Here is a 72,089-nt window from a genome sequence, read left to right on the forward strand (position 1 = left end):
CTGACATTGCAGAATGGTTTTAAAGATTTACTACTTTTATATATCAGGTCTTCAAAATATATACATCGGTCTTAAAAGAGATACACATGTTGATGTCTTCTTCAAGTGGTCCAAGAGCATTAAAGGTCACTTGTAGACAGAAAGATTAAACATCACCAGTTTCAAGCAGAAAGGTTCTTTTTCTGTTTCCTCTTCAGTTTATATACATCACATACTCTCTCACACACACACACACGCACACACCCTACCCTGAAGATCCAAATAGCCTGGGAGAAGAGATTTAAGTAAGAATTCTACTAGCCTCCTGAAATCCCTCTAGAATTAGTATAAATTTCTTGTAGCTTTTATCCTTCGGCCATTCCTTGACTTGACTTCCTGAACTAGTCTACATTCTTTTGTCTTTTAAAAAACAAAAATATACATTCCTGATGCTTGATTTCAGCAGTCTCCTGTCTTGTTTTATGTAGTGGCTGATGAATTCTCAGATTTTGTTTAATTCATCTTCTTATCCTACCCTTTAAATATCAGTACTCTCAGCAACAATATCAAAAGACAAACACCAAGAATAAAATAATATTTGCAGAATTGATGACAAATGAGTAAGTCTTTAAATCTATCTTTTCTGTCAGTCATGCTGCAACATCTGTCATGTAAAAAAAAAAAAATCCTTTCCATGACCTCATAGCTCTTGTACCATTGTCAGGGCATTTCTCTTCTTGCCTTTAGAGTAAATGTGTAGTTGCCTATTTTGCAGTCTCCAGTTCTTTTCCTGCCATTTCTTTTGCCCATAGCACTAGACCATTGAGCTCCCATCAAGGTGGTCAATGCCTTCTATCTTGCTAAATCTAATGAGGCTTTGAGGTCCTCATTGTTTGTAACTTATAGACAGCCTTTGACATAGTTATTCACTCTTCTTTCTTTAAAGATTCTTCATTTTTCTCTTAGAATAGCACTTTCTGCAGGTTCTCCTCTTCCCATGTGACACCCCCTCACCCCCATCCCCCACACATACACATTCTCTTTCCTGGCTTGTCTTTAACTCTAGGATTTCTCACCTTTGGTGAATCCTAGAGCTCAGTCCTCAGGTATCTCTGCTTACTTGTGGACCTCCACTTCCTAGATTGTTTCATCATAGCTCAGGTAATTGCATACTACTTGTATTCTGAAGACTTAATGAGTTACGTCTGTGGTCAACAATTCTCAATTTCACATTTGCACATAAAATTACCTGTTAGAGGGGATCCCTGGGTGGCTCAACCGTTTAGCATCTGCCTTCGGCCCAGGGCGTGATCCTGGAGTCCCAGGATGGAGTCCCACATCAGGCTCCCTGCATAAAGCCTGCTTCTCCCTCTGCCTGTGTCTCTGCTTTTCTCTCTCTCTGTGTATCTCTCATGAATAAATAAATAAAATCTTTTAAAAAAATTGCCTATTAGAAATCTTCACTTGAAGTCTAAGGGGCACCTCAAACTTAAATGGATGTTTCAATAAAGAAGTAAATTAAAAAGCCTAAAATGGACATTAAATTGAACATAAAATCCCACTCTATCCTCAAATTTGCAGCTCTTCTAGTGCTCCTCATTTCAGGAATTTTAGGAATTCTGTTTTCCTATTTGCCTTGATCAAAAGCCTTGCAGATAGATACTCTTGAGTCCGCTCTCTATCTGATGTTTCACAGACAGCTCAGCAGCAAATTAGGTCAATTCTGCCTTTAAAATACACTTAGAAGCTCACTACTTCTATCTCTTTCACTTTTCATTTTCACTATCATCTTGGGCATGTTGTTGACAATTGTCTCTTAATTGGTTTTCTTGCTTTGTCTCTTCTTATCCACCTTCTAGCACAGTCTATTCTAAACACAGGAGACAGAGAGATCCTCTCAAAATAAAAGTCAGATCACATCTCTCCTTTCCTCAGAACCCTTCAGTGATTTCCTATCTTTCTGAAGGTAAAAGCCAGTTTTCTTTTTAAAATTTTTATTTATTAACTTGAGAGAATGAGAGCGAACAGAGGCAGTGGTAGAGGAAGAAGGAGAGAGAAACTCTAAGCAGATTTGGTGCTAAGCACAGAGCCTGATGCAGTGCTCTATCTCACAACCCTAAGACCACAACCCCAGCCGAAACCAACAGTCAGATGCATAACTGACAGCCACCCCCATGCCCCAAAAGCCAAAGTTTTCCGAAGGCATTCAATAATTTTTATCTTTTTGCCTGTGGATCTCAATTTTGGCTACACACTAAAATTTCTTGGCAAGTTTCCAAAATATATGAATTTTGGAGCCCTACTCCAGAGATTCTGATTTAATTTGTATGGGATAAGGCTTAGCTATTGGTTTTTGTTGTTGTTGTTGAACAGTTAGAGTATCCTTTTATGAAAGTAAACAAAGAAAAGTGTATGTAAATTATCCAGTTATTACTAGGAAATTTTATAAAATTCAGCCATGAGCTAATTCCATTATCTGGGACACAAGTGTTCTCTCCGCATTTTCTATTACTCCTGCTTTCTTATCTCTGCCCAAGCATGAAGATAGATTTGGAGCACAAACTTACACCCACAAACCCTGAAGTCTTTTTTTTTTTTTTTGAAACTACTAAAGTTTGAAAGGAGATGGAAGAGAAATGCCCAGGGTCCCAGAAATTTTGCCTATCACTTTTGTTTCCACCTCAATTTTTTAACACATTTCTTATCTCGTCAGACATAAACACAAATTATTCCTCTTCTTTACTGAAAGTCCTTCATTTTGCTCATACTTTAGTTCTTTCAGTCTGCTAGAGAGTCTTACCTCCCATAGTAAGTTGTCTAGTGAAAGGTATTTTCCAGACCAAATACCATAATCACCTGAAACTCTGGTGAGTGCTGTTTTCTTTTTCTTTCTTTCTTTCTTTCTTTCTTTCTTTCTTTCTTTCTTTCTTTCTTTCTTTCTAACTACAGGTTTGCATATTCTTAAAATATATATTCAGAGATATTTACAAAATGATTGACATCTTCTATTTGTTTTCCTCTAGTCATTACATTTTATCCAGAGATTTTAATTACTCTCTGTACGGCAATGATTATGTTCCATATTTCCATTTAGAAACATTTTTCAAGCCACAAATATCTATATTCCCTACTGGAGATTCATCCTTTCATGGAGATATATATATATATATATATATATATATATATATATATATATATATATATATATTATCTGCCTACTACATGCCAGGTGCCATGATAAGTGACAGGTACACAGTAGCTAATGCAAAGTGACATGGTCCTTGCATTCATGCAGTTGAAAATCTTTGGAAATGCTAGATAATAAACAATTAAACAAATAAATAAATATATTTAACATACTGTAAGCAATACCTTTCAGAAAAAAAATACAATGCTATAATAAAATAATTAACTTTCAATTAAAAAAAAAACCTGGGTAGCTAAGGAGAGGTATATATATATATATTATATATATATATATACATATATATATATATATATATTTAAGTTGAAGCCAGATGGAGAATTGTCCAGGCATGTGAAGAGTGGCTTCAGGGCAGATGGACAGCAAGTGGAAAATTCTGAGTTGCTGTGTTCTCCAAATGGAGACACATAGAAATTAAAGAGGGATGAGACATAAAATAATCTCAGAGATATAAGCACAGGAACTCAGTAATGGCGATCTTAGACCATATGGAAATTTTGGACTTTATCTTAAAAGCAGTGTAACTCATTGGAGCGATTTAAGTAGATTAGTGGTGTGCTTTGGTTTATATTTTTAAAAATTCTCTTTGTTCTACTATTTATGCTGTTAAAGGAGGTCAGAGAGGCAGGGAAGAAGCAGATCATTAAGAACCTGTAAAGTATTTAGATTTTCCCTCTTAACATTTTCCATTTTCCATTTCAGAAATCTGAGTATGTTTGACTTCTCTATTCCCTTCACTTGTTCTACTATCTCTGATCAAGCTTTGGCAATTTTAGATTCTTAATATCTCTCATAGGTATAATTTCTTGTTTTTCTCAATCTTTACTTCCTTAAATTAGGGCTTCATAATTTTTATCTGGATCATTACAATAGTCTTAACACATTTCTGTGGCTGCTGTCAATCATTAATCGACCCTGATCATGCAAACTGATGCCTTAGACATCTTAATAAAACAAACATTTAATATGATACTCCTCTACTTATATCATCATTGGATATCCACAATTAATTGCATATATTTACTTATATAACAAATGCCATTTATTGAGCACTTCTCGTGGGCAAAGATAGTATATCAGCTATTGATAATAACCTTGTATATTGGGTTTGGTCACTGTTCTTGCTTTACATATGAAGAAATGGAGGCTTGGGGAAAGTAAATAATACTGAAAGTGACTTATGTGGTATGTAGAGTAAAGGCACTCTTAGGAACCACTTGATTGATAGATTGCAGATCACATCAAGATTATTTTTGGAAGAACATCCTGCTCAAATTTATAGATAAAATGGGTCCTCTTTAAGACTCTAAACTGTTTTAGGTTCTTTGGTGTGGATCATCTTGACAGCAACTTCTTATACTGTTATTGGTAACTTTAAGACATTAGAAAATTGTAACAATTTCTAATTAAAACTAGAAAAGATTCTTTATGGTGGTTTATCACAGTGTTTTATTTTGTGCTTTTTTTATTGACATTAAAATTTTTGATCTACATACTCATAGGACATTTCCCAAATTTTGCCTTTTATGATACATTTACTCAATAAATAATTAAGTATAACAATTTCAAATGACTGATTTTTAAGATGAGTAGAACTATATCTCATTTTCTTAACTTGAAGATAATCACTATATAATAAGGAGTATAGATTTCTGTCAAGTTATGAGTCATTAGAATTGAAGCTCACTTTATCTTCCAGGCAAGGACCTGAGCCTGGTACACTCAATATCTATACTTACTGTTCTCACTTCTCTCTCCACTATACCATCGTCCCTCTAGAATCAGCTTCATTTCCTGGAAAAGGTTATCAGCCAGTCCAACCAATATTGGTCCCAGCAGGCCTTAATAAAGCAAGCTTCAATAAAAGAAAATAACATAAAGTGACAACTATAGAATTCTACAGAGAGCTAGTCTGTTATCAAAACACACATCAATTCCCCCTGCCATTATAATGCTTTCCTTTTCCTCTCATAGTTAAGAAGAGAAAGAACTGAAGGTGATTTGTAATTTCTGGGTCAGGATTTTCTTTTCACCATGAGGATTTGTTTTCCATATAGTTGTTGAAACAACAATTTCATAATCTTTATGAAGATTTTTGGTTGCTCTGAGATTCCATCCAAACCTGACCAGTGTGATGAAGAAAATTAATATTAATGATAGATGTTAGACACAAACATAAGCAATAAGCAAAATATTTTCAAGTCACATGACTTTTCTACTAAGGTAGGACCTTGTTTTTCTATTACCAAAAGATAGGATCTGATTTAACAAGCTCCAGCATATCCCTCATCTGTCTCCTGACAAATCAACATTTTCAAAAAAGAAAAACTTTAATGATATCATGCAACTGTAAATGAGTCCCTTTTAGAAATTTTCTTCAATTTGTTAAGTAATATGATATTATGGGCTGAATTGTGTCTCCCCAACCTAAAAATGCATATGTTGAAGTCCTGATAATGCCCAGCACCTCAGAATGTGACTATATTTGGAGAGAGCATTTTAAAAGAGGTAATTTAAATTGAAATGAGATCATTAGGGTAGGCCCTAATCCAATCTGACCTAATCCAATCTTTCCTCATAAGAGAATAGTGCACAGACACACATAGAGGAAACACCATGTGAATACATAGGGAGAAGATGGCCACCCTTAAGCCAAGAAGAGAGGATTCAGAAGAAACCAACCCTGGCAACACTTTGATCCTAGAATTCTAGCCTCCAGAACCAGGAGAAAATAAATCTGTTTAAGCAACTCAGTCTGCTTTGTTATGGCAGCCTTAGCAAGTGTTACATTTACTAATACATATAAGCCCTAATATGGGCAATGAACATTTGCATTACTGTTATTTTTCCATAAGTTAACTTTTAGTTCAACAGAGTTGTAGAATAGTCTACCCAGAGAAAGTCAATAAAAAATGTATACCCCTATTAAACGAGATATTTCTCCAGCAGACAAGACTTACTTCACTTAAAAGATGCCCATTGTTCTCTTTTGTCCAATTCCAAATGTTGGACAATATTTTATTGACATTCCACAAACTCAATCCCTAGAGACATCTCCTATATCATGGATATAAACATTGATCAATATATCTTGTAATATATAAATATAATTTCCTGGCATTCAGTAATACTTGTGGAAATAGTTTGCCTAGTAGCTTCTACATATCTGACATTTAGGATAGAACATCCTAGGTCCTGGATGAGTCTCCTCTTCTATTACTCTGGTCAGGGTGGGTTTCTACCATTGTCTATCAGCTAATATTCAGAAGTTTTGTCATGCCCAGATGAGGCATGCAATCATCATTCCACATACACACAAACATTGGATTCTTATGAAAATAATGAGACTGTTTACACATCTCAATAAAAATGGATGAATCTATTTCCACAATACAAATCTATTTTGAATTATATTACTTCTTTTAAAAAATTAAATTAAATTTTAATTGATTATTCTTTTAAGTAAGCATAAGGATCCTGATAATTGTAGGTGGGGAGATAGTATCATAGGAGACCTATAGTCAGGATTTAAAAAAAAAGGTGTGAGACAAGTATGCAACTTTGTTTGCTCTACAGGATTAAATAGACCACTCCTGCTCTTAAGCCATATATTCCCTGGTTTTATTCATTTATAATCTGATTTATTTTTAATATCACGTGGCAATACTTTAAATTTTTTTAAGACTCTTCTGATAATTCGCATCAGACTAAAATATCTTGTAAAAGAACAATTGAAGAGATAATTTAACCAAGGTAAACCTTAACACATCTTTATCAGATGTTCTACTTCCTCCTTTCAGAGTCTATTTTCAGCATTTTGGCCCAACATTCAGTGTTAGGGACACACAGGAAATGATATATCCTCTAATCCCTCTTCCCCAAAGGCTATGCTCTTAACTTGGGCCTCATTTGCTTTTCCCATTTTAAATTGAATTTTCTCAACAAATTGAAATACTATTTAAGTTACTCCAATGCCCAGTTTAAAAATCAAAGGGAGATGAAAATTTGACTTGGCAATGATTTGTGAGTGACAGTAATGAGTGTGGGGGAGAAGAAGAACATGAACTTTTCAGAGTGCCTTAAAAATGACATTGTTATTTAAAGTGCTGATCACTTAGTGATTTTTTTTTTAAATATGATTTTCTTGCTTCACCAAGAGGAGATTAAGCTGTGCTTTTCATTGCACTCTACTCCAAAGCACTGGAATTATCCTCTTTGTTCAGACCGTGCCCAGCTGCTGCCCTAGTAAGCCCCATAAACTTGGCTTCACAGCTGTGCTGGCTGTTCCAGATTTTGGAGTTGGAATTTTCCTCTCAGAAGTCTTGGTGATGTTGTCCCAGATTTCAGGTGAATATTGTCATAATCCACTGACAAGCAGTTTTTGTGAAAATTACAAGGCGATTTTGTTATTTTTTTTGTCTGGTATTTTTATTGGCTGTGTTTTATTTAGTGTTGTGGAAATATTTAAACCAACTCACCAACTTCTTAAAGAAAGGTCAGTATATGAAAAGGAGTTCACCACCACTTAATTGTTAGGAAAATGTGAATCAAACTACAATGACATAGCACCTCACATCTGTTAAGATGATAATTACTTTAAATATATATATATATATATTATATATATATATATATAAAACAATTGGTGAGGAAGTGGAGAAACTGGAACCCTAGTACACTGGTGGTGGAAATGTAAGATGGTACAGGTACCTATGAACACAATATGGAGTTTAAAAAAATTAAAAATAGAATGACCATATGATCTAATAATCCCATTTCTGGGGTTATGCAAAAGAATTGAAATCAGGATTTCAAAAATATATTTGTACTCTCATGTTCATTGTGGTATTATTCACAATAGCCAAGATGTGGAAACAATCAAACTTGATAGATTGAATGGATAAAGAAAACGTGGTGTATACATATAATGTAGGGTATTATTCAGCTTCAAAAAAGGAAATGCTCATAAGCAATGACATGGATGAACTGGAAGATCTCATGCTAAGTAAAATATGCCAGTCATGGAAAGACAAATACTGCATGATTCCACTTTTATGACATTTCAAAAATTATCAAGAGAGTAAAATGGTGGTTGCCAAGAGCTGAGGGGAGAAGGCAATGAAGAATTGTTTTAAAACAAGCATAAAGTATCAGTTATGCAATTATGAATAGTTGTAGGGATCAACAATACTCTATAGTTCACTTAAAATTTTGTTAAGAGTATTATATTATTCTTACCACACAAACATGCACACACACAATGAGGCATGAGGAAACTTTTGGAAATGATTGATATGTTTATTACCTTGATTGAGGTGATGATTTCATTAGTATATGTCCAAAATCATCAAATTGCATACATTAAATATCAATTATACTTTGATAAAGCTATTTTTAAAAAAGTTTGAGAATGTGAAGCTCACTGGTCTAACATTTCCAGTGACCAAGTGAAGCTGAACATTTGAGCATTTTTAAGTAACTCTATTCCAGCCGTCAACTGCCTCCAAGTAACTTTGACAGTAGCCAAGAGAATGTAAACATCAACTTCAATCTTGGGCACATCATCCTGGAATCTAAGATCTCACTGACACTTCTTCCTTTATCCCTTTCCTTCACTGAGTTTCTACACAAAGAATCCAGAGTCTGGTGTATTTTTTTTAATTTCTAACCTGTTTTTGTCCTCTTGGAAAACATCTTCTGCTTTGAATCTTTGCCCAGCCTCTCCTAGAAAGCAAAATATAATGTCTTTTGTTTTATCCCATAAATGGTTTATTTAGTACAAGGCCAAATAAACCTATAAATTTACCTCATAAACTTTGAAATTGATGCATGATAGTTAATGACATTTATTCTCTCTGTATTAAAGTTATGTATGTGCTCTTTTGCCATTTACCAGATTGTGAGTTTCTTGAGGGCAAAATTATGTCTTATCTATATATTTCTGTCAGCAAAATTAAGCAATTATATGCTTGGTAAATGTAAATTCTAACGTGAATTGAAATCTGAAGTTCACTAGGGCTTGTGCTCTTCTGAATCAAACTTTAGTATTAAAATAACAATAAAAAAGAAATTTTAAATAATAATTATGAATAGTAACAACTTTAGCCCCTTCTCTGCCTTCTATTTTTTTATTTTTATTTTTATTTTTTTTAATTTTTATTTATGATCGTCACACACACACACACACACAGAGAGAGAGAAAGAGAGAGAGAGAGAGAGAGGCAGGCAGAGGGAGAAGCAGGCTCCATGCACCGGGAGCCCGACGTGGGATTCGATCCCGGGTCTCCAGGATCGCGCCCAGGGCCAAAGGCAGGCGCCAAACCGCTGCGCCACCCAGGGATCCCTATTTTTATTTTATTTTTTTTAAAGATTTTGTTTATTCATTCATGAGAGACACAGAAAGATAGAGAGAGAGGCAGAGACGCAGGCAGAGGGAGAAGCAGGCATCATACAGAGAGCCTGACGTGGGACACGATCCAGGGTCTCCAGGATCACGCCCTGGGCTGCAGGCGGCGCCAAACCGTTGCACCACCGGGGCTGCCCCCTTCTCTGCCTTCTAAGAGGGAAAAATGTTTTGTTGCTTAGGACTCCAAATTTTATTTTGTTTTTCGGTTGACTAGATTGATTAGAGCCATAACTGCAAAGACCTGGAATGGGCTACATTTTCACTGGCAATATCTGAAGCTATCAAATAGATAAAAGTTAATTATGGGATCTGGAGTATAAGCTTACTATATGAAAGCCAGAAAATTCTGATTTTTGAAGAGATGTTATGTGGAGTTTAGAAGATTAAAAGCAATAACAACAACAAACCAGAGTGGAATCCTTCAGTTTTGTGAGATTTAAGTCAAGAATTACATTCCTGTCAAGGTTGTGTGTGTGTGTGTGTGTGTGTGTGTGTGTGTGTGTTCCAATAAAACTTTATTTATAAAAAGAGAAGGTGAACCAGATTTGACCCAAGGACAATCAGGTGCCAACTTATAGTCTAGAGGGAATCAAACACTCAGAAAGTGTACTCGGTACCTTAAAATGTATCAAATTACTTCTATTTCAAAAGTTTTATGAATGTGTGTTATTGTAATTTAAAACATATTGGAATAACATGGATAGAACTTGAGGGCATTATGTGAGTGAGATAAGTTATACAGAAGAATAAATACCATACAATGTCGCTAAAATGTGAAACCTGAAAAACAGAATAGGAGTGAAGGAGGGGGCTACTGAGGAGATGTTATTAAAGGGTAGAAACTTGTGACTAGAAGATGAGTAAGTTCTTAAATTTATTTTCATTGTTGGTGTTCCTTTTGTGTGCTGTCTCATGCAGGAAACCTAAATAAAATGTTTATTATGTGATAACTTCTGTAGCAAGGCCAGTGGCAATGGTAGAAATGAGGAAGGGATGGTTTTGTGACCCTCAAATCATACCACATAAGTGACTATGTAAACCTGGTTTAACTCACCCTAAAGGCCTTCTGAGATACTTAAACATCTCTCTAGAAATGATTTAGTTCAGAGATATTCATTGCATGAACCAAATATTTGTAAACTCTACATTTATTATACAAATGTTTCATATGAAGACTATATTTTGCTAAAGAGCAAATTTTATATGTTTGATTATTTTTTTTATAAAAGTTACATATAAATGTATATATAATATATATATATATATTTCGTTAAAAAAACTATATAGAGTGTGATATCATAGAAAAATACTTGGTCTTTGTCCTTCATTCTTAGCACAGAGCTCCTAAAACCTCTGGAGTTTCCTGAGTGATAAGGACGATACGATCTTTTGCTCTGGCGAGGTTCTCTTGATTAACTCCTATAGCTAGAGGATGGTGGATGATGCCATAAAGACCAAGTCTTGATTAGAATTTTGGAACTTTTAGACTCAATCTTCAGGAAGGAAAGAGAAGCTGGAGGTTGGGTTGGTCACCAATTGCCAATAATTTAATCAATCATTGTTATATAATGAAACCTTAATAAAAACCTCTAGTGATGGGATACAAAGAGTTTGTCAAATACATTCGCATGTTAGGACCATGCAACTTCAGAGCAATAAAAATCCCTATGCTTGGAATCCTTTCAGACTTTGCCCTATATACCTCCTCATTTCACTTTACAATAAACCGGTAAATGTAAGCAAACTGTCAGTTTGTCATCAAACTGGAGGAGGTAGTTGTGAGAACCTCCAAATTATAGCCAGTTGGAATTAAGATGGTTTATACTTCTGGTATCTGAGGCAGGGGTCAGTTTTGTGGGATGGAGCCCTTAAACCTGTGAAGTCTGACTCTAATTCCAGGTAGTTAGTGTCAGAATTGAATTGAATTGTAGGACACTCAGTTGTCATTAGAATCAGTGTTAGTGTCAGGAGGAAAAAGAAAGCTCTTAGAGAGTCGAAAAATAAGAAAATGTAATCATAACCTCTCACTCCCCAGATAGTTAAGATATTTTATATATACAGGGATACACACACATACATCTACTCTTTCTTTAAACACATTTACACACACAAATACTTTGAAATCATTGCAAAACAAATTTTTTCATTGTCAATGTATAGCTTTCTTTAATGGAATAGGATGTCATTTTATTAATATACATAATTAACATCAATTATTATGTTTCAAGATAACATGAAGAGTCATTTTAGTGTCTTATAAGTGTAATATCTTGAACAAACTATACTAAGAAAATATCTCACTAAAAGTTGTCGCAAAAAGTGGTAGATCTGGGATCCCTGGGTGGCTCAGCGGTTTAGCGCTGCCTTTGGCCCAGGGCGTGATCCTGGAGTCCCAGGATCGAGTCCCACGATGGGTTCCCTGCATGGAGCCTACTTCTCCCTCTGCCTGTGTCTCTGCCTCTCTCTCTCATGAACAACAACAACAACAACAACAACTAATATATATATATATATATATATATATATATATATATATATATATATGGTAGTAGTAGATCATGACTATCCGTAGCACTTTTTATTTTCTTTCCAACTACAATGAGACCTGAGATAATGAAAATTTCTGTGAAATACATCTAATAATATGAAAAAGTACTTATTATCTATGATCCAGAGTTTCTGTGCTCCAACTAACTTTTAAAGGTTCTTTTATTTATTAAACCAAGTTTCATTGGAACAAAACTTTCAATTTATTTGAAATGGAATACACAGGAGGATTTTGGATGACTGAATCCTTGGATAAGCTGAGATACTGTATTAATCAAAAGAGACAAAGGGAGCATAAATCAAATTCCTCATATAAACTAAAATCAATAGGATTCTGTCAGAGTGAATTAAGCAATATTGTATTATTAACTTCAAATATTTTCTTGTGTGGTTAAATGATTTTATTTATTTTTATCTGAGTTCATTTTTTCTTGTACATAAGAATCTAGAGACATAATTGTTGAGTATAGAGAGACGATCAAACAATACATGGGTTGGAGCACAAACTCATTTGGGATAAATACTGCATTTTCTTCATCTTCAGCTCAATAAAGTAATTTGCACAAGTGTATCTGATTTTTTAATTTCATTGAAAATAAGGAAAGTATGTGCCAATGAGTTAAATAATTTATCCAGTGACTAATAGAGACTTACATATAGCTAGGCTTTAGAGTTTATTTTTTTAATCCTAGACAATAGCAGTATTATTATGCCAGACTTCCTCTCTCAACATAAATTTCTTTAATTATGGCAACGTATTGGATACGGAAATTTTCATCTAATGGAATTTTATAGTGTTACAGATTTATTTATGTTTGAGTTTCCATAGTGAAATGCCCATGAAGGGTAGGACACATAAAGTGAACGAATCTATGTCCAGTATTTGGTGTCTGAGTAGATGTAAGTGGAAGGAGCTGTGATAAATTGAATAATTCAGGTCCTCTCTAATAAGGCTCCTGCTTCTCAACTTCAGGAAATCTTAGATGTTTATCAGTGTTGGAAGTAGGTCAAGAAACTATCTCTTGCTCAATACTAAAAACAGATACAAGTTGGGGGTTGGGTGTCATTAAAAGAGACTCACAGAAGCAGAAAGACAAAGCCCCACCCCCACGATCCAGGAACACAAGATCAGTCTAAGACGGAGAATGAACCAACAGAATAGAAAAGCCCTTATTTGAACACAGATGTTTATGGCATCTTGTTTTCATAATCATCAAAATTTGGAAGCAACCAAGATGTCCTTCAGTAAATGAATGAACAAACTGTGGTACATCCAGATAATGGAATGTTATTCAGCACTGAAAAGAAATAAGTAATCAGACCATGAAAAGACATGGATAAACCTTAAATGCATATTACAAAATGAAGGAAACCAATATGAAAATTCTATATATTGTATGATTCTAATATATGACTTTCTGGGAAAAGCAAAACTATGGAGATAGTAAAAAGATCAGTAGTTTCCAAGGGTTTTGTCAAAGGTGGAGGGAGGGATGCATAGGCAGAGGACAGAAGATTTTTAGTGCAGTGTCAACATGATGTTGATGTCATAATGAAGAATACTTGTCACTATAAATTTGTCTAAATCCATAATATGTATTCACCAAGAGGGAACAATAATACAGATTATTGACTTTAGGTGACTATGTCAAAATAGGTTCATCAGCTCTAATTAATGTAACACTCTAGTAGGAGATGTTGATAATAAGGGAGGTTATGCATTTGTGAATGCAGGTAACATATACGGAATCTTTGAAACTTCAATTATGCTGTGAGCCTATAACTGCTCTAAAAGTAATACAGATTTTAAAAACTCAAAAAAATAAAGAAATTAATAAGAGAGGTTAATCAGAAGTATTATCAAGGAAGCTAATTAGACATATGCAAAGAAATGAGCAGGGCTAGAAAAAGCAAAATACATAAACAATTATAATCAATGTATTCTTTACTTTATACTATAAATAATTGATAGACTACACAAATACTATAAATATTTTTATGGGATTTATACACATGTTAAAATAAAACACATACTAACAACTACCAGGAATGGATGACTCTAAAATTCTAATACTGTGTGGAAATAATATAATATTATTCAAAGTTGTATTATGATAAACCCAGAAAAGATTTTCTCAAATGAATATGATTACCCCTCCACCTCCTAACACACACAGATGCACACTCACACATGCTTACACAGGGTACATTCAGTAATATCTGAAGATGTTTTTGGTCATTGAAATTGAGATGTGCTACAGTGTCTACTGGGTTTAGTCCAGGGATGTGTTATACATCTTAGAGTGCAGAAGATGGACCCCTACAACAAAGTGAGAATTGTCTGACTCAAAAATGTTCTAGTGGTGAGGAGAAAAATGCTATTGAAGAATTATCATCCAATTTTTTTTTACAAGTAACGAATATAGAAAACCAATAGTGGCAGGGTACCTGGGTGGGTCAGTAGGTTAAGCATCTGCCTTCGGCTCAGGTCATGATCCCAGGGTCCTGGGATCAAGGGGAACCTACTTCTCCCTCTTCTTCTGCTGCTCCTCCCTTTTCTGTGCTCTCTCTCTCTCTCCCTCCCTCCCTCACTCTCTCCGTCATATAAATAAATAAAATCTTAAAAAAAAGAAAACCAATAATGGTGCTAAAATAGAATATGAAAAGTTATACCCAATTAATCCAAAATGAAGTCATGAAAAGAGAACAAGAGGAATAGAGAATGGATGGAAAAAAATAGAAAACATCTCATAAAATGGTAGATTCAAATCCAACAATAATTATATCAAGATACAATCAGTTGATATTAAATACAAATGCTCTAAACATCCTCTACTAAAGGCAGAGAATTTCAGATTGCAAAAAAGAGCAAGACCCAAATATATGCTATATGAAACTCAATTTAAATGTCAATACAAATTGGGTACATTTTTAAAATATTTTATTTATCTATTCATGAGAGACACAGAAGGAGAGAGGCAGAGACTTAGGCAGAAAGAGAAGCAGGCTTCATGTGGGGAGCCGGATGTGGGACTCGATCCCAGAACTCCAGGATCAGACCCTGAGCTAAAGGAGAGGCTCAACCACTGAGCCACCAAGGCATCTCAGATTGGTTAATTTTTTTAATGTGAAATATGTTCCATGTAAGCATTAATTAAAAACAGAGTGGACTGCTTATAATAATAATAATAGGCAAAGTAGAATTACAACAAGGAATATTATCAAGTATAAAGAGGGGCATTATATGATATAGAATTTAATCAATATAGAAGACCTAGGATCCTAAATGCATATCAGACAGACACAGTTTCAAAATATGGGGAACAAAACTGAGAGTAAAATAAGAAATAGACAAGTCAACAATTACAGTTGGCTAAATCAGTACCCTTGTTAATAGCAAAAGCATATGGAAATTTAGTAAAAATGTAGAAAACCTGAACAATACTATCAACCAATGTCATCTAACTGATATTTATAGAATTCTTCCCACCAAGAACTGGATATGTATTCTTTTCAACTGCATGTGGAATGTTCACCATGATACACAAATTCTAGAGCATTAGAAAATAAACAGATTAAAAAATATATAAATCATAAAATCAACTGAGGGAATTCAAGTAAAAATAAATAAAAACCAGTTCTACCTAATGCATGCATCAAATAATATATCACAAAGAAAATTAGAAAATAATTCAAATGAAAATGATATAAACATTAATATTTGAGGACTAAGCTAAATTTTGAGGGGAAATTTATAGTACTAAATGCTTATGGTAGAAAATGAAAAGATCTTAAATCAATAATCTAAGCATTTTCATTAAAAAAGTACAAAACAAGTGCAAACTAAACCTAAAGCAAGCAGAGGGAATAAAACAAGTAAGATAGGAACAAAAATCAATGAGATTAACAGGAAACCAATAGAGAAATTCAGGAAACAAAAGACAGATTATTTGAAAACAAAACAAAACAACAAAAAACTAACAAAGTTGATAAGCCTCTGATTAGACCAAAAAGGAAAGAAAGAGAGAGAGAATACCAATATTATCAATGTCAGAGAGAAAGAGAATGTCATTATAGATCATACAGACACTTAGAAAACAATAGAGAAATGTTATAAAAAATTTCATGTCAAAAAAATGTGATGTCTCAGATGAAACAGACATTTTCAGAAAGTCACAAACTACCAAAGATTACACAAGAAGAAATGCATTTATCATTAATCATTTCTGATTTCTGACTTCTCTCCCCAAAACAATAACAACTCCACGTCAAATGGCTTTACTAAAGAGTTCAACCAAACATATAAGGAAGAAATCATATCAATTCAGTGGAAGCATCTCTCCATTATATACTGACTACAAAGGAAGAAATAAAAAGTTTACAGTAGAGTAGCCCAACAGACCATTTTAACCAAGTGATTGATTAAAATTAACTTTATCAGTAATAAGAAAAATCCACACAGTGCGCATCTTGAGGTGATGCACCAAGAACAAAGTATTGCTTCTGTACTATTCCTGAAAAACATGCATAACAGAATAGTAATATTCTACAAAATAACTATCCTGTCCTCTACAAAATTATCAATGTCATGAAACACAAAGAAAAACTTAAGAAATCAATACCTCAGTTCAACATGCCTGAAATGAAATTGACTTTTTTTCTCCCCAAACACATTATTACATCTGATTTTTAAAATTATAAATAGTAGCAATGCCACACACAGCACAGTCACACAGATCAGAGGATGGCATTTTATTGACCATCTTATTCATCAGCATTCTAAGTTCATGAATTACTAAATTCTACCAATTTTACCTCTGAAATATTATTATTCAAATCCACTCATTGTTTTTAAAACAACTGTATTGAGATATAATTAAATTATCACCCAATTCATCCATTTAAAGTATAAATCACGGGCAGCCCTGGTGGCGCAGCGGTTTAGCGCCGCCTGCAGCCTGGGGTGTGATCGTGGAGCCCCGGGATCGAGTCCCACATCGGGCGTCCTGCGTGGAGCCTGCTTCTCCCTCTGCCTGTGTCTCTGCCTCTCTCTTGCTCTCTCTGAATGAATAAATAAATAAATAAAATCTTTTAAAAAAATAAAGTATAAATCACTAAAATCACAATTTTAGAACATTTCATTACTCCAACAAAAAAACGATATCCTTTTGCATTCATTTCCCACTCTTGTCTCAACCTTCCTTCTCCTGGGCAACCACTAATCGACTTTGCTTCTATAGATTTTCCTGTTCTGGACAATCCATATAAATGAAATCATGAAACATAGTCTTTCATTTTTTGACTCACTTCCTTCATGTAACATGTTTTCAATGTTATACATGTTATGGTACATATCAGTATTTCTTCTTCCTTTTAGAAATGGTATTCACTTATATAGATATATCACATTGTGCTTATATATTAATCAGTTGGTAAACAATTTGGTTGTTTATTATACTTTTTGTAACCATGACTGATGCTGCTATGAACATTTGTGTACAAATGTTTATATGGATATATGTTGTCATTTCTGTTGGATATATACCTAGGACTGGAGTCGCTGGGTCATATGGTAATTCTATACTTAATGTTTGAAGAAATGTCAAACTTTTCTCCAAAATTGCTGCAGCATTTCACATGCCTACTAGCAATATATGAGGATTCCAGTTTCTTCACATCTTTACCCTCATTTGTTATATATATATTTTTTATGATAACCATTCTCAGGTGTGAAGGGATGTCTTACTGTGGTTAGGATATACATTTCTGTAATGGCTACTGATGAACATCTTTTCATGTGTAACCTGGAGTTTTTTGCATATCTTCTTTGGACAAATGTCTATTCAGATATTTTTTTTCTGATATTTTAAGATTGATTGATTGATCGATTGATGAATGATAGACAGAGAGAGGGAGAGAGAGAGAGAGAGAGAGAGAGAGAGAAAGTCAGAGACACAGGAGGAGGGAGAAGCAGGCTCCATGCCGGGAGTCGGGACTCGATCCCGGGACTCCAGGACCGCACCCTGGGCCAAACGCAGGCGCCAAACCACTGAGCCACCCAGGGATCCCCCATTTTTTTCTGATATTTTAATTGAGTTATTTATCCTCTCATTCTTGCATTTTAAGTGTTATTTATATATTCTTAATAGCAGTCCATTATCAGATGTATGATTTGCAAATATTCACCTACATTCTGTAGGTTATCTTTTTACTTCCTCAATGATATTGTTTGCCATCCACTTCTTTTTATTCTCACAGTAACTATTTGAATTTAGGTCCTTATTATTTTTGGAATCATTTCTGAATTGTCTTGCAAAATTCAAAATGGACTTGTCTTCAATTTCTAATCCTCTCACATCAATCCATCATGTAGCCATCAGCTGTCCTCCAAAACCAAAAATCAGATTGCCATTTCTTCCTTACAAACTATCTTTGACTTTTCTATCTAGTATAAACATTGGCTCCTAAAAATGACATCAAACACTTTACATACTGGTTCCAGCCTAGAATTTTAGCATTATCTCAGATTATCAGTATCCTTCCATTCCCCTAAACCCTGAGTTCTCACCATCTTGATCATTTATTAGGGTATTTACACAATTACTCTATACCTCTGTACTTTTGCTCATATCTGAAACATCTTTCCTGTCCTCTGTCTCCATCACCTAATCTATACTTATTCTTTACACCATATTTAGAAATCAACTCCTTTGGAAAGCCTTTTAGCATTCACTATGTCTTCAGTATAATCTTAGCATTTCTTTTATTCTCTCTTATGAAAATGTCATGGAAATGGTGTGAGGGTTAAACATTATAGTTAATGATATGTCTGTTTCACTAGTTGTTAAATTGCTTTCTTATGTAGTAGAACCATGTACTAGTATACGTATTCCATGTCCAAGCATATATTGCACACACCAGGCACATACTTATTCATTAAATATGAAAATTAAAATTTTAAAGAGATCATTTAGAATTCATTTGCTACATTATGAAATAGTTATTTACTTCATGAAGAGGTTAACTACAAAGTACTTTTGTTTGTTTACTGACTTGTTTTAACGTTGAAATATCCCGGGGAAAGTTTCATTACATTTTAGAGCAGATTTTATTTACAAACTACTTTCAGAATATCTGTATCAGCATGATTGGAACAGCTGTACGACCAGTACTTCAAATATGCTTCTGTAATTCATATTACCAGTGGACCTAATTCTGGAAATAAGGTGAACTGCTTTGTTTTATTTCCCTTTTTCCTTAGCAATTTATAATTTAACAATTGGAAATGCCACATTTTTCATCCTCTGCATTTTTAACCTCAGTTTCCTTATTAGTAAAATAATTTCACTTAGATCAGATGATTTCTTTTTTAAAAAGGTTTATTTATTTGAGAGAGTGAAAAAGCAGGGAGAGGAGCAGAAAGAGAAACTTTGAACGGACTTCCTGCTAAGCATAGTATGGTGCTTCATCTCAGGACCCTGAGCAGATTAGATAATTTCTAAAGTTCTGTTTAATTCCTACTATGTGTCATATGCTGGACATTTGCATATGGTCTATGGCAGCAGCCACAGATTTTGGGTGTTATTTTACCCATTTATATTTACCATTGGCATATAAATTTCTGCTCGTTATTTAATGGAAATATTGTTAAAATGTTTCAGCTCTTTCAAGATGGTGGTGATTTTCATATTTCAAAACCTTAACAGAATGTGTATGAAATTTCCACAATGGTAAAACTGAGCCAGTGATCCATTCTTAGCCTCTAACTAGTTGTTTATAAGAATTTGTGAATATTGTAAATATGTTCAACTCATACTTTCCCTTCCCTCTTGAATTCCCAATATGATTTTCCGTTTTCTGCCTTTACATGGAAAGTGAATGCTGATGAGAAAAATTTGATTTGACTCTACAAAATTATATTTATTTTCTTTGCTTCATTCATTTTAACCTATACTTTTTTTCATTATGTATTCCAATTTTCTCATATCTCTCATCCACACTAATACAATTAGCTGTAGCTGATTTGTTAGGCTAGATTATTTCCTTTCTATGCCTTAATATTTTTCTTTCTCCTCCTTTCCCTATTCATCTTCACCATTCTTATCATCACCATATATCAATAGCAATAAAATAATAATAACAATAATATATCATTATTAAGTACCTTTTATGGGTCAGAAATCATTCTAGGTGTTTTGCAATGTTTTTCTGTCACTACACTATCACTACAACAAATGGCATGATGAAGTGAAGATTATTAAGTTCAATTTATAGATGAGAAAATTGAGAATCAGAAAGATAATTTATCCAAGGTTTTATTGTTAATAAATGGAGAAACCTGAATACGTGAAAAGAAAAGTCAGACTTCAAACCACATTTTATAGGTTCATATTTCCCCTGAATAAATTTAATTAAAAATAAGCAACCAAACTCATGCATATTGAGGATTTCCAAGTGAACATTTTCTTATAAAACTGTATAGAATTTTAGAAGGCTGAGTCTAAAATCATAAAATTGGAATATAAAAAAAGAAACAATTTATTAAACTACAGGTCTAAACTTGAGTCTCTGTCCATGACAGCACTATCTAGCCTCACATTCCTGGCATTCAGTGTATCTCTCTGGGGTTCAGCTTTTTCCTCTATCAAAAAGAAAAACATTTACCTGCATGAGTTTTGTAAAAGTAATAGTTGCTATATTATTTCAATATCAAATTTTAATCCAAGAAAGTATTGGAAGGTGCTAGAGAACTATGTGAACTCAAAAATAATAATAATACTATATTAGGTTTAAAACAGGTCATAGTTAAAATTTTTTTAATTTACTTCCCTAAAATATCATTCAACTAGTTTTGTACAAGATGATTTTTCTGAACTATTATATATCAATACATACTAAGAAATCAATTAAGATACTTCTAATCTGGGAATGCCTGGTGGCTTGGTGGTTGAGTGCCTGCCTTCAGCTCAGGGTATGATCCCAGAGTCCTGGGATTGAGTCTCGCATCAGGATCCCTGTATGGAGCTTGCTTCTCCTCCCTCTGCCTATGTCTCTGCCTCTCTCTGTGTCTCTCATGAATAAATACAAATTAAAAAGTCTTTTAAAAAAAAGATACCTCTAATCTGGACAAGACAGTGTAAAATGGTTTTTCCTGCATCTCTCCTCTAAGGACAACTATACACCCTGGAAATGGTACAAGACACAACCAAAGAACTCTGAAGGGTGGGTAAGAAGGACACCGGGACTGGGGGAAAAAACACAGCAGCAGCAAAGCATCTAGTTTTCCCCACCCAACAGAAGAAAGCCACCCAGATCCAGGATTTCCCAAATCCTAAACTGGCAACAGAAGGCAGGTCATTTCTCCCCCAACAGAATTCCCTTTGACAAAAGCAGGGAAGTTTGATACTACTAGAAAAGAGAATCAGTTGGAAACCCTGCCAGATATAAACAGCCAGGAGAGGTACTCTCACTTCCCACGAGGCCTGAAACTCCCCATGTCTACGAAGAGATGACCTACAGGGTAACCAGAGCTGGCAAAATAGCCAATAAACAGCAGGTGGCCTGGTCCAGGAAGCCTCATTGTTTCAGCTGTACCCACACTTACTCCCCTGCCCAGTAATAGGGAATGGGCAGCTAGAACTGGGAAAATGGATGTAGCCACAACAAGCAGCTTGGTCCAGAGAGTCTTTGCTTCAATGGGACCAGATTCTTCCTCTCTGTAAGAGGCTCTGGGTTGGGTTAGTGGGGCAAAGGACCAGCTCTAACAAGGGGGCTCAGTCTGAGAAGCACCTAAATCTCTGTAGGCACAAGACTTTCTTCTGCCAACCAGAGAAACCAGGCAGCAGACAACCTCCATAGGGCAGTCCCACTACGCCCTCCCTGCTGAGAGATACCTGGCAGCCAGGACTAAGGAAACTCCTTCCACCCTGAGGCAACACCAACAGGAAACAGCTTGGAGCCACTCTATCAACAGCTGAATCAGATTGATCAAAATAATACAACAAAGGCTCTGATAATTAAAATGACATTGGTACCGTAGCCTACAAATATAGGCCAATCCTCATGTGCTAAATCATTCCACTAAAATTAAGAAAAACTGTTACAGATTTTACAACCGTTACAGATACAACCCAGTTTCTCCTAACATGAGAGACAAAATGTCTAGGATACAATAAAAATCACCCATTGTAGCAAGAACCAAGAAAATATAACTTGAATAAAAAAAGAGTCAACTGATGCCAACACCAAAATAAATCATATGTTGGAATTAGCTGATAAGACTTTTAAGGCAGCTGTCATATAAAAATATTTCAACAGACAATTACAAAAACCTTGAAACAAATTAAAAAATAGGAAACCTCAACAAAGAAGTAGAAGTCATAAAAATAAACCAAATTGAAATTGTAAAACTGAAAAATATAATAACAGGGTAAAAAAATCTTGGATGGGCTCAATTGTAGAGTAGAGATAACCAAGAATAGTGTGAGTGAATGATATAATTGGTGCAATCTGAAAAATAAAAAATAAGCAGAAACAACAGCAACAAAAATGAGCAGAGACTCAGGGATCTGTGAAATATGACAAAAGGCCCAATATTTGTATCATTGGAATCCCAGAAGAAGAGGAGAAAGAAATTTTTTTAAGTTTGTTTATTTATTTATTTATATATTTATTTATTTATTTATTTATTTATTTATTTATTTATTTATAATTTTTTTAAAGATTTTATTAATTTATTAGAGAGAGAGAGAGAGAGGGAGAGACACAGGCAGAGGGATAAGCAGACTCCATGCAAGGAGCCCGACGTGGGACTCGATCCCGGATCTCCAAGATCACCCTGGACTGAAGGTGGTGATAAACCACTGAGCCACCAAGGCTGCCCTATTTATTTATTTTTGTATATTTTTTTTATCAGAGTTCAATTTGCCAACATATAGCATAACACCCAGTGCTCATCCCATCAAGTGCCCCCCCCAGTGCACATCACCCAGTCACCCCAGACCCCCACCCACCTCCCCATCTACTACCCCTTGTTCATTTCCCAGAGTTAGGAGTCTTCATGTTCTGTCTCCCTCTCTGATATTTCCAACTCATTATCTCTCCTTTCCCCTTTATTCTCCTTCACTATTTTTTATATTCCCCAAATGAATGAGACCATATGTTTGTCCTTCTCCAACTGACTTACTTCACTCAGCATAATACCCTCCAGTTCCATCCATGTCGAAGCAAATAGTGGGTATTCGTCATTTCTAACGGCTGAGTAATACTCCATTGTACACATAGACCACAGCTTCTTTTTTTTTTATTTTTTTTTTATGATAGTCACAGAGAGAGAGAGAGAGAGAGAGAGAGAGAGAGAGAGAGAGAGAGAGGCAGAGACACAGGCAGAGGGAGAAGCAGGCTCCATGCACCGGGAGCCCGACGTGGGATTCGATCCCGGGTCTCCAGGATCGCGCCCTGGGCCAAAGGCAGGCGCCAAACGCTGCGCCACCCAGGGATCCCGACCACAGCATCTTTATCCATTCATCTTTCGATAGACACTGAGGCTCCTTCCACAGTTTGGCTATTGTGGACATTGCTGCTATAAACATCGGGGTGCAGGTGTCCCCGTGTTTCACTGCACCTGTATCTTTGGGGTAAATCCCCAGCAGTGCAGTTGGTCATGGGGTAGCTCTATTTTTAACTCTTTGAGGAACCTCCACACAGTTTTCCAGAGTGGCTGCACCAGTTCACATTCCCACCAACAGTGCAAGAAGGTTCCCCTTTCTCCACATCCTCTCCAACATTTGTTGTATCCCGCCTTGTTAATTTTCCCCATTCTCACTGGCATGATGTGGTATCTCATTGTGGTTTTGATTTGCATTTCCCCGAAGGCAGGTGATGAGGAGCATTTTCTCATGTGCTTGTTGGCCATGTTTGTGTCTTCCTTGGTGAAGTGTCTGTTCATGTCTTCTGCCCATTTCATGATTGGATTGTTTGTTTCTTTGCTGTTGAGTTTAATAAGTTCTTTATAGATCTTGGATACCAGCCCTTTATCTGATATGTCATTTGCACATATCTTCTCCCATTCTGTAGGTTGTCTTTTAGTTTTGTTGACTGTTTATTTTGCTATGCAGAAGCTTTTTATTTTGATTAAGTCCCAATAGTTCATTTTTGCTTCTATTTCCCTTGCCTTCATAGATGTATCTTGCAAGAAGTTGCTGTGGTCAAGTTCAAAAAGGGTGTTGCCTGTGTTCTCCTCTAGGATTTTGATGGATTCTTGTCTCACATTTAGATCTTTCATCCATTTTGAGTTTATCTTTGTGTATGGTGCAAGAGAGTGGTCTAGTTTCATTCTTCTGCATGTGGATGTCCAATTTTCCCAGCACCATTTATTGAAGAGACTGTCTTTTTTCCAGTGGATAGTCTGTCCTGCTTTGTCGAATATTAGTTGACCATAGAGTTGAGGGCCCATTTCTGGATTCTCTATTCTGTTCCATTGATCTATGTGTCTGTTTTTGTGCTAGCACCACTGTCTTAATGATCACAGCTTTGTAGTACAGCTTGAAATCCAGCATTGTGATGCCCCTGGCTCTGGTTTTCTTTTTCAATATTCCCCTGGCTATTCAGGGTCTTTTCTGATTCCACACAAATCTTAAGATGATTTGTTCCAACTCTCTGAAGAAAGTCCATGGTATTTTGATAAGGATTGCATTGAACGTGTAAATTGCCCTGGGTAGCATTGACATTTTCACAATATTAGTTCCTCCAATCCATGAGCATGGAATATTTTTCCATCTCTTTGTGTCTTCCTCAATTTCTTTCAGAAGTGTTCTGTAGTTTTTAGAGTATAGATCCTTTACCTCTTTGGTTAGGTTTGTTCCTAGATATCTTATGCTTTTGGGTGCAATAGTAAATGGGATTGACTCCTTAATTTCTCTTTCTTCAGTCTCATTGTTAGTGTATAGAAATGCCACTGATTTCTGGGCATTGATTTTGTATCCTGCCACACTGCCAAATTGCTGTATAAGTTCTAGCAATTTTGGGGTGGAGTCTTTTGAGTTTTCTATGTCATCTGTGACAAGGGAGAGTTTGACTTCTTCTTTGCCAATTTGAATGCCTTTTATTTATTTTTGTTGTCTGATTCTGAGGCTAGGACTTCTAATACTATGTTGAATAACAGTGGTGAGAGTGGACATCCCTGTCATGTTCCTGATCTTAGGGGAAAGGCTCCCAGTGTTTCCCCATTGAGAATGATATTTGGTGTGGGCTTTTCGTAGATGGCTTTTAAGATACTGTGGAATGTTCCCTCTATCTGTACATTCTGGAGAGTTTTGATCAGGAATGGATGGTGTATTTTGTCAAATGCTTTCTCTGAATTGATTGAGAGGATCATATGGTTCTTGTTTTTTCTCTTGTTGATATGATCTATCACATTGATTGCTTTATAAGTGTTGAACCAGCCTTTCATCCTGGGGATAAATCCCACATGGTCATGGTGAATAATCTTAATGTACTGTTGGATCCTATTGGCTAGTATCTCGTTGATAATTTTTGCATCTGTGTTCTTCAGGGATATTGGTCTATAATTCTCCTTTTTGATGGAGTATTTGTCTGGCTTTGGAATTAAGGTGATGCTGGCTTCACAAAATGAGTTTGGATGTGTCCCATCCCTTTCTATCCTTCAGAACAGCTTTAGTAGAATAGGTAGTGTTTCTTCTGTAAACGTTTGATAGAATTCCCCTGGGAAGCCCTCTGGCCCTGGACTATTGTGTCTTGGGAGGTTTTGGATGACTGCTTCAATTTCCTCCTTGGTTATCAGCCTGTTTTCTATTTCTTCCTGTTCCAGTTTTGGTAGTTTGTGGTTTCTCAGAAATGTATCCATTTCTTCTAGATTGCTAATTTATTGGTGTATAGCTGCCTGGTCTAGGTTTTATTTGTTGTTCTTTCTCCAGTTCCTTTAGGTGTGAGTTTAGCTTGTGTATTTGAGTTTTTTTCCAATTTTTTGAGGGATGCTTATATTGCGATGTATTTCCCTGTTAGGACTGCTTTTGCTGTATCCCAAAGATTTTGAACAGTTGGATCTTCATTTTCATTAGTTTCCATGAATCTTTTTAATTCTTCTCTAATTTCCTGGTTGACCCATTCATCTTTTAGCAGGATGCTCTTTAACCTTCACGTGTTTAGGTTTCTTCCAAATTTCTTCTTGTGATTGAGTTCTAGTATCAAAGCATTATGGTCTGAAAATATGCAGGGGATAATCCCAATCTTTTGGTGTTGGATGAGATCGGATTTGTGACCCAGTATGTGGTCAATTCTGGAGAAAATTACATGTGCACTTAAGAAGAATGTGTATTCAGTTGCATTCAGATGCAAAGTCAGCCACGTGTGGTTGCACTCTCCCCCCAGATGCTCCTCCTCTATTAGTGACCCCAGGAATCTGGAGGGTTCCCTGCCCCTCCTGCGATCCTGCTCGGTTTCCCTGCTGAGCGCCTTTCCATCCGGGAAGAATCTGGTGCAGATTTTTTAAAGTCCCCACTTCCCCTGGGCTGCGCTTTCCTGATCCAGGGGCTCTCACCACTCCCCTTAGCCTGGGTCCTCGCAGGGCCCTCCCCCACTTGAGTCTTTTTTTTTATTTTATTTTTTTTCCACCTTCCTACCTTGTTAGAAGTGAAAACCCTTTTCTCTGTAGTGTTCCAGCTGTTCTCTCTTTACATCTCTGGTCAAATTTGTAGGTGTTCAGCATAGTTTGAAAATTATCCAGGAGCTTTGCGCAGTGGCAGTATCGTAGCCAATGAGGTTTATCCGAGGCACGATTATTGCTAATTGAAAATTATCCAGGTAAGTTGTGGGGCCCGGTGAGTTGAGGACCCTACTCCTCTGCCATCTTGCCCCGTCCCCCGCCCCCAGAAGAAAGAAATTGGGACTGAAAGAACATTAAACAAAAACGATGGCTGAAAACTTCCCAAATTTGATTAAAGACAAACTTAAAATAAGAAGCTGAACAAGTTTTACATAGGGAAGCACAAAGAAATCCTTATCAAGACACATCATAATTAAGCTTTTGAAAACTAAAAAAAAAAAAAAGGAAAAAAAATATTGGAAATAGCCAAGATGGATGGAACAGTATCCATATGGAACATGAATTTGGAGTGGATTTCTCATCTGAAACTGTGGAGTCCAGAGGAAAGTGGCACAATATTTTCTAAGTGCTGAAGGAAAAAGACAGCAGTTACTAATATTATAATACCTGGCAAAACTATCCTTTAGGAATAAAGAGGACATCAAACATTCTAAAACAAAACTAAATTTGTCACTAGCAGACCTATCCTATAGATTGGCTAAATGAAATTCTTCAAACAGAAAGGAAACAATAAAAAGGAATGATGGAATGTCAGGTAGGGAGAAGGAGCAGTGGGAAGAGAGGAAATAGGGGTACATACAATAAGCCATTCTTTTTCTCCTAAGTTTTAAAAATGACATGATATTGAAACAAAAATTATAACACCATCTCATATTCAAGTCAATGATATTTAAAAGTGGGACCAAAAAAAAAAAAAAAGTGGGACCTAAATGGAAGTGAGACTTCCACACTTATCTTAAACTGGTGAAATGTTGATGTCAGTGGCCTGTTGTAAGTCATACATATGTGTTTAAATACACCGAACAACGACTCTGAAAACTGTACCAAACGATACTCTCAAACACATTTCATATAAATCAAGGTGGAATTTTAAAAAATATCCCTACACCCCATGGTAAAGCAAGAAAAGAATAACCCAGAAATGAGAACCAGAAGAAATAAGTAGAAAGCAAATAAAATAGCAGATTGTAACTCTATCATATCAATAATTATCTTAAATATAAATGATCTAAATACAGCAATCAAAAGACAGATAGGCAGAATGGTTACAAAAAGATGACTTGAACTATGTACATGCTTTTACAAGAAAGGATTAACATACCAACTCTGAGATTGTTATCCTTAAAAGAATTAGCATGTAAGATTGGCCCCTCCTGATGTCTGGGAACCTGATTTTCTCTAATAAGAATGTCTCTATGTGCCCAAACTATGTAAACAGTATGTCTATACTGAACACTTGGTTTTTTGGGGGGGGAGGAAGGAGCTCTGGAATTTTACTACATGCCCAGCAAAAATGCTTACATGACCAGTTGCCAATAAGAAAAACTGAGTGATGAGTCTCTAAGGAGGTTTCCTGGTAGAAAACTCTCCACACTTGTTATCATAACAGGTTGCCTGAGGAATTGAGCTCTCAGTGTGTGATTCCACAGGGAGAGGACTCTTCCTCAAGAGTTGCACCTGATTTTCTCTGGATTTTACTCCATGCAACTTTCCCTTTGCTGAAAATCCTTCACTCTAATATGTCATAGCTGTGATCTGACAATATGCTGAATCTTGTGAATACTGCTAACAAGTCATCACACAAGGGTATGATGTTGAGAAACCCTGACACAAGCTGCTTATGAGAAATGACTTCAAATTCAACAAGATAAGTAATTTGAAAGTAAAAATCTCTCTCTCTAAACGTGTGTATGTGTGTGTGTCTATATATATATATATATAGACACACACACACACACTCACACACACAAACATAAAGCAAGAATAGCAGGACTGGCTATATTAACATAATAAAGTAGATTTCCAAGCAAAAAAAAAAATTAGAGACAAAGAGGGTCATTACATATTGATGAAAGAATTAATATACCAGGAAGTCATATGATCCTAAATATAGATACATCTACCATTGGGAGAAACTGGGCAAAATGTTCAAAAATCTCTCTATGTTTTTCTTGTAACTGCATGTAAATATACAATTATCTCAATAAAAGTTTTAATTAAAACTAGAAAATAAAAGTTAATCAGTCCAGAAGGCTTGTTATGAAAAACATTCTGGGCTGAAAGTCATTGTTCACTTAGTGCCACGAAGGAATAACTTCATTCATTGTCTTATAAGAACAATGATGCAGAGTTTACCTGCAATAGGTTTGTCCCCCAAACCCATTCCCCAAAATTTAGGATATCCTATGTATCTAAGTTTTAATAATTTTTCATTCACTGTTTGATTCAGGACTCTCTAATGTGAAAATATTTAACTTAGATTTTATTGTATTAATATTATTATTATTGATAATTTTCTCTGACCTTTCTAATAGCTGATTTTTTTTATCTTTTATCTTTTCTGTCATATTTTTACTTAAGTTTATTTTTATGTCTTATATTCAGGGAGATTTCTTCAAATGTATCTTTTTTCTCTTTTTATATTTTGCTTTTAATTTCCAGGAAACTTATTTTGTAGCTATTTTTTTATAATATTTTTCTTAATGGATGTAATACACACATGTATGTATATGTATATATAGATATATAGTTTTTTTCTCCCTCTCTCTCTCTGAAGATTTTAATTAGAATTTTAGTTCGTGTTACTTAGTTTTATTTTATTTATTTATTTTTTCTGTTTCCCCACTCCGTTCTCCCTCAGAATTGCTTTTCTTTTGTTTATTTTGGTCTTTGTCTTTCATGTTAGAGTCTTATGTGGGGACAGGCTATTAATTATTCCTATTTAAGTGAGCCAAATAAAAGTTGATTTGCAGCTGTGTATACTTGCATGAATTATGTCACCTAGAGGATGTATCTTTTGGGTGAGGGTCTGGCACATGGTCATTTTGCTGAGGAACCCTTCAGTGCAAGAATAGGAATGGAGGCACTAATGCCTATTATTTCTGACCAAGTAAGTCATCCCTAACATGTGGTTTTATTTAAGGCAATGAAACTTTATTTTAGATTGTCCCATTAATAGGGTGAAATTGTAGACAGGCAGAGATAACCACTCCTATGACCTTGCAGTCCACCCTACTCTGCACTCTTGCCCTTGTAGCCTCTCAGGCAGTTTAGCTAGCTCATCAGTTACAACCCCTTTTGCTTGTCAACTAAATTATGGCTTTCTCATGTCCTCAGTCAATATTGTGTCTACTGTTTTCTGTCTTCTAGAAATGTACTAACATTTCTCATTTTTTCATGGCCCCCATTTGGTATTCTTTATTGTATGATTTATACTACTTACTCTTTTACCATTGTTTTAATGATGTGTCAAGATAAAGAGGAAATATGCATTTGTGTTGACGGCAATTTTCAAACATTAGTCACCATTAAAATTGTCTTGACATAAAAATATAACTGTTGTACATTTTACCAATAGTAATTTAAAAATCAATAAAAGTTTCTCTTTACCCCAGAAATATAATCAAAAACTAAAGCCATAATTAGTTTTTGCCACGCTAACAAGTAATTGAATCATGGATTTCTTTTACTTTACAACTCATGTTTCATGTGATTTTTAGCTACTAGCCTTTCATGATTAAAATAAGTAAATTTAGTTTCTTCCAAAGTGTTTTAAAATCCTAATTAGGAAGAGTTTTGTTTATCTATAGAAAAGTGTTTTCTTATATTTTACTAAGTCAGTTTTAGACACACAGTATTCAATCAATTAATACTTCTTTGTAGGAAACCACAAGTGTAATTTTAATGTGCAGTGATGTGAAATTTTGTGTTCTGTGAATCTCAGTTGGTTTTCTAACATCATCCCTCCCACCCCAAAATCAATCTCCCTTCCAACCTTGTCATAAGTTTCACTGACAGTAAAGTCACTCATCTCAGTGGAGCAGAAAGGTAAAAGCAGAATCATTGTTTGGAACTACTGGCACATTGTACATTTATTTCATTTAGTTCAAGAACCAAAACATCTAAGTCATCTTAACCATGCCGATAATGGCAAAATATCTTCTGAGCCCTTCAATCTCTTAACAACTACAGAACTTCAATTATATACTTTTTTTTCACCTTCTTCTTGACGTCCTATTTCTCACTGAGGCCATTTTGTATAACTCCGTGTTCCTGATTAGAAGATAGGAACAAAGGCAATGATGAAAATAATAACCCGGGAAAATACTTAAAAATACACTTCTGATTTAACCACTTTTTTGTGAAGGCTTATATTAGGGTATAATATCATTTATTATTTGGAGAGTGACTAATAAGATTTAAATAGCAGTGAAGGAAAAGGAGAACAGAAAACTTTTTGTTAAGGCAGCTTGACTTTGAGTAACTAAACACTGGCACAGTAGCTTTACTCTTGTTTCTCTTCATAGCTACAAAAAGAAAAAAAAAATAACCCCCCCCCAAAAAAAAAGCCCAAGGCAAAGAAGTGAGTCAATAAAATCTTGTAGTTATAAAGTCATTGTGAAGATATAACTCTCTCAAAGTCAGGCTTAAACCAGGGAATGACTTATTTCCCATGATGTGGATTATAGAAAAATAAAACCCTAATTTAATTTTATCTTGTCAGTAGACCATGTAGGTTGGAGGAAGCAGGGTAGGGTAGAAAAAGAGTCTAGTTTGCTCTAATATTTTTCAAGATTATTATTTTATTTTTTTAAGATTTCTTTATTTATTATATATAGAGAGAGAGCATGAAAAGGAGGGGCACAGGGAAAGGGAGAGAGAGAGAATCTCAAGAAGGTTCCCATGTGAGCCCTGAGCCCAATGTGGGCCTCAGTCTCACGACCCTGAGATCATGACCCGAACTGAAACCAAGAGTAAGGTGCCTAAACACCCGAGCCACCCAGGTGCTGCAGGACTATTTTTATTTATTAACTACAACAACTGAATGAGCAGTTGTAATTTTTGGAGTTATCTCTATTTTTATATCTAGAAATATTATTTCCCTCAGGTAATAATTAGGCTAAACCCTCTCATTTTAAACTGTCTTATTCTGAGGGGCCAACTACTATAATAAACAATCTTAGAGTATCCAGGAATAACATAATAAAAAATTATTTCTAGCTAATATCACAGTCCAAACCAAGTTTCGCTCCATGGTGTCATGCAGAGGATCCATTTTTGGTTTGGTTTTTGTTTTTATAAATACATCTTTGAAATTGGTTGAGGGGAAGAAGGGAAGTAGCTGTTTTGATCATTAGCATTTTTCTTAAAATGTTTTATTACTTATTTCAATCTGATAATCAGGATAGCCAAAATTATAGCTCTGTAACGAAAGGTCTGTAATTTTAAATATGTTCTTTTTTCTCAGCTATATTTTCAATGTCAGGCCATAGTCAATACGATTAAGAACTTCCTCCCTTTACTCATTGAAAAAGGAAAGGAAGGAAGGAGAGAAAGGAAGAAAAGAAAAGAAGAAAAAAAACAGTCTAGTCCAACTTCATGGGCTCATGACCTATGTAGATGGAGAAGGCTCCCTAGTCAAAAAGGCACTGTGCTTGGTTCTGCTTTCGGCATCTTGAAATTCTTTTTTTTATTATTATTATTTTTTTATGATAGTCACAGAGAGAGAGAGAGAGAGAGAGAGAGAGAGAGGCAGAGACATAGGCAGAGGGAGAAGCAGGCTCCATGCACCGGGAGCCCGACATGGGATTCGATCCTGGGTCTCCAGGATCGCGCCCTGGGCCAAAGGCAGGCGCCAAACCGCTGCGCCACCCAGGGATCCCGGCATCTTGAAATTCTTAAACATTTTATCTTTGACCTTGTGTCATAAAAGTTGTCAAAGGGTTGTGGAACAGTGCCCGTACAGAGGTTTGATGCATAATATGTGTGTCTCTTCCTTTCATTGCGGCATCTTCCCATTCACTGTTGTCCATAGTGCCCAGTGAGCACAGAATTCCCATTAGCTTTCCTAGTCTAGTGGACTCCCAGCATTCCTAGGGACCTCTGCATTCTTAGTGGATCCTCTGGTTCTTAGTAGCAAATGAAAAGAGAGAAATGTAAGAGGGACAGCTGGGTGTCTCAATGGTTGAGCCTCTGCCTTTGGCTCAGGGTGTGATCCCAGAGTCTCGGGATCAAGACCCACATCAGGTTCTGCATGGAGACCGTTTCTCCCTCTGCCTGTGTCTCTGCCTCTCTCTGTGTGTCTCTCATGAATAACTAAATAAAATCTTTTTAAAAAGTAAAGAATTGGGAAGTTTTTAATTTAATTATTTTATTTTAGGGTCTGTCCCCCAAAACAGCATATATCATCTCTGTCAATGTCATTGTGCAGACCTCAGTCCTATAGTCTCTACAAAACCATCTACATAATTTGTGGTCCCAGTAAAAAATGAAACTGTGAAGCCTCTTGGTCAAACATTATTGAGAATTTCATGAGTATAAAAACAGAGCTTTAAACTAGGCACAGGGCCTTTTTAAGTGCAGGGCATATGTGACTATACAGTCTTCGTGCCCGTGTAGATGGTCCTAAGTCTCACTTAAATTCCAGGGAATCTGAGAAATGTGGTTTAACTGTGTATCTGGCAGAAAAAGGCAATGGTGGTTGGGAAGTATATTACCAAACAAAGACTGCTGCAACAAATTGCCACAAACATGATGGCTTAAATAAAGAGATTTATTGTTTAATAGTTCTGGAAGACAAATCTGAAATGTATTTCACTGGACTAAAAGTTGGCAGAACTGTGTTTCTCTTTGGAGATTCTAGGGAAAATCTATTTACCTTTTCCAACTTCTAGAGACCAGCACCCTACTTGGCTCATCTTCCAACTTTGCATCTTTCTGATGATTCTTCCCTAATCATGTCTCTAGCTGACCATAGATGGAAAAGATTACAAGGACCTATGGGATTCTATTTGCCTACCTGGATAATCCAGGTTAATCTCCTCACTTTAAGGTCTTTAATTTAATCACATTTGCATGGCCCTTTTGCAATGTAAAGTAACATATTCACGTGTCCAGGGAATTAAGGTATGTGTATTTTGGAAAGCCATTGTTCTGCTACCACAACAAGCATATGGTATTGTTTTCATTACAACTTGCTATGAGAGTTAGTATAAATTATTTCTTTAATGAATTCTACCCAAAGAAGTTTAGTTTCTGAAAGTAATTAGTTCTAATTAAAACAGTGTCTCATCATGGAACTGACTCCAGTGATAGCTCTGGTGCTGTCTCTTCTTGATATGTTCTCCCTAAAATGTTTTCCTTTTCAAGATCATGTAACTGTCATTTTTTGAAGAATGCCTATTAAATCACTCAGTTCTAGATCTCTGTTTCTACCTTTGTTGTATCTAAGCTTATTTCTAAAACAAAAACAAAAACAAAACAAATAACAAAAATCCTCAGCTATCTGAATTGAATTACTGAAGTTGAAAGAGGATAGGAGAAAAAGAAGGAAAAAAATGTGTATCTATCCTACATAGAAGAGTTATATCTAGTACCCATAAGTATTTTCTTAAAATTATCTTTTTTCTTTATGTTAAAGGCAGTTTTTTTTTAATTCTGATGAAATGTAGCCTGCCAACTTTTGAAGAGATTTTTTAAAGCAATTCATTTGGTACCCTCCCAAAGCAAAAATAAATATATAAATAAAACTCCAGTAACTCTTCTTTCATTTTTTTAATTAGTAGCAGCAAAATTATTTATGAGTTGTTTAGGGGGATGTTCAGACAATGTGGTAGGGTTCAATGAGAGGAATATCACATTTTTATTCTTCCTTGGGCAACTTTGATTTAGTTTAACTCTTTCTGAAAGAATGAAAGTCAAGCTTGACTGCCTTCTGCTTGACTTCTCCTATGCTTCATCTCTGTTTCCTTATTAATAGGAAAATTTAGAGAAAGGATAGGATTCACATTAAAAAAAGAAGTGAGAATGTGTGAGGAGCAGTTCTAGACATTTTATTTTTCCCTTGTCTCTGTATTAGAAATAACAATGGACACCCTATAAGATGAACTCATTAAATACAGTCTCTGGTAATTGCTAAAATATAATGTAGGAAAAGGAAGAAAGATGAACCTCAGGTGCAAGTGACTTCTTAGACCTTGTTTGCATATCAAGAATTTTTAATAGTATCAGAGCATCTGCATAAGTTATGTACTTTAGTATTAGACAACTTTCACCAACTTTTGCAATGATAATAAGTAACCTTAATATCTTAATAGCATATAAATACATTAGTTTAGTTTTGTTTGGTATGGCTGTCACCTACTTTGCCTCTACTTTATATACCATCACCTTTCAGAGCAGAGGCTAATGGGAGAGCCCCATCTAGAAGACACTATTCTTATCATGAAGGGAAAAGAACAAAATAGTTTATTTTTTTAAGATTTTATTTCTTTATTTGAGAGAGAGAAATAGCAACAGAAATGGCAAGAGGCAGCACAAGCAGGAAGGAGAGGGAGAAGCAAGTTCCCCTCCCAGCAGGGAGCCCAACGTGGGGCTCCGTCCCAGGACCCTGGGATCATGACCCAAGTTGAAGGCAGACACTTAACCAACTGAGCCACCCAGGGGCCCCCATGATAGTTTTTTTTTTTAAGATTTTATTTATTTATTTTATTAGAGAGAGAGAGATAGAGGAGAGCAAGCAGGGAGAGGGACAGAAGGAGAGGGATAGAATCTCAAGCAGACTCCATGCTAAGTGCAGAGCTGGACATGGGTCTCAATCTCACCACCCTGAGATCATGACCTGAGTGGAGATCAAGAGTCAGACTCTTAATGGACTGAGACATCCCGACTCCCCAAGAACAAAATAGTTAATAGAAACAAACAACAGCACATAAGCTTCTTCTAAGAATAGGCTGTACCACTTTTGGTTCATTTTTTTGGCTGAAGTAAGTAAGCTACTTGGACACACTTGACATTGAAAAAAGGAAATACATTTTACCTACAGTGAGGTAAGGCAAGGCATTTAGCAATGTGCCAAGATATGTAAACCTCTGAGACAAAGGAAAGAGAAGCAAATGATTTGGAATCATAATGCAATCAACCACACGAGGAGTAGAAAGGAAGCTATTTTTTTTTCTTAAACTACTGAGTGCCTCAAATTATATCTCCTATGTTGTAAAAGTTTCAGAAATTATTGTGGAAATTAGAATAGAAACATTTTGGTATGTTTAGGGTAATTACAGATTTAAAGAGCTAGTGTAAAATTTAGAGAAAGCTGGAGTATACTGTTTCTCCTCCTAGGGAGAAAAATAGTTTAATCAAAGAATACCACTTTCTTACTTCAAGTCTAGTCTGCTTTTCTTTAGGAATGAATTACTAGTTTATTGCTTGGCTGTGTGCCCACATAAGCAACTACATTTCTCAGGCTCCATTGCAACTAAGGGGGTCCATTGTGCATAAGTGGGATTTGACAGATGGCACTTTGGAGAAAATTCCTTGAGGATTTTCTTGCAACAGAGGGGTAATGTGCACATTTTTGCCATCACTTCGTACCATTTGCTTCTTCCTGTCTAGAACTAAGACCCAATGGATGAAAATCTGTAGTTATTTTGGACATTGGCTTTGAGGATGGAAGCTGAGTGTTAAATTCTTGGGGCTAAGTATTGAAGGTGTTTGCATCTTTGCTGGCAAAATGCAAACCCTGAGTCCTGGAGGGTTTAACTCTGTACTTCTTTTATGACAGGGCAACATAAACTTTAATTTTATTTGACTTACTATGATTTTCTATTTCTCTGGGCACAGTCACTATGTGGTACAAGACTTAATTAAATAATATTGATTAAAAATTGAGGGCAGCTCATTGCATCTTTTCTCGCAGAGACCAGTGTGGATGTTTAACTGAGAAGTATAATGATACAGAATAAGATGCCAAGGAGAACAGAGCAAAATTATAATGTCCAAGACCTAGAAAAAGATTAAAACAGTGCTAGTGTCCAGCCAAATGAGCAAAACTAAAGAAATGGTATTGTATTAAGTAAGATTATGACTGCACAAAGCTTAAACATTTAGCTGTAATGATAGACATAGATAGACATCTTTGATCATATATGGATACACACAGATTCAAATACATAAAAAATCTCTTATTTTTATTTTTATTTTTATTTTTTTATTTATTTATTTTATGATAGGCACACAGTGAGAGAGAGAAAGGCAGAAACACAGGCAGAGGGAGAAGCAGGCTCCATGCACCGGGGGCCCGATGTGGGATTCGATCCCGGGTCTCCAGGATCGCGCCCTGGGCCAAAGGCAGGCGCCAAACAGCTGCGCCACCCAGGGATCCCAAAATCTCTTATTTTTAATAAGTAGAGTCAAATCAAATAGACTCCTCAGATACTTTAACTGGGACACTATAGAACTATGAGCCCTTATTTAAGTAGAATGATATAATGTTCTCTCTCTGGGACGCTTGGCACCAATGTCAGCCATTTGTTTTGCTTCTACAGACTTCTCAATGATAGCTACCCCGAAACAATGGGAACTGTTCAAATGGGTCTATTGGCAATGGGATTGTGGTTTGTGAACACACGAGTGCCCCAGTTTTAAAAAATCTATTATTCCAGCATTTTTTCCCCTGTTAGTTCTGCTTAGATTTAAAACTAGAAAAAAATAGTAGAACTTCTCATTCCATTCTGCAGAATCTCTGTTCCAAGTATCCAGGATCCTTTCCAAATAGTGGGCTAAGTGGACCCATCTCAGCATTTCTTAACTCGCATGATGTGCTGTCTTTGTCTATGCCCTGATTTTGTCCTCTCTCATTTATTCATCATCAGCTGAAGACAGCAAATTCAAGAGACCTCTTAGTTGCTAAAAGCTTTAACTGCTTAAATCTGCCAGAGCAGGTATCTGAATTTAATATGAATTGAGAAAAAAAAAGCAAGAAAAAAAATCTTCTCAAATGATGTGTCAGGAAATATCACTAATACACAAGGATGCTTTAATCTAAAACAGGTATAATCAGTGCACATATACTGATGTGTCCATAGAGTATGTTGACAACCAATTGTACAATTAAAAATATTTTAATTAATTATAATTGCAGGCAGAGAGGATTCATGGTAAATCCCTGTTTTACATTTCATAGTCCAAGAAATATTTCAAAGTTTCCAAGGAGGGATTGAAAATATTCGATTGGTTGAAGTAAAGAAAATATTACTGGTGTGTGGGTTTGGAACATGAAGAATGAGAGGAAGAATCAGGAGCAAAAGGAGGTAGAGGAGGAGGAGAAAGAAGAGTGTGTAAAGTTGTGTTTTAAGCAACTGAGAGAGTGAAATGAACAAATGTTGGAAATGAGCAAGTAAAAGTTGGCTAAAGACTATGGAATAATAAAGGAACTGGACTTAGCAGCTGGCTAGAGGCCAACAAACTAGCATGTTCATGTTCTGACTATTTGAATATTTGCTTTAGTTTCCATTGACCAGAATTAGATATTCACTTAGATATTTCAAAGACCATGTGAACCAACACAGTGTTTGGATAGTATTATTCCGGTTATGTGGAGATGTTTAGGTAACATCTTGGTTTTATAGTGTGCTTTGCTGTTTTTATTCTAACAACTAAATACATAATATTTTTGTATAATTGCCAAATAGTGATAGATTAAAATATATTAAATAATTCTTAAAGCGAATCTCTTGTCAGTCAATGAAATATTTTAAATATTTTGAATACAAAGAAGCCAATGTTTTATTTGTACTTATAATCCTTTTCTCCCAGAGAAAGAGGAATAATTATATATCTTTTCTACTTCAGAATCTGCCTCTTAGAAGTGTATCAATTGCATTCAAGTTCTTACAGTTAAATGTGTCCATTTAAAGTTATTTTCTGTATTTACCTTGGTACTTAAGGCAGAATACTAGCTATCTTGTTGAAATAGAAATGTCCACACTAGACTCTTTCTTCCTTTCAGAAATGATTTCAAGCCTGAAAAAGAAAGAAAAAAAAGATAAAGGCAGCAAAGCACTTGTCATATTTTTTTTTTGTATGTGCTGCACTTGTTTCTTTCAGGCATTTGGGAAAGGACTGAATATATATTATTTGATTTATTTTACTGTCTCTTGAAGTACATTTGGTTTTGTGTATTTTAAACAGAGAGACAGAGATGACTTGATAAACAATATCCATCAAAACAACTTGGAAACCACTTAAGATGTTGGTCTTTGTAAGAAGTCAAGATAGCTTTTCTATCCAAGTAGCTTTGAGTGCTTCTGTTAAAAGTATATAGCAGGAAGGAGATGAGGATGGTGGTAAAGCAAAGAAGCAGAAAGGTTTAAGTTGGAAATGTGACTTTAAATATTGTTAGTGTCTTTCAAAACGGGTACTACCAAGAGTAAGCTCCTCTTTGATAGCAATAGATTGTCAGTATTTGGTCTGAAGTTAAAACACTGTTGAGAAGCTCATTAGCTAAATATGAAATTCTGTTTATTTTTTTTTTAAGATTTTATTTATTCACTCATGAGAGACACACAGAGAGAAGCAGAGACATAAGCAGAGAGAGAAGCAGGCTCCCTGCTGGGTGTCCCATGCAGGATTTGATGCTGGGACTCCAGGATCAGGCCCTGAGCCAAAGGCAGACACTTAACCACTGAGCCACCCAGGCGTCCTGAAATTCTGTTTAAAATAACAAATTTGGGCAGCCCAGGTGGCTCAGCGGTTTAGTACCACCTTCAGCCCAAGGCCTGATCCTGGGGACCCGGGGTCGAGTCCCACTTCAGGCTCCCTGTATGGGGCCTGCTTCTCCCTCTGCCTGGGTCTCTGCCTCTCTCTCTCTCTCTCTCTCTCTCTGTGTGTGTGTGTGTGTCTCATGAATAAATAAATAAAATATTTTTAAAAATAAATAAAATAAACTTTCCGGGGTGCCTGGGTGGCTCAGTTGGTTAAGCATCTGCCTTTGGCTTAAATTATGATCCCAGGGCTCTAGAATGATGCCCCACATCGTCCTTACTTAGTGGGGAGCCTGCTTCTCCCTCTCCCTCTGCCTGCTGCTCCCCCTGCTGGTTCTCTCTCTCTCTCTCTCTCTCTGTCAAATACATAAATGAAATCTTTAAAATAAATAAATAAACTTTCAGATTGATTCAAAGTATCTTACTCAATTTATGCACATGGGATTGCTTTATTGCTTTTCAGAAGACTAACTAGGACTTTCCACTTTAGAATATGTGAACCAGCTTTGAAATATACCATGGCAAATATTTAACAGCAAACAGCACTGATTAATAAGGGAGAAAAGGAATGGATATTGCTCCAGTAAAATAGCAGAGATTTAGGAAGTTGGTAAAGAATGATCCAACTTGAAATTTGGCCAGAAAACAGTGCCTGACATACACCCACACCCTCCTTTGGCAATATGTTCTCTGCTATTTTAAATGGCCATGAACAGCTGTAACATTAGTTTTGTTGTTAAATGATGAGAAAAGGATTGTAAAGCCAGTGCCCTGAATTCTAATCCCAAACTCCCTATTTATTTTATTTATGATGATATATCATTTTCTAACATTAGCCTATTTTCTGGAGGTCTGAGGGGCGTAACTGGTGCAGTATAATTATTAAATTTTCTGTCAAGTCCCAGTAAATTAGAATGACTAACCCATATGTAGTAATGATCATGTTTGATAAGAATAGCATGTATGATCAGGATTAGATGGATATAGAAGTGAAAGGAAACTCAATCCTTTAATCTATAATCAGGGTAGAGTTCAAAGGCAAACACCACTACTGTCTCTGGAACCATCACAAAAAGCCACACTATCCCCCATGAAAATTCAGTTGCTGCCAATTCATCTCAGTGTGTTTTCTTGCCTAAATCGTCTCCCCTCCTGGGCACAGTAATTCTCCAAATTTTCATGTTAAATCCCCACCGAACTTTTGACCAGGAGCAGCATGCTAGACGGTGAAGAAGCATGATGGCCACTCAATCACCTGATGGACAGCATGATTTTCTTTGCAAGAGTTAAGTGTGGTTCATTTTTGCAAACTGAGAAAATCACATTTTAAATGCCTTGTCTACAGGCTATTTGTAGCTAATTTAAGACTCAGTGCATTTCTCTAAGGCTGAAGACTAAAGGAAATGTTAGGAGTATCCAGCTAACTTGGAGCACTGATAGAGTCTGCCTTGCACAAGCAGTAGTCTGCACTCTTGATCATATCCTTTCATTCAACCCACCTCTACTTCATGTCTCTTAACAAACAAAACACACAATTAATGAAAAAAAGATAAAAGAAGAGACAGTGAGGGAGTACAGGAATAATGAAGTTAGTTATTCCAGCAGCTTCTTAAAAAAAAAAAGACTGTTATCTTTAGATTGATATTTTCAATGGATATTTTTAAGTCATTGTCTTATTTGAACTTAATAACATTAGGTAGCATTAATCATTCTCTCTCTCTCTCTCTCTCTCTCTCTCTAAAAATTCCCTTTTCCCTTGGCTTTCATGAATAGTATGCTCTTCTGATCTACTACACCTCCCACTTTTCTGACCTATCCATGTTAATCTTTACTACTTTCTTCTTCTTCTTTTTTTTTTTTTTAGATTTTAGATATTTAGAAGGTCCTAAGATTTCATTCTATTTTTCATCTTCTTATTTCTTCCTTGACAAGCACACTGACACCTGTGGTTTTGCTTTTTAATTTCTTTATCTCAGAACTCACTTTTGAGTTCTAGATCCGTATCATCTTCTTTGTATAGAGCAACTGAATTTGAATATTTCAAAGGCAATTCTAGGGGATCCCTGGGTGGTGCAGTGGTTTAGCGCCTGCCTTTGGCCCAGGGCACGATCCTGGAGACCCAGGATTGAATCCCATGTTGGGCTCCCGGTGCATGGAGCCTGCTTCTCCTTCTGCCTATCTGCCTATGTCTCTGCCTCTCTCTTTCTTTCTCTCTCTCTGTGACTATCAGAAAAAAAAAAAAAAGGCAACTCTATTTCATCATCCAAAGTAGAACTCAATTTTTCCTTTAAATATCATTCCCTTCTCTAGCATTCTGTATTTTAACAAATGCAGCCATGCTTTATCAAGCGAGGCACATTAGAAATTCAGAGTTTCTAATTCTTCCTCCTCTTTTATTCTCCATACCAGATCCATTTCCATGGACTTATATTATCTAAATTTATATTATATTTATATTATCTGAATGTATTCTCCATCCAAACACCACCACTCTGGGTAAAGGTCCTACCTCACCTGAACTACTAAAATAGATTCCATCTCATCTTTCCCCTTCCCTTCTGGACCACCTCAAATCTGTTCTTACATGGAAGTCATGGTGATATATTTTAAATATAAACATTTATGTTATTTTCTGCTAAAACTCTTCTAAAAATGGCCCATTGTTCTTGATAAATATGCACTCAAAATTCAACTCCTGACTCCCTTTTTACGCAATTTTATTACATTCTCCCTCTCTTTTCCTATATTTCATCTATAAAAGTCTTTAAATCTAAAAATTCCACTTTGTACCAGCTCCACCCTGGACCTGTACCACCTTAAGCAAGTCATTTGTCTTTTCAGATCCGACATCTCTCCCTGAAGTGAGCCTAGCCCGTTGTACACCTACAAATAGCCGCATTGTAGCCTCTCATGACTCACAATCATTTCTTCTTTATCACAGTTACTATAACTTATAATTATTTATGCATCCCAAATTAGATGGTGAGCTCCATAAGGTAACATTAATGTCTATGTGTATTCACCTGAATGACAAACCAGTGCCTGAAATATATATATGAGATGCTCAGGAATTTTTTTTAAATGTCTAAAGGAAAGACCTGGTCTGTTTATATATTATCAAGCTGAATTGCATCACTACACCTGCTCCATGTCCCCCATGTTCTCTCGTTTTCCCACGCAGTAATTTTAATAGATCTTTCTTCCAATATTGCCTCAATGTCTTTAGGGATCTGTGAGGGAGAATAACACCAGGTTAAGAATTTGTTTTCTAAAAAAAAAAAAAAAGAATTTGTTTTCTAAAGAGGACTGTGTAGTTCAAGTGACTTGTCTCCTTTCCTAGCTTTGAGATACTTAGTAAGCTACTTAATTGCTCTGCATTTTAATTCCTCATCTGTAAAAATGGGAATATTGGTTTATAAGATTATGTGAATGTTAAATACAATTATTCAAAGTCCTTAGAACAGCAATAATATGTGTTCAATAAGTATTAGCAAATGTTTCCAATCGTATTTTTCATGTACTGGAAAAATTGAAGGGTTATGCAAGGCAACACTGGGGGTAGATGCTCTATTTTTGAGGAACTGGTTGGTACAAAGAGTTTTATAGTAGAAATGTGGCGTCTATCCACAAAACTAATTTACAAAAACATTTTTTTTTCTCAGTAATGATGCAGTTTTCATAAACATTAAGGGGAATACAGGAAAAAGACAGTATCCCAGATCTTTAGGCCCTACTGAGGAGAAAAATGACAAAATACTGGTCAGCAATTTGTCTTTTGTATAAATGCTTGAAATTCTATGCAGATGTTTTAAGTTGTAGCCTTGCCTTGGGTATCCAGCTTACAGTAAAAATTACTTAATCGGTTTCTATAAAGAGCATGCTTATTCTAGACTTGAGTTTTAAATAGAATAGTCATTTTGATGAGGATTATTACAGTTTCAGAATTTTCTAGCTTACATCAATATGTTTCTGAAAAAAAAAACACTATTACAAAGTCTAGAGATAACCAGAATAAAAAGCAACTTATATAACATTTGAATTGTAATAAAAAACGGAAGGTATTTTGCATCTTTTTATCTGATAGCTCTGAAAATTATTTGTTCTTCACAATTATCTTGTTTTGGAAGGGGGATATTTTTGAATGGGTTATTATATTTAGTTTGTTCTTGCAAAGAATTATCCACTGCAAACCAAAAATATAGACATATAGGAAAATACATAATAGTTCTCTTGTTCTAAATTTAAATAGCACACAAATCTACTACAGTCATCAGTTGTGCAATCTGCCTTTACCTTTTATAGCAGGATTATAGCTTGAAGGCGGCTTCAAGTGTCTTTCCCAGAGGTAGAGACAATATGAAAAATAAGAGTATATGAACACTCACTGACTCCACTGAGATTTTTGTCTTGTCTCAAATATACTGTGAGGTACCAAAAAATTACAGGTTTAAACAAAGGTATAGGCAAGAATGAAAAGAATGCCAATTATGGAAATACTCTGAATGTTAAAATATTTCTGTTAACTTACATATATCCATATTAATAATTATTAATAAATTGATATGAGTGGCCAATTAACATATAAAAATATAGTCAGCTTCATTACTAAAAACATTTAAAAAGCAATATAATTTTAACCTAACATATGAAAATATTTAATGGGATCATAACATTCTGAGTAGAGGTAAATATGTACTTACAGACTGTGTTCATGTACATAAGCACAACCTACTAAGGGGCAATTCGAAAATATACATTCAAAGTATTTCAAATTTAATGCTCTGATCCCCAGTTTTTTATTCTTAGAAATTCATATTGAGTATTTTTGATAGTAGGAAATATTTGTATAAGAAGGTTTTTTTTATTGAGAAGTTAAAAAATTGATTTCCCATACATCTGATATCCATTTTCCCCTATTAATAATATTGATGTGGTACATTTGTTATAATAAATATTGTATTGTAATTAATATTGGTACATTGTAAGTAATTAAAGTCCATATTTTATTCAGGTATCCTTGGTTTTTATGTACTCTTTTCTTTTCCAAAATCCCTTCCAAGTTACCATATTACATTTAGTCATCATGTCTCTTTAGGCTGTGTCTCTTGGCTGTGAGTTTCTCAGCCTTTTCTTATTTTTCACAAACTTGATAGTTTTGAAAGATACTGTTAAGGTATTTTGCTGAATGTCCCTCAGTTAAGACTTGTCTGAATTTTTTTTTTCATGATTAGACTGGAGTTATGCTCTTTCAAGAGGAAGACATGTAATATCAGCACAACTTATCACTATAATGTTAAACTCGATCATCTGGATGAAGCAGTATTGGTTATGTTTCTTTTCTATGAAGTGAATCTTTTTCTTCTTCCCAGACTGTACTCTTTAGAAGTAAGTCACTATGTACAACTCACCTCTTTGAGGGCAGAGCATCTACATAAATTATCTGAAATATTTCTGCATAGGAGATTTGTCTGTTCTCTTTATTTATTTTTCAATACTTTATTTACATTAGTATGGACTCATGAAAGTTTTATTTTAATATAATTTATAATAACACAATTTCAAAAATACTTTAAATGTCCATCATCAGTGATTGGTTAAATAAAGTATGAAATTTTATACAATGGAGTAACATGTAGCATATTATATACCAATATCAACATATATATTGACATGGAAAGATATCTATATGCTAAAAGGGAAGATACTTATTGTTAGTCAAGTTTCATTTTTACAAAAAAAAAAAGTAAAATAAAGTGTGTCAATGAGTGTATGTATATGTGAATATATTTTTAAAAGTCTGAGATGAAAGAAAAATGTTGATAATGATTATATCTAGATGTTGGGATTATGGAAGTGATTTTTAATTTTCTATATTATATTACTTTAAATATTTTTGTTCAAATATCTTTCATACTGAATGCATATTAGTTTCATCATTGCGTTGTTGTCTTAAAATTTTTCCCATGCTGAATTCTGGTTTTAAATGCACATTACTACTCACCTTTGCTGTTTTACTTTCTTCTTCCATTATGGATAGTGACAAGTAATTGGCTCAGTCCAGTTCTCTTTAAATAAATCTGTGTGCCCATGGAATAGAAAGGTCTGCTATTTGTTACATGTAGCAAGTGCTCTGTCCTCTGCATGCGTCTTCAGACTTCATGATGCAAAAACCTCTGTGTCATTGTTATCATTATTATCATCATTATCACCATCATCATTACAGAGATGAAATTCCTGAGACTAGAACTTGTGATGAGTCCCACAGTTAGTACATGGAAGAATCACATTTTGAACAAAGGCTTGTTTAAATCCAAAGTTCATGTCATTATGTTATGTTTTGGAACAGCTGCTCCTATACAAGACGGCCTCCACTCACCTATTTAATACCACCTGCTTTCTCTTATATCCTTCCTGGCTCTATTCAATACCTTGTCTTAACACCTTATGTCAGAATATTCTCCTTGAGTCCTCCTTAATTAATAGCTCATCCAAATGAGTCACCATTGTTTTTTCCCTTAAATTTCAAATGTATTCATGATGATGTACTGCCCTCTAATTCCACACACCTATAGTTATGGGTTGGATAATATCTCTAACAAATTTGGGCAATATCAGGTCCACAGTATTATAAGTCATATTCATAAAAGCATGGTCTGTTGCATTAGTATGCTGTATTTGTGATGCACATAGAGTTTTTCATTAGCTTTTAATATTAATCCCATAGAAAGAGAAAATATAACCCTTACCCCTTTGAGAAGGACAAACATAATTTTTAAAAATGAGTTACCCCTTCAAGAAAGAATTCTGTTTTAATTAAAGGCTAAGTATGAAGTAATCACTCATTCTTTTTGTTTGACCAGTTTTAATAAATTGTCTGTGCACCTGAATATTTTAAATACATTATGATCACAGACCTTGACATTTGGTGCAGTTGGGCCAAGAGCAAAAGTCTTAACTAAGGTTGCATTCTATAATATTCTACCATATTTCAGCAAGTTTTTGCGTATATTTTCTTGCCTGATACCTGAGGCCCTAGGAGACATGTCTCTCATTAATATTTAAGGACCCTCTATTCATCTTATTCCTTTGTAAATATAAGTTTTAAATTTAAGTTTTAATGTTCTTAAGTTATAACATATGTTTTAGGTTAATTGCATGAAGTCATAAAACATGGCTAGTGTAAGAGATAAATTTCAAAAAATGAAAACTGTTAATTACTTGAAATGTAAATGAGTTCCTAGGGAAATAGCTTTCTTTCTTTCTTTTTCTTTTTCTTTCTTTCTTTTTTTTTTTTTTTTTTTTTTTTTTACGTTTTCTGCTCCTTTTGGCTTTATTTACCCTCTCCCTCACACAATAACTTGGTGTTACATAACTCACAAGTCACATTACACAAAACTCAATGTTATATCTAATTTTGAAATGTATAAATAGGCAAAGATTTCTAGGCAAAGATTTCTAAATTTCTAGGGGAATAATTTATTTGTTTGTTTATTTATTTATTTGCAAATTAAGAGACTTCATCCTCAGAAATTTACATAGGTAGAAATCAGCAATTACTAGTCCAAAAACAATTCCCCCAAGAGATAAAAATCACAAGCCTCTATGAAGTCGTCTTAAGAGTTGCTTATATGATTCTGCCTCCAGTCTTAAGACCATAAGTGGCCACAAGATGTTTAAAAACAAATGAATCACATCATTGAGTAAGAAGTCTCATTGATTACAATATTTTTAATGCTCCACAGCATGTCACTTTGGGCCCCTCCCTCTGTACCTATTGTCATTTAATTACTCTACTGAAGTTTTTCTATTTGTGCTGTTACTTCAGGGAATGAAAATAAATGAAGTGGACATGCATTGATGGCTCTAGTTAGTGAAGAGGTCAAATGAACTCCTGGCTCTGCACTTTGCAGCCACAAAAGACAATGGCTTTCACATCAAATAGTTCTATTCTTGCAGCAGAGGAAGTGAAAAAGTTGGGTTTTGGGGGGTTCCAGGGCCAGAAAGAAATGCTAATATTATTTTAATCATTTATGTACAAATGATCTTCTTATTGCTAACAATAAGGAGAGCTAAGGAGGGAATGATAGGTTTGGCTAAGATAAACATTTTCTTTAAAAGCCTGTGTAGTTTTAAAAGAATTACCATCTTTAGGATTGCCAGATTTAGCAAATAAAACTGTAAGATCCCCAGCTAAATTAAAATTTCAGATAAACAATGAATGATTTTTTAAGTATAAGGATGCCAAGAATATTTAATAGTACATACTTATATTTTTAAAATTTATTTATTGTTTATCTGAAATTCAAAGCATCTTGAAATTCTATATTTTATTTGTCAACCCTACTAGAAAATGTATCGACTAGAAAACATTTGGGGAATATGGAAAATAAGATGATAGCTCAATAACACTTCAGGAAGACGAATGGATATATCAAAATAAAAATCAAATACATTAGCCTATGAGTTACCATTTTTCTAGGCCTATTAGGCATGAAAGAAATGTCAGTTCCCTGAAGTGAGGGTGAGATGGCTACTCTCTTCCCAGTTCGGTGGAGGTAAATGCAGTGCTTTTTCCATAAATGATGTTGCTTTACTTGCTGAAGATAGATACAAAGGCTCACATATTACATTCAATGCACCTCCTGAGTTTTCTAGTCTTTATTATTAAGAGGCATTGGCTGATATTTATTCAGTTTTGACTTAAGATTTAATTTTGATCTGTGTTTTTATGTATGCCTAAGGTTTGTTTTGAAGGAATTCTAGGACTTAGGAACTAAATAGGATTCCTGATTTCCTGTGGATGGCTGTGCCATTTACATTTGTGATGTTGGCAGATAAGAAAATGAACAAAGAGGGCAAGTTTTCGAAAAACTCAATGAACGTAGGAGCTTCAAACATTTAAGTTAGTAAGACTGGGGTTCAAAATGTCACCCTAGCTAGAGATGAAATGAAGAGGACTATCCAGTATTATGCTTATGAACATAAACTAATTTGCTAAATTTAAGAGCAATACCCTGCCCTCACCCCCATTTTCTCATTGGTAAACTGGTAAGCAATACAGGAAGAATATCAAAGCTGGGTACATTCTACGACATTCATGGATTTCTCTGGAACATTTGCAAGCACATGTGTCAGAGAGGCAGGACACAAAGGTGGCTTGTTACAACAATCTATATAGAAAACTGGGACTTCATGCCTTAGAGATTGACAAAACATTCAGCTATTGGTCTGGAGAATGAAGTTCTAAACTCGGACTACATTTCCCTGAATCCTTAGCCACATATATTAAAGAACTATATCACCTCCAGCAAGGATCTCAGAAGGTTTCTATCCTTTGAGACTGTCTTGATTAAATCATCTTCTTCCCTGATTTTAGGGTATACTTTTATTTATAAATGATATTAATGCTTGGGTATTGTGTTAAAAGCCTCACAAAAACACCAAAAACACCATGCCAATTTTCTCTCATTCATCAGAAGCAAATTTTAAAAATGTTTTATCTTGTGAATATTTTTTTCCCCTTGTGGACCTCAGATAGATAGATAGATAGATAGATAGATAGATAGATAGATACAGATAATGGATAGATACACACATAAAATTCTGAATTTTATATATGTATATTTAATATAATTACACATATAAATTTTATTTTCAAATGATTTTGCTGAATTTCTAAGATGATGCAGAGCATAATTCTATCTTGGAAATATACTCTCCTTTAGAGGATTGAGAATGCACATTTGTAAATTTGTCACACTTTGCTCACATTTTTGTTTGCCTCATTTGGTTGGTGTTTGCCTAGTAAGCTCAAGTCACTAGCAAGAGCGTGAGGCTTTCCCTGGGCACTGTAGGTGCTCAATGAATAATTAATCATCAAATGAAGCTGCAGCAGTTACCAGGAGGTTAGCCACCAGGCATCAGCTGCTATCTTGTGCTGGCTTGAGAGGAAAATAACTGACTGACATGAAATTAGGTAATTCTTAATGAAATTAGAACCTTCCTTAAAAAAAAAAAAATCTGCTGCTGGAATCATTCAGTAATAATCATGGTAAAGGGAATAAAAGAGAAAAAAAAATCTCAGCATTTTTTTTCAACTTTTCTACAATTGAGTTGATAAAAGCCATCTACTGTCATTCATAAACACATTCTCAGATGTTATCATTTTCTCAACTTCCCTGATGCTCTTTTGGCAGTTTTATCCCCCCCCCCCCCACCCCGCCAACTATAGCACTTCACTATGCTGTAGCAGTTTTCAGGTACTGTGTCTTTCTGAGACATTGATAATTTCCACCTCATACATTGTAGTGCTTGCAACTAGGAAAGGAAAATTGTGATGTGTCATCATCTTGTCTTTAAGAGATTTCATTTGCAAAATTCTCTTAGTGCAAACCTTACTATGATATTAAGTTAGACAACTTGAATACCACATTACAACCTGGCAAATCCTAACATATTCTAAATTATTAGCAGGAAGATCAAATAAAGGATACATAAGTTTGCTGGAACTTAGGTGGTAGGTGGAGGAAGCAGAGAAAAGCAGCAAATATAGAGAAATGATAGAGGTTAGAAGTTGTGTTTCTTGAATAAAATGGCCTAACTCTGTTGAAACATTAAAATGCGCTGGAGATACAAAAACCCCAGACAAAGGAAGACTGAAATTAGATCAATCTCTTTATCACGTAACCAGAAAATGGGAAAGGACTAAGGCTGAGATACGTTAAAAGTATATTGAAGAGCTGTCTGAAACTTTTTATTACCCCCAAACCTGTAATTCCTTTGAGTTCTCTGGTCATCAGTTGATCAATTGTATGAGTCACATATGTCACCTGATTTTCTGTCTTCCAATCAAGTAGTTTTTAATTTCCAATCAGTATAAAAGAAGAGCAAAATCTATATGAATTGTTCAGAATTGTCTTTTTCATGTCCACTGCTCTGAGGTGTCTTTTCTATGGGAAGCCCAAAGGCAAGACCCTCTGAGGATCTTTGACCCTCTGAGTGTTCTCCTCCATTCTCTGTAAACCTTGGATCTCGATCAAACTTTTTTTCATTTTTTTTTTCATCTTTTACCCTTTGTTCATAGTCCCAGGTTAATATACATAAAAATGCTTGATTATGAGATTTCACATTGAATTTTTCAAGTTAAATTAAAAACTTTTCAGTCATTTGAAAACTGGTTCTTCATTATCCACTATGAGCAAAAGCATTAACCAAGCCAGAGAGGTAGGTGAGGAAGCAGTTGAGGTGTGCAGGGATTTTTCCATAGAAGTAATTTGTAAGAGCGTTGGTCTCACTCCCTCACTTTCAACAAATAGCTGTCTTTAGAGAGACCTGTTCATGCTCGCTCTTTCCCGCAAATAAAAGAATAAAATCTTTAAAAAAAGAAGAAAAATAGTTGACTCCAGCTTCTCATTTTAAAGGGCTTTGTTGAGGTCCAATTTACCATAAAATTCACATATTTAAAGTGTCCAACTGAAGGATTTTTAGTATATTCAGTTATACAACCATTACCACAATCAATCCAGAATTATTTTCATAAACCCAAAAAGAAACTCAGAAACTGTGCCTACTTCTACCTTCACCCCTAGGTAACCACAAATCTACTTTCTGACTACGTTTGCCTATTCTGAACATTTCAAACTTTTGTGATTGCCCAAGCCATCTTTTTTCTTACTGGGTCCCAGTGTTGAGCGTGTGCCAACACCTGTCAGTGCCCCACAGAGGAGGCTCACAGTTAACACCAGGAGGCAAGTTTTGGTTTTGTTTTGTTTGCTCCCTCTGTGCTGGGTCTGGCTGTATCATCTGGAGTGGGGTGGGGAGGGTGCTCTTGTGTCCACGAATAGTCTTTTTTTGTTTGCTATAGTCCTATGAGACTTTGGAAAGCAAGCTCCATTGACTAATAGAGCCAGATGACCTAAAAGCCTGTTCCTTGAGTGGCAGCCACAAAAGCTGGGTTGCTGGCCGGGTATACACACGAGTCCCTTCTAGGGAGATATTGGCTATTTGGAGTGGACTTGAGTGAGAGGCAGAAATGGTGTCTGCTGGCTTCCCTGGTCCCCAGGGAGGATCACAGATAGCTCCCAGATGTGTGATAAATTACAAGTCTGACCCTCAGGCAGCAGCTTTTAGGGTATGCAAACAATCCTCTTTCAGGGAAAGACTAGGAAATGTCATTTTGCTTGTTGTCTCTGTGCTGAACCCCTGGAGCACAGCCACATTAATGAAAGATAGTCCAAAGAAAGGCAGGCAGGGACAAGGGGCCCCCAACCTAAAAGGAAAGCACCCTTGAAAGGATCTTACACCACCCTGGAAGGAGCCCTCCACCTTTTGCCATTTGCTAGGTAGATGACAAAAACCTGGCTGTATAACAGAAACATGGAGGATTAATCAGATTAAAACAGCCTGCCAACAAACCCTGAAAACCAACCCCTAGACTTAGAAACTCTGGTGACAAGCTGCTCAGGTCCGCCCCCCTCTTGGGGAGTTTTGTACTTTGCTCTTCCTCAACAGACTTTGCTGCCCACCAGTCTTCATGTGATCTATCTCCTCAGTCTTCAAAGCCGTGTGACCCAGAACCACGGCCACTAAAGGAAAAGGAATCCTGCAACAACAGGTCCTTGTGAGCCCACTAAGAACTGTTTTCTGTCGCCTGTGGGTTTCTGGATGTGACTTCTGTTGGCTTTAATAGCTAGGTGTTGTGGGGACGGGGGGGGGACAGTTTCTAGGTGGAAATCTTAAAAGTTGGAGCTTTAGATGTGAAGTCCAAACCCATTACTCCTCAGCATGGAGCTGGGAGTTGTGAATCCCCTCCTGATTGAGGAGTGAAGAGGTTTGGACATTGTCTCTAAATATAACCCCCAATTATGAAGTACTATGGTCATATATACTCTGGTTATACACATGTCGCGTATGTTATTCTATGTAATTAAAAAAAATCTTTAATTGAGAGGTGCCTGGTTGGTTCCGTCGGTACAGCATGTGACTCTTGATCTTGGAGTCATGAGTTCGAGCTCCACATAGGGTATGGAGATTACCTAACAAAATAAAACCTTTAAAAAACACAAAAACAAAAAACTGAATTTGAAATTCATATATCAAGGCATTACTGAAAAAATAAATTAAAACCACAGACTGGAAAACTGAAGTGTGTGCTTGGAAGCAATACAAAAAAAAAAAAAAATCAAAAGGATTTAGTGAAGTGTTAAAATTGGTAGAAATTGAAATGATGGGTAAACTATCAAAATTATCACTCTTCCAAATAGAATGAGAGCCTGGACATTGACTTTTGAGGAAGTGGAGAAGATTAATTTTCACTAGTGTCAAATGCAGGTATAAGTACTCTCAGAGTACTAAATGAGTGTTTTTGCAATATTAGAAATTTTAAGGACCTATGTTCTCTCATGCGAAAAGAGAACTATAAGGAAAAGCTTCTTTACTGGACATTTGTTTTCCCCTAGAAGCTTACTGTGTTTGTTCCCTGGGTTACTTAAAAGGGGTTCCTGCACAGCAGGGACCTGATCCTTGTGTCAAATCCATCCTAATGCCTGTTTTTGTAAATAAAGTTTTATTGGAACAAAGCCACACCCATTTTTGACAATTGTGGTTGCTTTCAGCCTGTATTGCAGGGTTGAGCGGTTGCGACAGAGACCGTATAGCCCACAAAGCCAACATTGATTCTCTGGCCCTTTACAGAAAGTTTGTCATGTCTGTTGCACAGTAAACTTTTTAAAGTTAGTTCATATCACTATTTTAAAAATTGGATAGTTAGGTTTTGTCATCTCAATAAATTTAATTGCATGCATGTTAGCATGGAAATGACAAAGGTAAGGACGGAAAAGAAATAAAGCCTTTATTGCTTTGGGACACTGCTGCTAATGACTAATTTCATGTTTACAATTACAAATCTCTGTGTCAGCCCACCAGACATGGTCTGCATTGAAATTAGGATGCTGCAGTGAGATCAATCTGGAATTATTTTCCCTGAAATTTTAGTGTTTGGCCCTAGAAGTGAGTTCGATGAGACCAACGGCTAACTAAGCCTGGACAAATTGTTTCTGTTTAATAACATGTCAGATGCTCCCGTTCAGAGGTTTGGCCATTCTCCCTCTCTTTCTCTCTCTCTCTGTTTCACTCTTTCTCTGCCCTCTTCCTATGTCTGGTTTTGCCAATCTCTTTGCTTCCTCTCTCTTCCTCCCCTTCCTCTATTTCTTGTCCTCTTCTTCTTGACTCCCTCATTCACAAAAGCCACACAAATTCAATAGCTGCAACTTTGTTTCTACATTGTGACTTTCAATATTTTATTAGAAACCCAAATTGAAAGCTGCCTAATGATCCCAGGAGAAGACTGCCAATTTAACATAACCTCTAAACAACATTTGAGAGGCAATTTCAGAGGGCCACAGTGGAGGGGGCATTGCAAAATCCACCGGTGCAGGGGCAGTTTAAAGGGATATGCATTTCGGTTCCTCCTCTTTGCTTTTAGCACAGCCATGGGGTCCTGCAGACATTTGCTCCCCATACTGCTGGCTTCTCACTTTCATTTTTATTAAAAAACTAACAAGGAGCATTAAGCAGCTCCCTGTTTAATTTCCCATAGAAAAGCAATAGTTTCGAGCAGCCCACTGGTGGAGGGATATTTAAATGCAAAATGCACAGCTGTGCCAAATGTATGCACCAGAGCAAAAAGGGTTTTTTAATATGACAGGTTAATACCATGGATTTTTATTTCATTTGCCACTGAAACAGCTAATCAGAGAGAATTGGACCAGTGGAAGCAGAGGTGAAATTGGGTAGTTGTTAAGAGACAAAAGATATTGCTTGTCAACCTTCTGTGGTTTTAATATTATGCTAGTGAGGTGCTGCAGAATTGACCAAACATTACCCCACTGAGGAGATTTGCTCTGACCTACCCTCACTTGGCTGAGCCTCTAGAAGCTTCCTGAACAGAGACACTAAGTGAACCATGTTTTCACCCAGCCACCTGCTCAGGACCTGCATCTGTCCTACCCAATGGTGGAAAAACTGTATTAAAGCAAGCGCTAGAAAAGATCACACGGAGGAAATCTTTAAGGCTTCCTATCAGCCTGAACACTTGGCTTCCCTTTGGCTCTGGGTAAATAGACACCTAGTAATGTGAATGATTGTAGAAAAGAGAGATTGCCCTAAGCACAGATTTCATGAAATCTCTGTATAAGCCAGGCGACCCTGTCAGATGACCAGCTTAGCCCAGCCCAGCTTGATAGGAGAACAATCCTTTAATTACATTTTTAACAGATGTCGCTCTTAAGCTGATCCTGCTTCCTTAGGCCAGGTTTCCATAATGACCTTTCCTTTTCTTTAGTTCATAACATACACATCCTAGTTAAAAAAAACAAACAAACAAAAAAACATGTAATGAATAATAATGCTTCCTGATAGGAAGCTTGGCAAGACCCCTGGATAGTACTTAAGATCTTAGGTAAAGATGCAATTATGATGTTCACAGCCGTTAGGTCTGTTTTTCCTATTAAAGAACGAGGTTTTGTCAAGACATAGGTTGAAAAGTAACTTTCAGAGTCAAAAGGAATGTTGGCAAATATGCTCTGAATTGTCTCTTTTAGAATTTTTCCTTTTACTCAAAATGAATCTGTGCTTGGCCCTGGGCCCCTTTCTCTAAGTTTTAAGATTGTAGTTTTAGGATTCAGTTTCTAAAGTCCAGACCCACAGCCACCTAGATCCCATTAGATACAACTATAAAGTTTTGAAAGACATGTTCTACTTTTCAAATAGTAGAAAGTTCAAGTGATGAAGGTGTGAAAGAGGCCACAATCCACATATCTGAAGGGAGCAAGGTGTTAGTAGGTCCCAAGCGGTAGACAGATCACCACAGAGTAAAGGAAGAAAACATTTTCCACTAATTTCTTAACTTATAGATAGATCAGGAAACAGTTCTCTTGCTTTCAAATTAAATCATTTCTGCTCTGCTACCCTAGACAAGCATCATGAAGGAACCATCTGAGGAGATGAGTGAAGTTTTCAACAATAAATTGAAAATGGCCATTTACAAATGACTGCTTTCATACGGGTCCTTCTTCTGTTAGCTAAGGCAAAAGAGGTTAGCTTTCTAAAATAGTAAGCAGAAAAAGAGAGAGAGGAAGGGGGAAAAGAAAGGTAAAAGGAAAGTATATCTGTAGAAATTAACTGCTAAAGGATTGATCTAAGGAGAAATGCTATTATATTTCCAGAGGAAGAAGCAAATAGATCACCTGTAGTTTTATTAAGTAGACACCTAATATATGGATAACTCTGAAATGATGTTTCCATTTCTTCTGGTTAAATGGTGTCATGCATATACAATGCAGCTTCTGAACCCTGAGCCCAGAATACAGGTGGGCGGCAATATTTGCTGCCATTTGGTAGGTGCTTATTGCATGTCAGGTATTTCATTAAGTGCTTTGTAAAAAATGAAATTCAGAATCTTGTTTAGTGTTTGAGATGATTTAGGTCAGCCTGAGAATAGCTGGAGAATGATATTTGATTTTACACCTTATCTAAAATCTGATTACTGTAAAGTTGCAGTTCTTCCTACTTACACTTTGTTCTCTCTTAGCCCTTGCTATTTTACCCCTTTGGTACCAACTCCTCTTCCATCCCCCCTTTCCTAACAACCCATAATCTGCATGCTAGTGCAGTAGCCCTTGGTCCAACTCCAAATTAGCAAAATTGAGTTTTCTCCCCAGCTTTATTGGGGTATAACTCACAGATAAAATTGAAAATTTATTTTCGATTCTGAGTACAAAACTAAGTTTACAAATAAACATAGTCGCATGCCTTTTTCATCTTCTACTCTCCCTTTACTCTGTTTTTGTCAATGAATGTAAATAGGCTCATTGTCGCAACTCACATGCCTGAAATACTCATTTTTTTTTTCTGCCAATGAACATTTCCAAAGATCAGCTTGTGTATTTAATTTAAATAGTAATCCTAGGGGGATCCCTGGGTGGCTCAGCGGTTTGGCGCCTGCCTTTGGCCCAGGGCGCGATCCTGGAGACCCGGGATCGAATCCCACGTCGGGCTCCCGGTGCATGGAGCCTGCTTCTCCCTCTGCCTGTGTCTCTGCCTCTCTCTCTCTCTCTCTCTCTCTCTCTCTCTGTGACTATCATAAAAAAAAAAAGAAAGTAATCCTAGAAAATAAATCCCATCCTGATCCCTTGAGTGAAAAATGGCCCCAGCAGCAAGGAGGACTCTCTGGCCATTCTCAAAGTTCCTCTCCAGGTCTGGAATATACTTAGGCTACGAGAATAACTTTATCCCCTTGACCACAGTAAAAGAACTTTCACAATTAAGCCCTACAATTTATTTACTTATAATTATGCTTGTCTCTGCAGATTGCCTTTTCTTTAACTTTTCAATACTTGATTCTAAAGGCATCATGTGCTTTTATAGGTCAAAGTATCAGTTGTTTTACTTAGAACATGCTCACCCAGAGAAAGTCAATAAGACAGGAATGACTGAACTAATAGAATTCCAGGTGTTAACAGCAATCAAATTCTAATTTGGCAAAGTCAAAATGAAGAGTTTCCATCACCTTACAATCTGTGTTTTTGATATTTTATTTCTTCAGGTTTACCCCTTTCTACAAAATGGCTAAAGGAAGAAGATACCACCTAAAAAGTAAAAGGCAGCATTTATAAACATCTAAAGGGATTCATTCATTATTTAGAGAAAAAAAAATCATTTATCTGAAATTAGTTGGAAGTAACACCAATAATGAATGACAAGGGAGGCATATAGTATATATTTCGCCTTAACAGAGGAGACAAAAATGTAACCCTTGAAAGCTAAATAGAAGCAAAAGCTTTATTCCATTTTTTCTCCTTAATATACTTTATCCTTTTGATAAATTCACAAAATTATAATGTAAACTCCTCTTCAAAAGTGCAGTTTGGTTTTAGGTATACCCATGTTTCATTTTGGCCATCTGACCCTTTCTTCTCCTGTTCCTCCTTTTCTCCTTCCCCTTCCCCCTCTTTCTTTTCCTCTTTTTGTTTTCTTCCAAGGTTCAGGGTCTGTCTGTAGGGATGCACATATGTGTGATTATATAAGTTAAAGAGCATGCCTCTTCAGATGTCAGCCTTTGGGAATTTCAGGATTTGGGATCAGGTCAGAACCTGAAATTAGTTGGAAAAGACAAAAGAAACTTCGGCAGATAAGCAACATTTGAAAAGCCTGGACTATACAATGCTGCCAAGCATCAAAGAACCTAGCTAAACTTGATGGACAGATGTTGTTCAGTTCACTGTGCTAAAGAATCAAAGTGCGTAGATTCACTGGCAAAACTTATGAAAGGTCAGGCTTCTCAGGCCAGAGCTGTTGAGAAGCAAACAGAGCAGAGGACAAGAAAACAGGGGCTGAGTAATACATGGCTTCATTTCCTTCACATCAGAAAGTGTTCGCCTTGAGGCCTAGGAGAGCAGTTGAACTGGCCCTCTGAGACAGAGATCGCCTATGATCACATCACCACCAGCATCAACCTCGTGGTGTTTGTTTTTATTTATGTTTTTATTGTGTTGTTCTTACCTCCTCTCTTTTAGCGGTGTAAGGATTTTTTCCTGGATAACTTCATCATTTCTAATTTTAACGTTCTTTTTTTTCTATAATGAAAGTGCTGTGTATTTCTCATAAAAACGTAGAAAACACCCATGAGAAATCAAAAAAGAAAACAGATACAAATTACTACCACGTGAAGACAGCCACTTTTAAAAAATATTAATTGTTGTTTTGACTTGCAATTCTTGGTATGTTCTGGTTATTTCTTCCCTCAAACATTGAGATCCTTAGGTATCAGTTGACTTTGTCTCAGGTGGAGACTTCATCTTACACACCTTTCAAAAAAAGGAGGGACATGTAAAGGGCAGGGATTTCTATAACCTATCTATACCTTCATCAACATTGCATAATATAGAAGTAACTAAAGAGAAGCTATAGATAGAACCAATGAAGGTTTGCAGGTTTATTTAGTAGCGAAGAGCAAGAGAACTAAAAGCAAGGAAGACATATTGATTCAGAAGGAATGTGGTTACCCATTCAACTTTCCATGTTGCCCTCAGCTGTGCTAAGCTTCATCACACAGAGGCTAATAGTCAATTGCACCTCAAAAGTGTAAGTCTTTACAGCTCTGGAGACATAAAATATCTCAATAGTATATGTGAGGAGGATGAGAATAGCATCTGTGCTTCAATACCTGCAGAGTATCTGTGCACCTGCTTCTGTCCTAGCAAACAAAACAACAGTAGTGAAGTAATGGTTGGTCCTAGGTTTGTGGGAGATTGGCAGGGAGGAGATCATAGGTGAGATGGTGTGACAGCTGCATTAGAGAAACATCTGCAAAGTATCATAACCATATTCATAAAATGTGTTCATTTGAGGCTTCAAATAGTCATTTATATTTAGTGCATTCTGTCTTAAAGATGTCTAGTTCATTCTTTCCATTCGTAAGGTCTCTGACTTAAATGTCATCTCCTCAGAGAATTATTTTCTGAATTTTATATTTTCGGTAGGCCGCCACCACATACCTGGTTACCATCTTAATTTCTTCATAGCAATTATCATCTGAAATTATCTTTTTTGGTAAATTGTTTATCTCTCATTTTTCCCCAATAAAATTTATACCTAATGTAATTGAGATAGTTGTCTGTGTTTTTGATCATTGTATTACTAGATATAGAACTTAAAATATTGCTTACAACACAGTAGGTGTTTGATAAATACTTAGAAAACTTAAGTAAAACTAAAACAACAACAAAAACAAACAAACAAACAAACAAAAAAACTAGGTGCATGTAAGACCATAGCTTCACTGATTGTTTTATCTTCTTTTTCTCTATTCTGAAAGGCACGTGGTAAATTCCTCACTGTTATTGTGGATTTTTCTGTCAGTTCTATACATTTTTTCCTGTTTAAAAATTAAAGGTATTTTATTATATGCATATGAATTTTAAGAATTGGGGAGTGGAGAAGAGTGTCAGAGGCTAAGCAGGCAAGTGTTCAGAAAACATTTGACATGAAACCAGTTTACCATTTTCAAGTTCTCTTTCATGTTTGTGTCACCTTTCCCACCTCCTCCTTCTTACACTATATGCAGAGAGTCAGGGCTAGATATTACTCAAAGAACACTTGTTCCAGACTTTCATAGCACTCAATATAGCTGGGAGATCAAAACAAAGACTTCATACACTTTTCAGCTTATCAATGTAGAGTAAAACATGAAACAAACAAACAAAAATAATGAAAAGTTGTATCTTTTCTTTTTTTTTTTTCCACACAAAAAATAATAATGTGGCTAGGAAGCCATCGTTGAAACCTGCATTCTGCATCTTTCAAATGAGCGTTGTACTCTGAGGAGGAAAGCAATGTGTTTTATTTTAACTAACACATGACATAAAATTTCCAGTTGAGTCATGGAAAGAGTGAAAAAGAGGAGAAAAATGAGCCAGACAGTGAGACAGTGCTGAATGCACAGATAATAAGGAAATGGTTTCCTTGGCAACAACAGCACTTTGGAAGGTTTCAGACAAGAGTACAACTGGGTACAAAGTATCTGATTAAAATTTATTGCAGGAGAAGAAAATTGTTCAAATTGAACAGTACCAGAATATGCACTGTAAATCTGAATGTGATTGCTGAAAGAAATATATATATACATATACATAATTTTTTCTAATTGATTTTGTTTTCTCCATTTTGGTATAAAGTAGCATTTAGGAGGCCAAATTAATCTAGCAAAGAAATTTTTTTTAATTTTTTTAATTTTTATTTATTTATGATAGTCACAGAGAGAGAAAGAGAGAGGGGCAGAGACACAGGCAGAGGGAGAAGCAGGCTCCATGCACCGGGAGCCCGATGTGGGATTTGATCCCGGGTCTCCAGGATCGCGCCCTGGGCCAAAGGCAGGCGCCAAACCGCTGCGCCACCCAGGGATCCCAAGAAAGTTTTTTAAAGTAGCCCAAAGATACTGATGCTTGATTTATGACTTAAGAATCAAAATCCACTGATAAAAGCAACAAAGTATGTATCTTTAAAAAAAATTCAGAAACCTGTTATGAGACACCTACTATCTCCTTTAGCTCCATTTCTTCAGAGAAGGATAATATTCAGTGTTCATTTTCAACCATCAAGAATAAGAAATATTGGGGGATCCCTGGGTGGCTCAGTGGTTTTAGCGCCTGTCTTCAGCCCAGAGCATGATCCTGGAGATCCGGGATCGAGTCCCACATCAGACTCCCTGGATGGAGCCTGCTTCTCCCTCTGCCTGTGTCTCTGCTTCTCATTCTCTCTCCCTCTCTCTCTCTCTCTCTCTCTCTCTCTCTCTCTCTCTGTCTCTCATGAATAAATAAATAAAATCTTAAAAAAAAGAATAAGAAATATTTTCTATATATGTAAAAATAATTCATCCTTAGCATTTAATTTTCAAAGCTAAAATGGACTACAGATCATCAAGATAAAAATCTATTGTATAGACTAGGAATAAACAGAGTCAACTGGTCAATCTGACAGGCATATTCTGGTACATTACAATGATGACAACTTAGGCCCTGTCCTGCATATTGCATGCTACAAGGGCATAAAGAGTAAAAGGTTATTGGATTTCTAAAATATTGCCAATTCTGAGAGGATATTTTCAAATGTCTTAAGCCAAAATGAATCGTAACATTTTAAAAATCCCGTTTTGTTGCACAAAATAATGTTCATTATTATAAAATAATTTTGTAAAAGTAATTCTGAGTTCTAAGTCTTATTTTGATTGGCATCTATATGTAAGGAAACTGCACCATTCAGTTTTCATTACTTAGCCTTACACACTGGAGATAATCATAGGAAGTGAAGTGGTGAGTGAGCTTTAGCTCATTTTTATCTGTGATTACCACTTAAGTTTTCTGAGAACTCAGCATGTCTAAGAAGTTAACTCCTAAGGAAGCAAGAGAAATAATATTTCTATGAGGCAATTGAAAGTAAGGGAGCTATATTAGCTTTTTAATGTACAAGGTACACTTGGAGACTTCTGCTGAAAAGATGTAAAAAAGCAGAAAGCATTTCTATTTATTAATTTTGTCCTTAGTTACAGCTAACATTAAGAAATTCAAGTGAAAGAAATATATGTCCATACTTAATTTTTAATTTTAGCTCTCTAGGAAAAATATGCCAGGTCAAAATTTTAGCAAAGGGCCTGGTTTTAACTAATGTAAATGATTCATTCATTCTTAATAATGATGGGCAATTTCTAACGAGTAGAAAGTGAGAAATAAAATTAAAATGTCTACAAAACAGTATATGGAGACCCACATTTTCTTTCATTTACTTCTATTTCTGGTAAATTGTATTTAAAATATCATTGGTAAAAGGACAATGGAATTTCTAATTCCACCTCTTTTATAATTATGTTAGCAAATGTCCTTGCCTTTGGTTCTGAACTTTTATCATTAATTTTTTAGTTTATTTAAATTCTCATGTTAGAAGACTATTATTTTGAGAGTGAAAAACCCTGTGCTTGGGTAGAATACAAACTTTTTTTTCTATTTTATGAAATTAGCACAGTGCACAGATCATTATTACCCATGTTAATTGACTTGCCATTGAAAATCTGATGATTTTATAGAGATAATTACTAATGTGCACATTTCTAATAATTTGCAGCATGATGTCAAATTCATTTTTATTAGAATTTTTTTTAAAAGAACTTTATAGAGAGCCTGGGATAGCCATAATACTTGAATGGATACTTAGAATCTGAAAAAGAAGATGAGAGCAAGGATTTTGCTCTAGAAGAAATTACATACCCCCTAGGGGGAAAAGATATGACTGTCAAATTACTTTTGCGTCTTTGGGCTTAGATGCAAGTTAATAGCATACCTAGTCATTAAGGTCTATCTAAAATGCCACTAATTCTATACCTGCACTGATTCACCAACTACACCCTTGCACTATGTTTTTTCTCCCTCATAGGAATATAATTCTTAAAGTGAATATTATCAACTCTAAGATGTGTATTGTTTTCATGGTTATTATCATGTAAGATCAGTAAAGGATTCCCATCACGGAGATACATGAAAGTATGTGTAGGCAGGAGTGAAGCCAGAAGGGTCATTAAAAGGCAGTAAGGAGCTAAGCCTCTGGCAAAGCAGATGGGAGAGACCTACACGAATTGGTGATTGTAGGATGATTAATTAATGGTGATCAGAAAGATGGGTAAGTGGGAGAAGTAAAGTCATAGTGGTAAGCTGATGAATCTGTGAAGATGGTGACTGTGATCTCACAAAGGAAGTGATAGATTTAAAAAATGATGGAAAACTTAGAAAGCTGACTGGCATTGATGAAAGAGTGAATGTAAAGGGAAAAGGCAAATCTAGAGCCAGAGTACAATATGGAAACAAGAAGGCACTTATTAAAAGTAGGAGATGTTTGGGTTCAAGTTTTAATCATCTTACCAACTTTTAGTAGTAATTTTAGTAATTTTCTTACTTTCCTGAGCCTTATTACTTCAATTGTAAAAGATAAAAATAATATTTTATTTGGTAGTTATCAAGACTAAGGAAGATAATATGATATAAATTCCTTAATATGGTGTCTAGCAGGTAACAAGAATTCAACAATTATTAATGCAAACCTTATTAATCTGTTGTTACAGTAATAATAATAACTTAATATGAACTTATAATTCAATAACATCGCTAATATTATTCTTCTAATTTTATTTAAGATTTTATTTTTAAGTAATCTCTACACAAAATGTGGGTCTCAAACACACAACTACAAGATCAAAAAAAGTTGCATTCTCTATTAACTGAGCCAGCCAGGTGCCCCATCTTCTGATTCGAACCTAGCTGACTCCCTCACCCCTTAGATGACAAGGGACATCTAAATGAAAACTCGTTGAAGTGGGGAAAAAAGGAAAACTGGTTGAGGGAAAGAAAATATTCTAGATTTTTTTTTTTAATAATTGAGGATCTTAGAAACTAGACCAAGGAGTTAGGAACAACTAATAAAAAGGGACCTTTCCATAAATCTTTTTGATTTGAGCTGAAAGTGGTGCCTTATCTATTCCTATGATGTCCTAGGAAGCACAAAATAATAAATACATACATACATACATATATACATACATACATACATACATAAATAAATTTTGTAAGCCAGACCAGTCTCTGCCTTTAGTCTGCTACTGCAAATCTGAGTGGTTTTTGCTGATACTAGTAACTGGCAATGTTATATAATTTTGAAAGAGGATGTATGATCCTGAAAACCAAGGGAATTTCAGAATATTTGAGTCAATAAAATATAAGACACAAAAATTATAAGAAACACCCACTAGATTAAAAGCTCCACAGGGGCAGAAACTATATCTTGTTCTATTTATAGCTATATACCCAATGAGTCTTGCACTTAACAAGGAGACTTTGAGTGAATGAAATATTATGGGTTAATACTAATTTGACTACCATTTATTTGCACTCACTCATGACTGCCCACTTTGTAAGTCACCAAGAGGTGTTTCTACATCTGTTCGATTCCAATGTGTATTTTGTCTTTCCATATATGTGTTAGTAATTGAGTCCAATGTTTGGTAACATTCTAGTGTTTTTAATAATGCACATGAGACAGAATGTGATTGATCAAAAAGATTAATTTTTAGATTTTATTCACTAGCTGGAACATGTTCTTTGGCTTTGAAAAGTAACATTAAAATTTTTAAAATAAAAATTTAATATTTCTAGGGACCTTAAATTGTATTACAGGCATGCTAATATTGTGGGTACCAAGATATATTTTGAAATCTGAACCTTCTAACTAGAGGAATTTTACCTTGATCTAAACTATACTTTTTTCTAAACTCTTATTTTTTTGTAATTAATTTTAAAATATCTTTCGAAGATAGAAGGTATTTTTAACCTACATTAAATTCAGAGGTACTTTCTATTAGTTTTCCAGATAAATAAAACTGTCTGTCTGAAATTCAGTTCTAATGAAACACTCTACTCAAGGGCTTTGTGAAAGTAACTCTATTTATAGCATGTCCTTCTGGAAATGGAAGGTAACCCCTGAATGGCACAAAGCTTCAAAATATTGTTAAATGTTTCTTTGTCATTGTTAAATAAATATTGGTAGGCATCAGAATTTTCAAAGAAACCTTCCGAATTAGTATACTAAGGATCAGGAATTCAATCCTAACTACACATTGGATTTAAGGATGTCTCAAAGCTAATAAAGGTAAAATAAGTTATTTTCCTTTTATATATATGAGGTTTCTAAAACCAGCATATAAAAGTGGATTTCGGGCAGCCCCCAGTGGCCCAGTGGTTTAGCGCTACCTTCAGCCCAGGTCGTGATCCTGGAGACCCAGGATCAAGTCCCACACGGGGCTCCCTGCATGGAGCCTGCTTCTCCCTCTGCCTGTGTGTTTACCTCTCTCTCTCTCTGTGTCTGTCATAATAAATAAATAAAATATTTTTTAAAAAGTGGATTTGTATTAATTTTTGAAAACAACAGAAATGTATGTTTTGGCTTCTCAGTAGGTTCCACAATTTCTTCTGTGACTAAGTTGATGTTGAAAATAAACCACATGTTTTAAATGCATCAATCTATAAATCTCACTTTCTAAAACAACAGTAGACCTTCCTATCTAGAATCTTTGATATTAGCTTAATGACCCTTCATTTTCCATAAGTTTACATTTAGGATCATTCTCTCCATAAAAGTCAAAATAGACATGACATGAAACACATTTTATATTTTGGATATTTGCCAATTGTTAGCGTTTTCATTTTCTTTTGTTTGTTTTTTTTTTAAATTTTCTTCAGTAACTCCCTCTTTCAATTATAGGAACACACAGTGACAACTGAATGTGGATAGCATAATTCTTTTCTTAAGTGTTTTAGCATTCTTACTCATTGTTTTGTTTTACATTATTTTATTGATAAATATACTAAACTTAAGAAACAACTTATCTTTGCAGTCTCATCAATTTAAAAGCTACATTTGATTTAATTAATAGGAGGAGTTTATGGGAAAAGCTTTTATCGATGGGCATTGGTTTAAGATATCTTGGCCTTTTGAGAACGATGCACTATAATAATTGGTCTAAGATCATGTTAGAGCGAGCAGGTCACTTTATATTCTCTCCCAACTAATAGAGGAGTCAGGTGAGGTTGCTTCCTGACACGGCTACTATTTCATTATTTTGGCTGATATTACCGACCTGAAGAAGCTATTTCCAGTATTACTTGGACCCAGCAGATATAGCCACTGACAATCAATGTGTAAATAGAGAAAACAAACCAATTTCTTCGTATCTGGACCTCTATTTGCCATTAATTTTCCTCTCTTGATTACACAATAAATCACATCTATCAATTCCATTGTATTATGATCTAAAAAAAAAGGTAATTGTGGTATAGTCATCAGGGTAATTATTGTTCTGGGTGTAGGGAAGCTATAGTCTACCTCAGGTTTTGAAACAGTGAGCCTTGGGCTGAATAATTTTATGCAGTGATTTCTCAACTTGCACTGCACACTATCATCACTGGAGCATCATAAAAAAAAAAAACAAATCAGAATGCCTACAACTGATTCCCACTGCCAGAGTTTTAGACTTCTGTGATTTGTTTTTTGAGAATAAAATGTTCCAAGTATGTAATTTTGGTACATTTGTTTTTGTCTTTCTGCAAATAGGCAATAACACATTTAATCTAAAATTTAAAGGTCAAGAATAAATCTTTAACTTAATCCATATAATTTTTAATAATAAAATACTATAGATAGGTACTTTCCTTAAAGGCATTTTCATCCTCATTTTCTTCTTTAATGAAGTCTGTATAATCTAATCTAAAAAATGAATGGAATCAAATCTAATCCTAAATGTGATTTGTTTAGAGAATACAGACTCCTGATTCCTTTACCTTTTCAATTAAAAAATATACCTCTCGGTGAAGATATAAATATATTTTCAAATCATTACCCAAAAGTAAAAAAAAAAAAGTTTCATTAGTTAGTTATTACATAGTATATACCTCCTTACTATTATTTCATTGATTTTCTAAGACTTTTAATATACAAATTGCAATCAGGAGGAATTATCAGTCTACAACTTCTTCTGCTTGCAATATAATAGAGAAGATGTACACTAATAATCTTACAGATATTATTACTGTGTTTAGCAGGTGAAGAGAAGAAAGTCTTGGACTCCACATATCTTAAAATCTAACAATAGAAGATGTAGCTGTTGTCACTCCAGAAAAATGAAAGAAAATCTTTGATTAATCAGGTAATTAAATTACATAAACAAGGGATAAAATGTAGAAATTTTTAGTCTCCGAGAACAGAAAAGAGCAGAGGTAAACTGACGTATAAATTACACACAGCTAGGGATGCCTGAGTGCATCAGTTGGTTAAGTGTCCAACTCTTGATTTCAGCTCAAGTTGTGATGTCAGGTTTGTGAGATTCAGCCCTGTGTCAGGCTCAGCACTGGGCAGGGAGCTTGCTTAAGATTCTCTCTATGACCCTCTCTTCCTCTCTCTCTTAAAAATAAATAAAATTAAAAAATAAAAAATAAATTACACATACCTAATTTAACCTCTCATGCCTCTGTATCTTTGGCATGTGAAGCTATATGTCATCCTGATCTTGTTATTTCTGGCTGTCTTTTTCCCTTCTTATATCTAGCTATGAGCATTTGCATAGGGTATGCATATCAATCTGCCTTTTGGTGTTTCCAAATTCTCTGTTGAATTTTCACAAATCATTAAAATTGATCAAAAAAGTCAAGTTGAGTATCATAGTTTTACAGTTTATACCAAGGAAATTAATTTAAATTTGAAAATCAAATATATATGATTGAATTAATGGGGCATCAGAAACTATATAAATTTCATCTCCAATGCAGAAAGAGCTGAACATAGACACATCCTATCTTCACCCTCTGGAGATGAAATTTAACACCCTCTGGAGATGAAAATGTCTTTGCCTCTTTGCTATTTGTCTATATCTTTTTGTCCTTTGCTTGTCTCCTAGCTTCATTGTATCAATTCTATCAAGCTATTTTTTAAACTTCTTTTTCACACAATCATACATTTTTGAGACTAAGAAAGACCTCCAGAGCCTCAGTCTTATCTCTCATTCTCTCCACAAAAGGATTTTCTTCTCACGATCATAGGTGGCAAAAAATGCTCAGTGTTGCAGTGAAATGTTCCACATATATCAGTACCAGATATTACGTCAGTCCTTATTTCCATAATCTTTAACAGAAAAAATGTCATAGTTTTATATCTTCTTGAGAATCTACCTTTTAATACAAATTTATTTTGTGCCATGTGAACTCACAGATTTATTCCTTGATTTACTTTGATTCCATTATTTTATTATTTTTATTTCATCTTTTTGTATATATATTTGCTTTCTACTTATTCTAATCAGTTTGCCTTTAGATTTTTCCTTCTTACAGTGCCTGCCAACATGAATATAGAAGTTTTTTTATCTATTGCTATTTGAGAAACTAGAAATTACATATTTTCTCAGAATATTAAAGGACTTAAGCCTAAATTACCTATATCTTTATTATTTATCTATTCTAAAATTCTATGTTTTATACTTGGTTCTATTATCTTCACTTTTTTTTAACTGTTCAATTCAATTAGCACTTATTAATTCTCTGCTAATGGATGACATTGTACTATGGGTTGAAAGCATAGAACAATTAACCCTCAGGAACTTTACAATCATGGCCCCGATTGTCAATATGCCACAAACATCCATCAATTTAATTCGATTTAAAATTGGCTTTTGCTAGTTACTTGAATACACCAACAGTTAATGGTTCCCTTGGTGAAGTAAATGTGAATAGTTATTATCCTGTAAGTATTAGTTCTGAGGTTAGAGAAAATGTGAGCTCTTATCATAGATACCCTCACCACCCCTGCCCACAATCTTCTGAAGACCTGACCCTACACATATTTGAAAGATATTTTACTTTCTAGTAGATAAGAACTTAAATTTAATTACAGTAAGTCCAAAATTATAGCTTTTGGGAAAGAGTCACATACCAAATCCAGGTTTATAGATAACCATAAAATTGAAAAAGTTGGTACTTAGACCAAAGTTAGAACTGACTTTTAATGCCAAGTTATTGAGCAGCCCATTTAGATTAAGGGGAAAGCAAAACATTTCACTCATGGATTTCTATTTCCTTTTGAAGCTTAGAGGGTTTTTTTTTGGGGGGGGTCTGCTTCTTCTTTGAAAGCTGTTATAACTTCATTATAAAATGTGTTACATGTATAGTTGGCCAAGATAACAAAAATACTTAAATGCAATTCAGAGCCATTTTTCAAATGCACCATCCCTAATCTAATATTCTACAGATTACAAAGGACATAAGTAAAATGTGGTCAGCCAAAATTTCTAGTGTTTTCCATCATATGAAATGTGTACATCACAATAAAGCCTATTTTGTTCTTATTGATGTTATTAAAATTTTATTTTGAATATACTTTATTTCTGAGGTGTGAATCCTTTCCCTTTCCAATGGATATTAATATTCTATTGGAAACAAGTAAGCAAAACTTAAGACACACTTAATATTGAACTAAAATTCTGTGGGATAAATCATTATCCAGAAGAGAAAGTAAGGGGGGATGTTGAATTTTCAATCAAGTAGATCATTTTTAAATCTTCTATCAGCTGGACCTAGCCTTTCTGAAAATTACATCTTCTTTCATTCTTCTTCTGTACGTCTTTCTTTTGCCACTTTCTTACGTCTCCATCTCAATCTTCATCATAGCCAACACTAATTGTGCCACTTATCATGTGTTGGACACTGTTCTCACTGCTTTCATGTATAATTTGATTTACCATTCATATCTACACAAGATTCTATTACTACTCTCCTTTGCACACATTAGAAAAGTAAAGAATATAGAGATTTACAATTTTTCTCCCCACATCCCTATTTCCTGAAAACCCTCAGGCATTTTTGAATAGATGAACCTTGCTCAGGCTTTTCTTGAACAAAACAATTAATTTAGGATTTGAAATGCAAAGTTGTTAATAGGATATGAACACAACTTAGGCATCCCTCCCTCTTTACTATTCATGTATGAATCTGGTCCTCATCTGAATAAGTTCAAGCACTCAGTGTTTCAGCTCACTCAGAAAATGATCAGAGCAGACCCTCTCTGGCATAATAATTCATTCATGCTAATCATATATGTATAAGTACCTCTGATATATCAAAGTGTCAATGTATTAATTTGCAATGAGAAATTTAATTTCCTGAGATACAGTGATATTTTCAGTGACTAGAGTAAAGATGAGGGCTAGTCTCATCTTTGAATAGCAAGGGAGGAAGGATGTATGTTATATTCATATCTTATCAACACCAACACCATATTCAGTCTCCTCCGGAGACTCATCCTAGGCACCCAGCTGCCTGCCCTTTTATTAAAGAATTTGCAATTTATAATCTCTTCTGGCCCCAACCTGTTTCCATACCTATTCTCATATTCCTTAAAATATCACTATGCCATCATTCCAATTAGCTAATATCCTCAAAATAACTTTTTATTTTGTCTCTTTTCTTCCTTGTATCTCTTTTCCCATCATGGTAAGATTTCCTTTCTCTTTTCCTGTATCTGCTGTAACATCTTTTTTTTTATACTCCTAATGTTATCACTCTGGTAAGAAATGTCATTATATCCTGCCTAGAAAGTTATAATAGTCCCTGAATTGGAATAACCAATAAATTGTCTCCATTGCCTGAAGATTTATGTTGTTAGGGTATACTCGAATATTATTTTTTATCTTTACAGACTCCCCCATTGCCTACTGAAGTAATATATATATATATATATATATATATATATATATATCATGAATCATATATGAATATATGTTAGCATGAATCCTATATGGATATATATTATATAATATATATATATATATTTATATATATAAACCCAGAGCTGAACATTCAAGAACATTCAATACCTTACTAATCTCCTTCATATTACTACTCTTGGTTTTCTTATTTAATGCTACACATTTTATATTTACTCATTCTGTTCTTTTTCCTAGAATAATATCCCTTTCTATCCCTTGTGTACTAAATTTTTTATCAGTCTACAAGACATTTTAAATGTCACCTCCTCCATAAGGTCTTCTGGAGCTTCAGTAGAAGGATATCATTTATCCCTCCTTTGACTTTTCAGAGGACTACATTTTTACTTTTCTCAGACATTATTATTCTTTCTTACATTAGAGAGACTTTACAATCATTTATTTTTCTAATAGTCCACTAGACCACAACTTCCAAGATCAAGGATTAAGTCTTATTCATTTTTGTTTCCCCGTATTATCTACTTACTAAGTAAGTATTTAATAAGAGCTTGTCCCATTTTAAATTAAATAGATCAAAAAGAAGCACTTGGAGCCCCTACTTTTTATTTTATTTCATCTTGAAGCTTTACTTCTCTGACATTTCCCAAAAAAATGTTTATACTTTCTGTGTCAGCAGAATTTCCCATTAAGTGAACAGTTTCAACCTACATATGAAAAGTTGTAAGCAGCAATTCCTGGCCAGACAGTATTTCATTATCTTCAGTAATATCTGAGTCTAAGAAGATCATCTTTATTATATAGATGCTATAAAGAAATGTAGTTTAAACGGAAAATTCATCATTTATGTATTTTATACAGTTGAAGAGTATTATCAGTAGTGGTTCTTCAAAGTTTTCCCCTAAAATACTCAATGTCTTTCAGTGTTGAAATAATTTTAAAATTAAATTTAAGGGCAGCCCCGGTGGCCCAGTGGTTTAGCACCACCTTCAGCCCAGGGCATGATCCTGGAGGCCCAGGATCAAGTCCCACGGCAGGCTCCCTGCATGGAGCCTGCTTCTCCCTCTGCCTGTGTCTCTGCCTCTCTCTCTTTCTCTGTCTCTCATGAGTAAATAAATAAAATCTTTTAAAAGAATAAATTAATTTAATTTGATTCAATTACCCTTTCACTCAGACACCAAGGGCTCTTTGGAATGGTTTTAGTTTGTTGGTTGGTTTGTTGGTTGGTTTTTGGGTTTTTTTGATGGGTTTAATGTAGTAAGATGTCCTTTGTAGTTTTCCAAGTCAATATTTGGCAAGATAAACTGCTGAGCAGATAGCATCTGTGAGGAACTGAGATGTGCAAGCTCTTCACTAAGTGCATATGGTTTATGCTCAGATATAGTGCAATTTCACCAATGAACTCAGAAAAGCAGAGTAGATATTTGGCATATTCCTTTCCACTCTGTTTCACTGTATTTTATTCATGGTATGGACAATCTTTGATTTTTTTTTTTTTTGCTAAAGAGATGAAATCTCACTGTACACAAACAGAGAGAATTATAACATGTCAGCTAATTAAAAAAAGATGTCAAGCTAATAAGTGCACCCTTTATTACAAGCACATATGGAAAAAATCTTCTTGAAAATGTAATTTATTTCCATTCTCCTAAACCAATGAAACATTTCCTTCATAGAAGAATCTTGATTATATGTGTTGAAAACTCCTTAGG

General features: G+C 35.3%; 1 pseudogene; it reads left to right on the top strand.

The window, feature by feature from the left end:
• The first annotated feature begins 26,881 nt into the window (after positions 1 to 26,881).
• Positions 26,882 to 26,958, top strand: LOC129495641 (U4 spliceosomal RNA; annotated as a pseudogene).
• Positions 26,959 to 72,089: the final 45,131 nt, after the last annotated feature.

The sequence above is a fragment of the Nyctereutes procyonoides genome, unplaced genomic scaffold (assembly GCF_905146905.1).
Source record: "Nyctereutes procyonoides isolate TBG_1078 unplaced genomic scaffold, NYPRO_anot_genome, whole genome shotgun sequence".
Taxonomy (NCBI): Eukaryota; Metazoa; Chordata; class Mammalia; order Carnivora; family Canidae; genus Nyctereutes; species Nyctereutes procyonoides.